The sequence below is a fragment of the Triturus cristatus genome, chromosome 3_1 (assembly GCF_964204655.1).
Source record: "Triturus cristatus chromosome 3_1, aTriCri1.1, whole genome shotgun sequence".
Taxonomy (NCBI): Eukaryota; Metazoa; Chordata; class Amphibia; order Caudata; family Salamandridae; genus Triturus; species Triturus cristatus.
In genome coordinates, this window is record NC_140583.1 from 886,555,092 (window position 1) to 886,627,180 (window position 72,089).

Consider the following 72,089-nt stretch of genomic DNA (forward strand, 5'->3'; position numbering starts at 1 on the left):
GATGGATTAGCATTTGAAACACTAGATGATGATGTGCTGTATAAAATGACAATGGCAAACAGGGAGAAGGAGGTTACTGGAACCTATGCTGTATTTAACCCTGACGAATTACCTAAAGAATTAAAACAATCTGTTAAAGCAGAAGTTTGGGATTTCACCGGAGAAGACGTAGGATTAACCCCTTCGGTGCTCATGACGGAACGGTTCCGTCATGAGCCACGGTTGAGCTGTGCTCATGACGGAACCGTTCCGTCATGACCACGCCCGCGCAAGATTCCGTCAGCACAGCGGCGGAATCTGCGCAGCATGGAAGGGGTTAATGAGAAATGTAGATCCAGTAAAGATAACAGTAAAAGAAGGAGTAAGTTATCCAAACGTCCCTCAATATAAATTGACACCTGAAATAATCGAAGGAGTTACTCCTGTGATTGAGAAAATGATAAAACAAGGAATTTTGAGAGAAATAATGAGTAGTCCATGTAATTCACCAATAATGCTGTCCCATTGTACCGAATCCATCTGTGATTTTATATCAGATTCCCCATGACGCAGAATGGTATACAGTGATTGATCTATGCAATGCTTTCTTTTCCATCCCCTTGCACCATGACAGTCAGCAAATTTTTGCTTTTCGTTTCAGTGAGCGTATTTTGGCGTGGTGCCGAATTCCACAGGGGTATACAGAAACCCCTCAATATTTAATCAGCTATTGAAGAAGTCTTTGGAAAGTCTAGAAATGCCCGAAAATTCTGTACTAGTTCAATACATCGATGACCTACTTGTGGCATCGAAAACCTGTGATGCTTGTGAGGTAGACACGGTAGCCTTGCTAAATCATTTGGCAGACGGAGGACTAAAAGTGTCACCATCGAAATTACAATTTTGTAAGAAGGAAGTACAATATTTAGGACATAACATTGAAAAACGACTGAGAAGAGTAACCATAGACAGAATCAGGATCATAAAGAGAATGAGTCCACCTATGACCCAAAGAGAAGTGAGAATGTTTCTGGGAATGGTTGGATATTGTCGTCAATGGATTAGCAATTTTCCGTTGATCGCAAAACCTTTGGTACGACTGACAAGAAGTGATGTGAAAGATCCCATTGATTTGAATAAAGAGGAATTGGCAGCATTCAAAAGATTGAGAGATGGGTTGTGTGAAGCACCTGCATTGGGTATGCCTGATTATGAAAAATAATTTGAGTTGTATTGCAGTGAGAGAAATGGATGTGCACTCTCTGTTCTAGTACAGAAGCATGGAAAACTGAGGAGACCAATCGCATATTTTTCATCAATGTTGGACCCAGAAGCTGTAGCCCTACCTGGGTGTTTGAAAGCAGTAGCTGCTACATGTCGAAGTTTGGAACAGAGTGAGGGAATTGTGATGGGATATCCTGTGAAAGTGTTTGTACCTCATGATGTGGCGATCCTTTTAACAAAGAGTCGTACTCAGTATATGACACATAGTCGGCTGACTAAGTATGAAAAGGTCATATTAGGTGCAACAAATGTAAGTCTTGTGAGATGCGTGAATGTGAATCCTTCAACATTGCCTGATGCAGAGAATGTGGAAGTAAGAGATGAAGCAGATCACAACTGTTTGGATGTACTTGATTTTTGTACAAAACCACGACCTGGCATAAAAGATGAACCCTTACCAGAAAGTGATTTTGTTATGTTTGTCGATGGATCTTGTTTGAGGACAGATGATGGAGTGTTAAGTGTAGCATATGCGGTATGTACAGTTGCAGCAGCAGTAAAGGAGTAAAATCGGCCCAAGTAGCTGAACTTGTTGCTTTGACGAGAGCATGCAAGATTGGGAAAAGTGTGAGAGTGACTGTGATAACTGATAGCCAGTAAGGCTATGGAGTTGTCCACGACTTCGGCCAGATATGGCTGCAGAGAGGTTTCCTAACCTCAAGTGGAACTCCCATTAAGAATGCTGAAGTGGTTGGAAAGTTGCTTGAGGCGATACAGCTGCCTAGGCAATTGGCTGTTGTAAAGTGTGCTGCCCATAGTCGCAATGGTGATTATATTGCCACTGGAAACAAATTTGTAAATAACATGGCACAATACTGTGCACGAAATCAGAATTCAATCAATCGGGCTAAGGAAAAGGAAGTGATTTCTTGCTTTCCAATGTTTACTAACACTGTGTGAACATGGGAAGAAGTAAGACAATTGCAGGAAGAAGCAGGAGAGGAGGAAATAAAACAGTGGGTAAAAGCAGGATGTGCACCAAGAGAGAAAGATCATGTGTGGGTCTTTTGAGATGGAAGACCAGTCATGCCTGATAGCATGATATCTGCCATGGCACGGATGTATCATGGACAGGGACACATAGGGAGAGACGCTATGATCAGGTCCTTTAAGCAAACCTGGTATAATGCAAAGTTCAGACTTGTAGCAGAAAGTCTTTGTCAGAGATGCCTCATATGTCAGCAATACAATCCAGGAAGAAAGACAGTAGTGAGTCTAGGAACAATAGGTCGAGAAGGAGGGCCTTTTACCAGAATGTAAGTGGATTTCATTGAAATGCCTCCCTGTAACAGGTTGAGGTATGTCTTGGTTATGGTCTGTCTATTTTCCAGGTGGGTAGAGGCATTTCCAACAAGAAGAAATGATGGGATGACAGTGGCAAAATTACTTTTGAGGGAATTTATCCCTAGATTTGGGTTCCCAGTGACAATTGAATCAGACCGAGGAGGACATTTTCATAATGAGATCATAAAATTGATTTATGAAGCATTGAATGTACGACAAAAACTACATTGTGCCTACCGACCAGAGGCTTCTGGTCTGGTGGAACACATGAATGGTACTATCAAAAACAGAATAGGGAAAATGTGTTTAGCCACAGGTATGAAATGGCCTGATGTCTTGCCTCTAGTACTCATGACTATTGGATCAATTCCAGACAGAACTACAGGGTTGAGTCCACATGAAATCATCATATGACGAGCCATGCGCCACGTGTTTATACTAGTCAACAAGCTGATGACTATAACTGATTACATGGTGTTGGAATACTGTAAAAGCCTGGCTGACGCAGTTCATTCTGTGTTTCATCAGGTTGGAGCAGATGCCGCCACCCTTGAAAAGAAGCCAGCCCATGATCTAAGCCCAGGGGACTGGGTAAGGATAAAAGTCCACAGAAGAAGAAACTGTTTGGTTCCCAGGTGGGGAAAACCAAGACAAGTCATCTTGACCACAACAACAGCTGTGAAGTGTGCTGGATTGAAGAACTGGATCCATGCAAGTCATACTTTGAGAATTCCAAATGCAGTCGACAGCACAGAAAAGGATTTTTTTAATGAATCAGAATCCAGTACTGAGTCAGATGACGGAGAGCCAAAATGCAAAGAAAACCCTGAAAGGGGGGAAACAGAACCAAGTTTAACTTTTGTCCCCAGAAGTAATTCCCTGAGGAGAAGGTTACAGATTTCTGATACCAGTTCAGACTCAGAGACAGAACAAAGAGCACAATCTTCCAGGAAAGAACAAAGAAAGAACAAAGAAAAGGACAGTGAAGAGACGATAAAAGAGATTCATGAGAAGGAAGTGCCAGATGAAAGATTGAGAGAAATTCCACCTGAAACAACACCTTTATATGACAGGTGCCAGATACAGAGAGAGAGGGAAAGATTATTGCGGAAGACCCCCGTGGAGGTGTAGGGAACTCCAACATCCAGTTAGAAGCAGGGACAAGTAGTCAGCAGGAAGATTGCGTGTCGGAGATTCGAGGAGGGACAGAAGTAGGGAAAACAAAAGAAGTGGTGGAAAAAGAAACTATTGAGAGTAAAAAGCAAGTTGAAACAGAGTCAGAAGAAAGCGAAGATGAAGTACCTGAAGGTCAAGTTCTAAGAAAGAGAGCTTGGAGAACTGAAACGAATGATAAAGGGAGTAAATTGTAAAGAGCTGCAAAGGACGATGTTTGGCCGAATAAAATAAAAAGATTGAGATATCGACTGACACGAGTAAATTCACCAAGGGCTGAATAGGTGAATGAAGTGACGAGTCAGGAGAAATCAAAAGAAGAAGAAACAATTGTAGTTAAAGAAAGCAAAAGAACAAGGAAACCTAACCAGAAGTATAAATCACCGGAATGGACGTATGTGGCCCTGCCTGAAGTAAAAGAAGAGGCGGATAGCCAAGGAAATCTAGAGGTGGTTGTACCAGAAGTGGTTGAGGAAGACGAAGAATCGGAAATCCTGAGAGTTATCTTGTCCGATATTGGAGAAGAAGCGGATGTTCAGGACATTCTGTATAACGAAAACGAAGGAAAAGTGAAAGATGATGGAATGCCAAACTGAATGAGACAAGAAAACTACTGATGGAAAGACAATAAAATACTGAAAAAGACAAAAACTGGTAGAACCAAGTAGGTGCTTAGAGCCTTGAGTTAGAAAACTAGTTGTGAAGTAGAAGAGGCTAAGTCAAAAGACACGGTCCATTTTAGCTAAGATGGCAAACATAGATAGTAGCAAAGGTAGATTTACATTTTTAAGGAGATGGTGCAAAATGTGTTGTTGTTGTACAGGATTATTAATGCTTCTATGGAGTATACTTGCTCTACTAATCTCATTTAAAGTTACTATAACTATGTTAGAAGGACATAGTGAAAACATAACTAATATAGGGAAAATTCAAAAGATAGTTCCAACTAGAATAGATAAAAATTATTTACATAAAGACAGGTCTATAACAGATTTTTCTAATAATGTGTTTTCAAAATTGTTGTATGAATATGTAAAGACAATGGACGTAAGGGACTGCTACGTGTGTATGCAGTTACCTGCCTCTGTATCGGAGGGAGTGACTTATCATCACCTTCCAGTAACTTATGGAATAACATGTAGTGTGGTAGCTAGTTTATTTTATCAAACAGGTAAATTAGAGTATTATTTTTCAGATGTAGATACTATATTTTCACAAGTACCGTCAATTAACAAACTAAACAAGGTAAAACCTGCAAAGGTGAATTTTTCTTAGAGACTAAAGGACTAACATTAGAATACATATTTAGAAATAATTTGACTTGCAGTTTAAAGAAAGAGGAAAAGACATTTTTAGATATGGTTGAAGAAAGGAGATTGAAAATGCAAAGAAAGGCTTCAGAAGGAAAAGTGGAAAAGACAGTATGGGATGTAGAAATGGAAAAACACTTGAAAGGGGAAACGAGTCCAACTATGGCTTTAGATTGACCTCAGAAAGGGAAATTGTGTATTAGAAGGAATCAAACATCATATGATAATTATTTTGTAGGGAATAGTGAGTGCCATGATACATACCGAATCATGGGTGGATGGGGATTTAAAGGTGGAAAAGATCCAGTTTTTCCAGGACTGTATTTCATTTGTGGGAACAGAGCATATTACCGCTTGCCAGACCATTGGTATGGCACATGTTATGTTGGCCTGGTTTTTCCAAAGATTTTTCATATGGATAGAGGAGAAGATGGTGTACATAGTTTAGGTAGTTATTTAGCACGTAATAAGAGAGAATCTTGGACAGAAATTGTGGGTGACAATTTTGGAGCATTGATACCCGCAGTGGGAATATCTCTGAATGCAAACAAAATTAGAAGACTTTCAACAGTAGTGTATCGCTTGTCAACAAGCACCGCTGGAGGTTTCTTATTGATAAATACTGAAATGGTTGCCATGCGTGCTATGGAAATGCAAAATCAACTTGCCCTTGATATATTATTGGCAAAAGAGGGGGGAGTCTGTGGAATGCTGAAAGTTCAACATTGTTATACTTACATTCCTGATGAAAGTAAAGATTTGAAAATTTATATTAAAAATATTACAGAATTGCATGACAAAATTGCACCACTGGAGGTTGAAGGTGTTTGGGAAAAGATTGGAAAGAAATTATCAGCTATTAAAGATTTTGTAGTAAAACTAGGTAGTACATTTTTAGGTAAGATATTATTTCCATTAACATGTGTGATTTTCTTAGTCTTAATTATTAGATTAGGATGTATTTGTCGTAAAAAGGATAAAAATCAGAAAAGGTTAAAAAGAGAAAATTTAAGGAGAAGAGATAAGAAACAAGAAAGAGAATTTGAAGAAATAGAATTGGAGGAAATTAAGGACAGTATGTATAAAACAGCAAAAAGAGAAGAAACAGGGGCAACTGAAATATGAATACCAACAAGAAATCACTTTGATATTCCGTAAAAGGGATACAAAATTTTGTTGGTGTGGTGATATAATCACCAAATGTGGGATAGCTGGAGCCGGTAGTACAACATTTTGTATACCCCCCCCCCATTCTGCATGTTTATATTAATCAGAATAATCAACTAATAGTAATATGATTAATTTGTTTGAAGTGGAGACTTACCAAATATATTCACAAAAGAATTACACGTGGGATTTGCATTTTGCATGGCTAAACTAATTGTATACTAATATATGTACGCATACTAATGGTAGAAAATTAGAATATTGCATGATACATGTTGCTTTTGTGATGTAAATTGTAAGTTGCACCAGATGACATCACTGGGTGAATATAAACGCTTTGAATGTTGCTATTCTGCTAGATAATTACACATAGGGGAATTAGTGAGGGTTTAACATTTTATTAGCCATTTCTATGTTTTAATTACGTTTTTGTGTTTGTTTTGCTTAAGATGACCATTTGGGCCTTCATTAAGATGGCTGACTGAGACGTACAATGTGACTGCTGCTGTCTCTCGAGGTTCTGGGTGAAGTGTGCATGTGCCACCGCCAGCAACAATGGCCTCGTCCTGACCCCAGGAGACGATGTTCCCACCAAGGACACCCTGGGAGCTTTGCCAGGACCACAACAATAGACTGTCTTTAAAAAACCAGAACCAGCAAGTGCGATGACTTAATCTTGCAGACTATGTGAGAACTTTACCGAGTGACCCCAAATCCACCAATGAGGACTGTCTAAAAACTCAATCTTGATACATTTTGACATTAGTTTCATTATATAAGTAGGTAGACAATGCGAATTAGAAATCTCTTTTCCTTTTGGACGAACTTTCATTTTCCTGACGTTATGCTGACGGAGAGGACGGTGACACTGCTGGACAGCTGTTATCCTGAATCTTTGAGAAACTGAATTGCGGCCTGAATTTGATGAATTTAAAGATTTTTCCACAACTTGACTGACTTAGAGGACGACTATTAGCCAGATTAGGTAAATATGATGTTCTGCGGTTTGGATGATGATTTCTAACAATTTGCAAATTGAATTAGATAAACGATGTTTTGATTAATTGATAAATGTGTTGTGTCGATTATTTGAAGAAACTAGAATAAGGAATGAGAATAGATAAATGAATTGAATCACTAAATCATATATACAACTAACTGATTCATCACCCAATGAGGGGAATATCACAAAGTTGGAGTTAATAAAAGTACTCAATGTGCAGTAGGGTTTAGGTGAAAAGATATTCCTTTCATGTCAGCGTTTGGAAACTTATCCCTCTAGGGAAGCAGATCAATGAAGTATGAGTGTTGGTGTTATGGGCCCCACCAATGAATGTATTTGAATGAATGTGTTATTGCGGTATTTGGTCTGTGACGAAGGGAGAATTAGACTTTCCACGCTGCAGCAAACTCTTGCGGAAGATGGTCACTACCCGGTCTATCTGAGATTTGGAATGAATGAACAAATTGAAATGTGGATAAGGATACAAAAGTGTAATCGATACAGTAGCTAGATCGGTTTGAGTAGAGAGTGGCGGTCAGAGGGTTGTCTTTTTGGAACCTGCCATTCCGAACCCTGAGGCTTAGATGTTCTATGTCTTCCAATAGTTCACTCCCGAGTTTTGTTTGGTGACTGGTTGTATTTCTGCCTTGTTCGGGTATTTCTTATAACACAGTTTGAGCTATTGTTAGGTTGCCAGTGGATATGGCAAGTAAATGTAGGTTAAAATCCCCAGATATAACTAGATGGATTGAGTCTTCCTCTTCAACTAGCCTTGTTATTTCTTGCACTAGCACTTAACAGTATTTAAGTTTACTGTTGTGATGGATATAAACATTAATGAGGATTACGTCAACAGTGGCTCCTTTGATTATGATGGAGCATTTAGTTGCATTCATTCCTGTCAATTTAATATCCAATGCTGTTGCTGAGGCAACGCTGGCTATTCAGATATAAGTAACCAGACCTCCTGAAAGGTGACCATATTTTGCCAGTTTCACAGCTGGAGTGCTAAAGCTTGTGTAGCCTTGGATGTTGACGGGATCAGCGGACCAGGTCTCCTGAAGCAAGATGATATCAAAGGACTTCAGATAATTATACAGATCTGGGCCATTAATGTTCCATGAGCACAAGCAACATAGTCTGGGAGTTAGTCGGACTTGGGGTTCCTGGGCAATTTTCGGTCATGTAGACATTTGCGTACGTCTGATTATTCTGACTATATCACCTATAATTCCTTGGGGTCTGATTTGGGGAGTTTGTTCTATCTCCACGTGGCTTCTGTTTTTGGGATGGAGAGTTTCTTCTGGACCCTTTGATCCCTTGAACACTGATGTAGTAGCTCTTTGCTGCAGGTCTGACATCCTTTTGTAGCTTTGAGGGAGAATCGGCATAGGGAATCAAATCGTTTGACAGGGGATGACCTTAATGTCCCATTTTTGGAGAGCTGGTCCTTCTGAGTAGTAGTCTTAGTTACTTCCCCGCCAGGTGCTTTGTTGGAGCTTTCAAACTGTATTGCCACAAGATCTTTTGATGATAGGTTGCTTAGTCTTGGGATAGCAGCTATTAGCCTGAGGCTGTTACCCCTGTTTAAAATATCATAACTTCCTATGGAATCGTATTCCGGTATAAAAACTAGTGATTGGGTGTTATCGTCTAGACCTTTTATGGGAGTCAGACAGATCACTGAGTCTGCAAACTCTTTAACATGTATTAAGGTGTTAAGGGTGCATTCTTGCAGTTTAGTGCTGGGCCTAGTGATTTCATTTTGCCCATTAGGAGTAGTATTATGCTGAATACTGAATTGGGGATTCCTAATTGAATCTAGAGTTGTTGAGGAAATTAATGGTTTACCAGTTTTTCCTGTAGGGTGGAGTTATTTCCAATTCTCAGTGGAGGCAAGGTTTCTTCAGTGCTGTGTTGGTTTATCTGCTTGGGATCTGTGAGGCTGTCCGTGGAACAAGCATAATGGCTTCCACTCCCACCACTCTTTGTGTTAAGGCGTACTTTTTAAGGTTCATATTTGGCAAATGTGTTTGTACAAGAGTACCTCCAGAAGAAATCACTGATGGGTTTGACTAGGTTCAATCGACTGTTTTCTAAGCCCAATATTGGACTGATCCAATGGGTTGTTCATCCCTCAGTTTGCCCAGATCTTTGTCGGATGAATCCAGCAAGAATGGTCCGGTGGTTTGTTTTTCCCCCTGTGTGGCCAAATGGATAGTTGGAGCCATCATTTTGGTGGTTCTTGTTTTTATATCAAATAGGGGATAACATTTTGTTTGGGTGGCAAGTTTTTTATTCTGCCCCTTCCTCCTTTGAGGCCGTCTGTATTTGGCATTTTCCTTTATATTTTCCAAACCACTTAGACTAGTGTTGATTTCAGTATCTTGCTGACGGGAAGAGGTTGGGTTGGCTTTTGATGTTACATGTATTTCTGAGTTTTGATGTGATTGTTCCATACGTCTACTTTTGCCTTCGATGACTGAGGCGGTGCATAGATGAACATCAGATTTCAATGGGCATTGAGATTGTTGAATCTTCCTGGACTGGTTTTCTCCCTGGCTTCTTGTATTTTATTTAACATTTTAGGGACAGTTGGCAGTTTTTCGATAATGTTTGTGCAAGGACACTTTATTTGAGTAAAAGAGGAGCCTTTCTGTACCTTTCTTATTAGGGAGTTTAACTCTCCTAATATGCACTCAATCCCTGCTACATAACTGCCAACATATTAAGTATTGAAAGTTGAATATCCATCTTATTTGACTGGAACTGCAGTGCTTCTGCTGAGAGCTGAACCATATTTAAGAGAGATGCCCAAGCCATGTTAGAGGGAGGTAATTTTTCTGCACTTGCCTCATGCTCACTACCTTCAGCACTGTGTTCCGAGTGTGATCGCCAGGTGGTCGGAGTGATTTATCGTTGACCTGCGTGTATGCTACAAGTATTTCATCCCATTCTGGTGTTTTTAGATATGAGAGTGGTTCACTGTCTCTCTTCGATTTTGTCTTGGGTTAAGGGGGATGTTTTTGGTGAGGGTCCTGTACTTTCTTGTAAAGGGCTAGTGATCGAAGTGCTTTTAAGATTCCCAGGGCTATTTGTGGTTATTGAACTTCCCTTGGGGAACATGTGTGGCCGATAATAGTCTTGCATACTGCTAATAGCTTGTGTGAAGGGAAAAATCACACTGCGTTCTTCATGTTCTCCTTGTCTATCTTGTGGGAAGCTTAGATTAAGTTTGCCAGTCCTTAAACTTGTAGGGGGATCTGCTAGTGTACTGTTTCCCATGTCAAAGTGTTGAGCAGAGTTTATGGTTAAAATTGGCAATTGAGTAGGTTGAGTAGATTCAAGGGTTGGTGGATTGATGAAGGTTGAAGGCAGAGCAGATAATGCTAGACCATTTGGAGGATCATAAATTAAGGGAAATTGTGATCCCTTAAGTTTTTCTTTTCTTGAAAGGTTAGAATTTAATAATGGGAGAGGGGGTCCCTGGTCAGTTGGTGGGTCAGAAATTAAAGGAATTTGTAGTCCAGTGAGATTTTCATTGATTAAAAAAAGCTCTGATCCAGCATTTTTTAGGAAATTAAATTTGATGTAGATTTTAGGCTGTTTTGAATGCTTAACATCTGTGTGAGTCCCAAGTTCCCCTTGAAAAAATGTTGTTTCTGCTTGGTTTGAAAAGTCAATTAGAGGACTTTCTTTTTTTTGAAGCATTGACTTGGCTTTGGATTTTGTTCCTTTCACAGTCTTAACATTGCCAGGGGGGCTGTTATCGCTGTTTTCTTTACCTGGTTTCCTTGTTTTTTTAGTTAATAAAGGCTCGCCCCTGGTCTTTCCTGACCTCATAATTGCACAATGATCCAGGCTGCTTTCCTTAAAAGAAAGACTTCGGGGGTTGCAGTCCTATGTCAAAGGTGATGCAACCACAGTTGGTATTCCTTGGTATCTTTTGGCGTCCTGAGAGCTGTCCTTTTATTTTTTCAGTATTATATAAAAAAAATTAACATTTTTGTTTGTGTATGCCCATGCAGCCTTTTGATCCTTGGGCTTATTATATACTAGGTGCCTGTGCTTGATGTTATGCTTCAGTTAGCTCCTCCAGTTATAACTGTTAGTTCACAACGTAGGTCAGGTGGAGTCTACTTTATTCATGGGTTTTCATGGAGGTGACTTTTCCTAAAGATAAGATGAAGTTGTGCCGCAACATCCCCTCAATAGGGGCTTCTGTCAATGATGATAGATGGGGACACAAAAGGCACTGCTAATCTTAATGCAAGTTATTTTTGCCTTCGCCTGAGTTCCGCCAGAGTCCTTCGCATTCATAGGCTCAGCTGGGCATTTGGAGAGCCACAGGGATCACTATATTTGGTGATGAGCATCAGAAAACCAACAATCCAGATGGGAGAGGCGATGGAGGAGCCTGGTTGCTTCTGCTGCATCCCCCTCACCCCCTTCTGATTAGCAGAAAATCCAGGAGGGATGATGCAGTCCCAAGGAAACCTGTTGTTGTGGGTCGCAGGGAGCTACAAAACTCAGGAACTAATGAGGGTGTGTGCCTAGGGACTGAGGCAAGCACTACTATCTCTGCTGATGAGTCTGGGCTGATACTGTGACCTGCAGTGCAAGCAAAACGGTGATGAGGTGGTGAAGAGAGCAAGAGGTCAGGTTGGTGTGGCAAAAACGGGAGCAGATGTCAGGGCAAAGACAGACCAGGCTAAGGACTGCCCTCTGCTTAACAAGCCGCACCTGATGTCGCGGCGGGACCTAGTCATCTGGCTTACCGAAACTTCCTGCTCTGCAGTAGCTGCGCACCCCGCTGCTGTAGTGCTGCTTCAGTCTCTCAGTGCCTCTCAGATGAGGGAAGATCAGGCGGGGAACAGGAGAGCTGAGCATGGGTGTGGGCACCCCAGGCCGGCTGTGATACGGCGTGCGGTCGATGCACTGTATCTCATAGATACGGCGCATTCCTGCCCTTTTCTTTTGACGTAGGCCAGCGCAGCAGGAAGGCCTGGGGTGCTGCCTTACAGCAAAATCTCATAAATGAGGCCCTTCATCTTGAGTATTTATTTAATTTGATACAGCAAAATGAACGATTCCTGTTGGTTGTTTTAGTGATTCCAGGGTATGTTCACTTAGTGCCAATATACATTTTGTGTGTATTTACTCAAATGAATTATTGAGAGCATTGTTTGCTTGCTTGAAGATATACCTAGGTTTCTGTGGAAAAGGGTTTTACCTCGCAATTTTCTGCGTCTTCGGTAATGACAGGTAAATCTCTCCTAGGAATTAAATCCCTCTATTAGATGGTGTTCCTAGTAAGCGTTAAAGAATAAGAAAATAGTTATTAGCAGTGCCATTTGGCAATGGAAACTATTGTGCATATTGCTAACTTATCTCAGTGATACTGAAATGTAATGTTTCAAATTAAGATAAAATACCTCTTTAATGCATCCCATCTCAGTAATGTGATTAGGTATTTTGTGTATGAGCACCTCGTTGCAAAATAGTTTAATTTGTTGTTATTGTAAGAAATTGGTTTTATTTTGCATGTTGTATGGTCTTCAAGGCTGACTAAACATGCTTTAAAGTTTAAAACTGGTTTACTGGTGCTATAGTTAGCACAGTTAGCCTGATGGCAAACAGCATTAGGCATGCACATCTCTCATGCACTGACTTAAAAAAACAACCAATCATACTTTCTCTGTATTTCTCATGGTGTGCAAGTTATAGTGGATAAATTACCTTCAACATGTGGATCTGCTCTCTTCAAGACAGTTGAGCAGCTGAGTGACACTACACACAATCACAATATGTCCATGCCTGGTGCTTACAACATTTTTATAATGTGCACTGGGTTATATTCATGGGCATCCAGACTGCAGCCAATACGTTTGACAAGCTCATACCTCTGCATGCTGGTGTGATGCAGGACCCTGCAATACTTAAATGCTGGGGTGCTTGTCATGATGGAGAAAACAGGGAGCTTTATCAGCAGGTACATACGTACAATGGAGGTGGAGGGCATGCAAGGCCATATGTGTGCTTGCCTAAAAGGGTTATATGCACATGTGCCACCCAAACACTAATGCTGCTGACATACATACATTAACACACATGAAACTGTTGAACGCTAAATGGCCACTCCCTGCATAATTTGGTAGTCGGCCGCCATCAATTCATTCAGATAAACCACTTCATAAATATATCGATATTTCAGGGCAAAGTGGAGTTCTACACGGTGAGTGCCCCACACAGTAGGGGCTACAGAGGCTTACATTACATCTCTGGTTTTATGCCCTCTCCTTACTCTCTTGTTTAATGTGGTAATTCTAAAATCTGCTTACTCTAACTCTAAAGCAATGCTTCAAGAATCGAAGGCTTGGGGCGTGGATTAGCCGACACGCAAGATGGTGTCCTGATTTCCGAGCTTCGCCGCACCGGAGCATTCACAGACCTCTTGCTGCATCTAAAGGAGGTGCAGAGTGCAGTTCTTCACAGGAAAGGATGGCGAAAGTCAACAGTAGAATTGGTACATTCATGTGAGGCGCTAAAAAGATCTTCTTAAAAGAGTACACAATATCACAAAAATAAATTCCCCTCTGTTCTATTGCTCTATACCAGATGTAGTCTAGATGGAAAATATATTAATAGAGCGCAACTTTTATACAACCAACGAGTAAATCAGAATACATCTACCATTTCTCTATCTGACTGATAAAAACTAAATCCATTAGGATTATATCCATTGGTTGGGAGTTGCGATAGAAAAAAGTGTGAAGTGCATGTAAACAAGTAAGCAAAAACCCCCTTTCTATTATAAGCAATCTGCTTTCCGCATAGCTTCTCCTTACATTCCCCTTAATAATATTGAAAGATCCGGATTCCTACCCTATATCTCAAATAAACTCCAATATTTCTTGTACTTTCTTATTGCACCTGATCTTATTGCGTATTTTTTTCGAATTCTTGGATTTTATGTAATTTTGCTCTCCATGCATAGAAGGTAAGTACCTTATCCATTCTCCAAAGCTGTAAAATTAGAGATCTTGCTATTAATGCTGCAATGAAAAGATGTTCTTCATGTGTAGAGATAGCAGGTGAGCAACCAGAACTGCAATAGATTCATCAATTAATATAGAGGAGTCTAATATGGATCTGAGATACATCTCAATTTCCTCCCATAGACCGGGAATTTTAGGGCACTCCCAAATGATATGCATCCAGGTGCCTCCATCTTCTTTTGCGCAGCGGAAGCACTTATTTTTAATTTGTGGGTATATCTTATGGAGGAAACAAGGTGTCCTTATAGATCAACCATTTTGTGTAATATTGCATGCGTTTAAAATTCGCACCTCTAAATATCACTGCATTAAACTTATTAATTCTATTCCAGGTTGATTTAGAGACATACAACAAAACAGATACCAGGTACTGATCTTCCTCTGTGTCAGGGAATTCAGGCCTTCACTTATGCTAGTTTTGTAGGTTAGATTTGCCTTATCTAATTTCTCCAACATAGGTTTTAGTTTAATGAATGACCATTTTAAGATTGTATTAAAGTGTTGGAGCCCCGTTTCTATCTCTAACCATGATTTCCAGCAGCTACCTCTGAGAAAGTCCTGGATTTGAACATACCCATTTTCTTCCCACAGCCTTAAAATGCTGGTCTCTAACATGCATCTCTCCCCCGTGTATATATTGGAAAGCCTCGTCGAGTTATTAACTCTTACGGTGCAATAGTATGCTAGGAGTTGAGATTTTTGCTTAAATATCCATTGAATGGTCTTAGAATGCACTTTCTTGGGGTACTTAGTAATTCATGTAGGATCAACGATATTATATTCCCTTTGCATTTTTTTCATAAAAAAATTATCTGCCTCTTGAGGATCTAAATAGAAAAATCTAAAACTATAATGTGCAAATGTCGCATAATAATAAATTCTAATGTTTGGAAGAGATAGTCCTCCTTCTGCAACAGGATAACTTAAAGTGCTGAGTGCAAGTCTTGGTATTTTATTTGACCATAAAAAGGAAGAGAACATACTGTCTATCTCTTTAAAATAGGAAGTCTGTAATACGCAAGGAGCTGCGCTAAAAAGAAAATTAAATAATGGAAGAATGGACATTCAAATTAGTGCAACTCGACCTAGCTGGGATTTCACCTTTTTCAGCAGCAGTGTATAATTTAAGTGGAATAAGTCTTCCACTCTCTCTGTCACATAGATCCCCAGGTATCTCTTTGGGTTTGTATTGTATGGCTAAATTCTGGTAATGGGGAATTAGCACAACAATTGCATAGTGTGATTTCAGTTTTGGTTTTACCAATTTTATAGCCTCCTATCTCTTGAAAATCTGAAAATATCTTCATGATTTCCAATTGGGTGTCTGTTTTCGAGTCTAGAAAAAGAACAATATCGTTGGCATAAAGCTTTATTCTTATCATCCCTTGAACAGGGACCATATGGGCTCTTTTTCCCTGATTACAATTGCTAATGGATCTATAAATAGTGCAAATAAAATCGGGGATAGGGGACAGCACTGTCTAGTGCCTCTATTCACTTGGCATGTCCCGATATTTACCGAATTGATTAAATTTGCGCCTGAGAATTTTTATAAAGCTCCTTTAGTAAAAATATAAACTCATTTGGGAAGCCAAATATTTCTAAATTTGAAAACAGACAACTCCAAGAGACCAGGTTGAATGCTTTTTCAGCATCTAAAAACCAGACCTGGGCCTTAATCTTGTTTATATAAAAAAAATCCAATGCCTCGTGTTAGTATGAAGCTGTCTCCCCGCTATAAATCCGCTCTAATCTATTCCTATAAGTGAGCCCACCATTTTATTTAATCTATTGCCGAGAAGTTTAGTAAACATTTTATAGTCAGTATTTAAAAGACTTATAGGTCTGTAGGAGTTCACATTCTCACTGTCTTTATCCTTTTTTAAAATACTGACCCCTACTGCAATACGAAAGGATGCTGGTGGATTGCCCCCAAGTAATAGATAGGTTGCAAGTCTTAAAAATTTGGGGCTGAGTGTTGTAGAAAATTTCTTTAAAAATTCAGTGGGAAAACCGTCCTCTCTGCTAGCTTTGCAATTAGGCAGGGAGCTGATAACTAAATCTAGTTCGTCTTTTGTAAAATCAGCCAGTAACATTTCACAAAATTTCTTATCCAAAACTGGGATTGGCAACTCCCGTAAAAAGTCATTGACTGCTTCTAAGGGAACCTGGTGACATGTCTGATAAATATCCTTATAATGTTTGAGAAAGGTTTCGCCTATCTGCGCCGTTGTCTTTGAATGCATATTAGATGCGTCATTCCAAATGCTCACGTTTCTATTTCACACCTGCTTTTCCTTTGCTTGCCAGGCTAAGAGCCTTCCTGTATAATCGCTATCTTCATAGCCTGTCTGGAGGTAAATCCTACTTGTCATATCACCTAGTTCATAGTAAAACTCGCTCATTCTCATTTTGGCTTTTAGTACTTCTTGCTTAGTGCTTGAGCTCCTATTCCTAAAGTACTCTAGATTCACAGAGGCAAGCTCGTTTTCTATCGCTATTCTCTTCTTTTTGGCCCTCTGTTGTGGAATATCCTTAGAGGTTATCATAACTCTTAATGTGGCTTTAAAAGCGTTCCATGTTACATTTATTGGAACAGAGTCCTTGTTTATATTAAAAAAGGAGCTAATCTCCTTCTCGATATCTGTACACCATTGTTCTTCTGCTAGATTAAGTTTATTAAAATACCACCTTCTGGATACTCCTTCATCTGTCTTTGCTACAATAATTTCTGTTTTGATCAACGCATGGTCTGAGAAAGCATTAAAAATGTGTTCATACTTACTGACTAAAAGATTATGTGAAGTCAGAAAAAGGTCTAACCTTGAAGCTGAATCTTATTTTGCTAAATGGTAGGAGTACCTGCGTTTGGCTGGGTTATTAAAGCACCAGATATCTATTATATCTAAATCTGTCTTGCAGCTAGATAGGACGATGGCAACTTGTGGTTTATTTTGCCTTTGATCTGTCTTTGTTGAGTCAAGAGCAGGGTCCTGTAAAAAATGTAAATCGCCTCCCCATATAATTTGTCCGGGTATACCTGATAATGCTTGTTTTAATTGTAAAATAGGGAGAGGGTCGTCTATCACAGGTGCATAAATTGTAGCAAGTATAATATTTGCCTGATTTATTCTCCCATGGAGAAACGTCCATCTGCCTCCCGGATCTGAGTGCGATGCTTCAACGTGGAAGTGGACTTGTTTGCCAAAAAATATGCCCACCCCCCTCTGGGCTGCGCCTGATACAGATGCACAAGGAAAGCCAGCCCAATTTTTAAAAATTTTACTAGCATCAGATAGAGTTTGAAAATGTTTCTCTTGCATAAAGACCACGTCAGGGTGGTGGCCGTTAAGCCAACTTTCTATTGCAGAGGCTTTACGTCTATTATTTAACCCATTAACATTAAGGGACAGAATTGTCAATTTGTTCCTATTCATCATAGGTCTTTAAAAGCAGAGAGAGCTGATTTGCTTAGGTCACCTATCACAACTGATACTAACTAAAGTGCGGCTTGTGCTAAATGTGCAAAGTTACGCATGTAAACAAAAACTTCTGATTAATAAACATAGATATATTTTCCTAATAACAGTAGACAGACCAAGAGGAAAAAAGTAAAGAAGCAGACTATGCTGCCAACTAGCGTACTAACCATTCATATTATGCAAATCACGTAAATAAGACCAATGTGCTATAGTGCAAATTATGTCAATTTGTGCAAAATATGCATTTAGCAGCCTATAATGATGACCTAAGTCCAACTTACGTTGGATGTACAAATTGCGCATGTAAACAATGACTCTAAATAGCATCCCAATAAGTTATTTCCCTAATAACAGTTGGCAGGTTCAAGAATTCTGATGCTTCTTCCTAATAGGAAAAAAGCAGGCAGTAGTGACGACTCGTATACAACCCATTCCCGTCGTGCAAATCACGCGAACAGTAAACCAATATATTATCGTGCAAATTGTGCAAAATATAGAATGAGGAGCATACAATAATCAATAAATAGGTAAAACAGACAGAGAAATTCCCCCCCCTGATCTTCCATGTATTAGTCAGATTTAGAATGCAATGTGCAATATATAGGTGCCGATTAGGATCCTGGAGAAACCGGGTACGAACCGTCGGACGGTGGCTTTTCTCCGTCCGACTCGTACCCGGTTGTAAAACTTCTCAAACATGCAAGTACGATTCGCACGGAAACACCATTTCCGTACGAGTCGTACAAAACACCGACCGCCGAAAATATACATACGAATGTGATCCGGGAATGCTCCGACGTGACGCTTTCAGGCAGCGTTTCACGACCCAGGAAGTACGAATCGAACCGACAGCAGTTCGGACGGCAATATTTTTACGGCACCCAAAAAGTGCCAGAAAAGCGAAGCACGCCACGAAACGAGCAGATTAGGGGGCCCGGTATGCGCCGTACCCCCCCCAGCCCCCGTGGGTATGCGCTGTACCCCCCCAGCCCCCGTGAGTACGCGCCGTACCCCCCCCAGACCCCATGAGTACGCGCCGTACCCCCCCAGCCCCCGTGAGTACGCGCCGAACCCCCCGTGTATGTACACCCGTGTACGTACGAGTCGTACCCCCACCCGTGTATGTACACCCGTGTACGTACGAGTCATACCCCCACCCGTGTATGTACGGTGCGTACCCCCAGCGCGTAGCTCTGGCGATTGTAAGATCCCCTTGCAGCTCTGGAATTGCTTTCCTGAGTAAGGACTCAGTCCATTTTACCACATCCGCATTCTCCTGGCCCTCTGGTATACCAACAAGGCGTAGATTAGACCACCTGTTATAATTTTCCAGGTCTTGAAGCTTTATTTCCATTAAGTTCTTACTTCTCTCTTCTTTCTACTATTTGCAGAATTTTTCATATATGCCTCATTGTTTTTCAATACTTTTTTCTTGATTGTGTATAATTCGGAATAATCACATGGAATATTAAAGGATCTCTTAATCCGATTAAGCAACAGAGGGTGTTATCCCATCTAGGTAAATCTAATCCTGATTTGGTTCTTCTTCAGAAAACTCACCTTAGACAATCTGAATATTTGAAATTTAAGCTAGCTTAGGTTGGCTTTGTGTTTGTTTCCCCATCGATGAGTAAGAAGGTTGTGATTCTGGTTAAAAACTCCCTCAATGTTAATATGGTCTCTCAACAAACAGATGACATGGGTAGGTGGATTATAGTAAGTCTTATCATAGATAATGTCCCCTTCACTATTATGAATGTTTATGCTCCAACACAATCTGATACTGCTTTTTGGCCTATCATCACACAAAAATGTACACAACTTCATGACTCTTAATTTATTTTAGGAGGGGGCTGTAATCAGATAATGGACTCATTTTTAGATAGACAATCCTTAGTTCACTTTTCAGCCCATAAAATGCATAAACAATGTCACTCTACTATTCATAAGGGAGCCTTGCTGGATTCTTGGAGACTGTCTAATCAAACTGCCCGGGAATATAAATTCTGCTTCTCATGGTTCACTTTCACGACTGGATCATATATTTCTCTCTAAGTCTCTTGCACAGCATATCATACAGTCACATATTTCTCCAATTGTACTTTCTTATCACGTTATGGTTATTACAGACTTGGATTTGGTTCACCCCCATCCTCCTTTGCATCGCTGGAAATTTAACAACTATCTACTGCAGCATGGCCAATTCTCTAGTTCGTTTATTGCCTTTGCTTCAGATTTCTTTTCGATTAATGATAATATAGAAATCTCTCCTTCCCTACTCTGAGATATATTCAAAGACTAGGCTCAAGATTTTATTTTAAATTGTGTTTCTAAACAATAAAAAGATGTGCTAAATCCTTAGAAAAAAAGTATTTCTCCTCTAAACTGTCCTCTGACCTTAACGCTCTGCTTAAAACCCAATTGTAATTTAACTCTATCTCTACTAACAAAGGCTCTTCTATAAGTCTTTAAAAAAGTGTGCATTTAATATGGGAGGGAAATAAAGATGGTAAGCTATTAGCGAATTATTTTAAGGGAAGAAAGGAACGGCAAATTCTCAATTCTATCTCTAATTCGATGGGTATGTCTATTACTAAACACCAGGATATTTTAGAAGAATTTGTTACGTTTTATGAATCTCTCTATACACCTGAATCAGCTCCCTCTTCGTCTGCAATTGGGGATTAGCTACACCACACCGCTCATTTTGTTCCGCCGGATTTAGATTTTGAATCTTTAGAGAGGGGCCCTTCTTCTGAAAAAATTGCAGCAGCCTTAAGAACGCTTAAGTTAGGGAAAACACCTGGCCCAAATGGTTTTACAGTAGAGTTTTATCTTTGTTTCTCTAGCACTCTTCTTCCCTATTTGTATAGTTTACTTAATCTTTTTGCTGCATCTTCTTCTACTTCTGGCCCCTTCCAAGAAGCCATAATATGTCCTATTCATAAAGAAGGTAAGGACCCTCATGAATGTAAAAATTATAGGCTATATCTTTATTAAACATTGATTATAAAATCATTGATAAGCTCTTTGCTCTCCATTTAAAATCTCCTTTTCTTCATCTTATAGGAAAAGAACATTCAGGGTTTATCAAGGGAAGGCTTATTTCTAATAATGCAAGACTGTTTCTGATTGTTCTCAATAAAGCCTCTTCTTTTAAGTCTTCTCTTGCAGCTGTAACAATTGATGTGGAAACTGCATTTGTTAGAGTAAATTGGAATTTTTTATTTCACTCTTTAAAATGGCATGGGTTTGGACCTAAGATTAAAGCTCTTATTTCCATTTTATAACATCCTCCCCGAGCATCTGTAATGGTTAATGGCATGATCTCCTCATACTTTCCTCTCAATAGGGTGTTGCAGGGATTCTGCACATATACAGAACTGTGCCGAGGAAAACCAGGACCTCAGTGTATAGTGGTGTACCAACAACCCACCTTAGTGCCCAGAACCCCAATCCGAATAGCTATAGTGTCTCATTCATTCTCCGTACTACAGCAAAGCTACCAATGATTAGACATCCTAGAACATGTAACTCAGATTCTCCCAGAAATCGCAGAAGCAAGAATACTCTTTCATTCACTCACTCATACTTGTCCACAACGTGAGTAATCAGAGATACTGTATAGTTTAAAATGTTTATTTTAACTAAGGTGCTCTATAATGCAGTATACGAGCCAATACTAGCAGCAAAATGCATAAACACAAGATAGTAAGCATTGTTAAAATTCCATAGAAAATTAACGGGGATATCATTCTATAAAGATAGTGGAAAAAGGACTACCATGCCTTGCTAGGAACTAGTCTATTATAGAAATAGAAGACCTCTGGGCTTTGTCAGGGGGGACCCCATACCTTCAGGTTTAGATGCAAAGTTTACATCTCGGGACAAGCACAGCTCTTCTCTCTGGAAAGGTTTTCTTGAAGTGCCTAACATGCATGCAATGCCATATTAAAAGCAATCGATTTTCAGTAGTGCAGTTGTGTGTGTATTATGTCTAACATGCGGGGGACTGAGCAAGGTAGATCAACAAGGGACATTGTTTTTCGACCTTGAACACGATGTGCAGATGAAACCCACAGAGTACAGCAAGAAATGTGAAAGAGTACAAGCAGAGGATTTGCGAAAACAAAGTCATGTAGAAACGTGTACAAAAGCGGCAACATGGCAGCCAAGCGTGTACTAACATATGCTAACTTAGCAATGTCCATAGTGAATCCTGTATCCTCACTACAGGGGGGTTAGACAAGGTTTCCCTCCCTCTCCTTTGTTATTCGTCTTTGCTCTTGAGCCTATTCTTTCTCAGATCCGTCTTAATCTCTTCTCCTGAGGATTCGCTACGCTCTCTGTTACACGAAGTTGCCGATTCCAATCCTGGAAAAAGGCTGTACAAATCGTTGTATGGAGCATTTTTCCCGTACAACTCGTACCCGGTAAACTTTTCTTACAACCTAGGAAGTATGATTCGTACAGAAAGCCTCTTTCCATACAAATCGTACAAAAGACCATACAGCTAAAATAAACCAACGATTCTGATCCGGAACAGCTTGCACGCGACGTCTGTATGTATTTAAGCAGCGGTGTCCATCCCAGCAAGTACGATTCTTCCCTATGGCACTCCGTACGGCTCTTTTCTTACGGGAGCCAAACACAGCTGTAAAAGCAGAGTCCCCAGGGGTACGAGTCGTACAGGCATACAACCCGTGCGTTGTGTATGTACGGTGCGTACCCCAACATCGAGTATGTACTGTGCGTACCCCAACATCCCGTATGTACTGTGCGTACCCCCAACATCGCATATGTACTGTGCGTACCCCCAACATCGCGTATGTACGCACCATACATACGCGATGTTGGGGTACGCGATGTTGGGGTACGCGATGTTGGGTTACGCAATGTTGGGGGTACGCACCGTACATACACAACGCATGGGGGTTTATGCCTGTATGACTCGTACCCCTGTACGACTCACACCCCGGGAACAACTTTTCCCAGGATACGAGTCGTACAAAGTTCGCTTCGTAGCGGGTAATGGCATTCCCCGTGTACGGGACGTTTTCCGTACAACTCGTAAATTGGAAAGCCGGTCCGGATCGTACTAGTACGGTTGGACTGCATTTTTACAATTTGTACGGAAAAGTGTCCGGGTCCGTCTGGTACAACTTTTCCTGATCCGATTTGTAAGGATCGGGAAAAGTTGTATTTTTCCCGTATGAATCGTACTTCACGGGTCGGACGGGACTTGTACGATTTGTATGGAAAAATTTACCGATACGAGTCGGATGGGAAAAAAAATACAGGATCGGAATCGGCCCAGAAATTTCATTATTTTCTACTGTTTCTGGATATAAAAGGATGAAACAGAAGTTCTCCCACTAACTAAATACACTTTTAGCAGCTCTTACTCTGGTTATCAGTGGTCCACTTCTGCAAAAATTAAATATATGGGGATATGGTTCACAAATTCCATCCCAGATATGGTTAAGATAAATTTTAGAGAACTGAGGGGCTCATTACGATGGCGAAAGGCACGCCACAGGCCTTTCACCATCGTACTGCTGGTTTGCCCCCCATATTTTGATGGCGGGGGGAATCGTTGGGCATGCATGACGGTCGTAAAGACGGTCCGCCACAGTTCTGACAGGCGGTCTTTTTCTGAACGTCTGCCGGAAAAGAAACATAGCCAAACATTACGTCAGTGCCTGAAAGACAGGCATTATGATATCCTTTTCCTCCATTTGTTTTGCGGCAGACAAACCACAGCAAAACAAATGGCGGAAATGGATTTGGGGGCCAATAGCGGGCCCCACTTAATCTCTGGGACTGGGTCAAGGGCACTGTGGGGCACCTATGGTGCCCCCCTACATATCCCTGCATGAGGGTTTTTTCAACCAATCAGCATGCAGTATAAAGAGCGCTCCAATGCGTACAGGAGAAATGCCTCTGATGAAGTGGTACGATGGCCACCGAAATGTGTCAGGCAATTCAACGAACCTGGATGGCTAGGGTGGGGTGAACTGTGATGCCGAACGGCAGACGCACTGTCGAGTGCCTCTTGAGAAGCTTCAGCGTTTGTTGGATACAAACATAATCATTTATACATATATATTTACATTAAAACAATTAATAAACTATTATTTGTTATTTATGTTAAAAGTTAAAAATTATATAATAATAAAAATATATATCAATGATTTAAAATATAACAAAACAAAATCTATAATAAATTAAAACATTAAACTATTAAAAAATATTTAAACTTACATTTCACAACATAGTCAGTGCAACAGTAGGGAAAATTCGGCGGAGGGGTAAAAATTACTATCCCACCACAGTGAGAGCAACAATAGGGAAAGTGTTGGATAGCATAGGGGTAAAAAGGACTATTCCCACTCCAGTGACTGCAACAGTAGGGAAAGTGTTGGATAGCGTGGGGGTAGAAATTACTATTCCAATTCCAGAGAGTGCAACAGTAGGGAAAGTGTTGGATAGTGTAGGGGTAAAAATTACTATTCCCACTCCAGACAGTGCAACAGTAGGGAAAGTGTTGGATAGCGTAGGGTTAAAAATTACTATTCCAACTCCAGAGAGTGCAACAATAGGGAAAGTGTTGGATAGCGTAGGGGTAAAAATTACTATTCCCACTCCAGAGAGTGCAACAGTAGGGAAAGTGTTGGATAGCGTAGGGGTAAAAATTACTATTCCAACTCCAGAGAGTGCAACAGTAGGGAAAGCGTTGGATAGCGGGAGGGTAAAAATTACTATTCCCACTCCAAAGAGTGCAACAGTAAGAAAAGTGTTGGATAGCGGAGTTGTAAAAATTACTATTCCCACTGCAAAGAATGCAACAGTAGGGAAAGTGTTGGATAGAGGAGGTGTAAAAATTACTATTCACACTCCACTGAGTGCAACAGTAGGATAAGTGTTGGGTAGCGGAGGGGTACAATTTACTATTTCCAATCTATTGATTGCAACTGTAGGGAAAGTGCTGGATAGTAGAGGGGTAAAAATTACTATTCCCACTCCAGTGAGTGAAACAACAGTAGGGGAAGTGTTGGATAGCAGAGGGGCAAAAATTACTATTCCAACTCCAAACAGTGCAACAGTTGGAAAAGAGTTGGATAGCGGAGGGGTAAAAATAACTATTCCCACTCCAGTGAGAGCAACAGTAGGGAAACTGTTGGATAGCGGAGGAGTAAAAATCACTATTCCCACTCCACTGAGTGCAACAGTAGGATACGTGTTGAATAGCGGAAGGGTAAAAAAATGTATTCCCACTCTGGTGAGTGCAACAGTAGGGAAAGTGTTGGATAGCGGAGTTGTAAAAATTACTATTCCCACTGCAAAGAATGCAACAGTAGGGAAAGTGTTGGATAGAGGAGGTGTAAAAATTACTATTCACACTCCACTGAGTGCAACAGTAGAATAAGTGTTGGGTAGCGGAGGGGTACAATTTACTATTTCCAATCGATTGAGTGCAACTGTAGGGAAGGTGCTGGATAGTAGAGGGGTAAAAATTGCTATTCCCACTCCAGTGAGTGCAACAACAGTAGGGAAAGTGTTGGATAGCAGAGGGGTAAACATTACTATTCCCACTCCAGTGAGTGCAACAGTAGGATAAGTGTTGGATAGCGGAGGGGTAAAAATTACTATTCCCACTCCAGTGAGAGCAACAGTAGGGAAACTGTTGGATAGCGGAGGGGCAAAAATTACTATTCCCACTCCAAGGAGTGCAAAATTAGGGAAAGCGTTGGATAGCGGAGGAGTAAAAATCACTATTCCCACTCCACTGAGTGCAACAGTAGGATACGTGTTGAATAGCGGAAGGGTAAAAAAATGTATTCCCACTCTGGTGAGTGCAACAGTAGGGAAAGTGTTGGATAGTACAGGGGTAACATTTACTATTCCCACTCCAGTCAGTGCAACAATAGGGAAAGTGTTGGATAGCTGAGAGGCAAGAATTACTATTCACACTCCAACAGTTAAACTATATATATATATATCTATAAAATTAAAAAAATATATAAAAATTAAATATTATTAAAAAATAAAAATCATATATATATATTATATATAAAGAAAACATATTATAATATGAATTACATATAACAAATACCTACGAATATTACATAAAATATAATAATAAATACTTTTTTTTATTCTTTTTAACCAGAAAATATTTACAAACAAAAACATTAATTAATACATAGATGAATTTATTGTATTTCCGAACCTATAACACCACACCAAAAACAACACACATAAACATTTTAAATTAAATTTGCTTCCATAATTAACATAAATAATAATCAATTAAAACATTATTATTAATAAAAAACTAATAAACTTTAATTAAGTGCACACACTCTAACACTCTAATGTGCACAACACTCACCTAAATTAAACTGTAAAATAATAAAACACAATTAAAACTTATTTTTTAATTAAAAACTATTACTATTACCAACTAATTATTAAGTATTTAAAATGTATTTAATACCCACCCTTTACCCCTTTAAAAGTAAAAACAACACACAAAAAATAAACATTTACCTAAAATAAATATAAAACATTTAACATTAATTAACAACTATATATTAATTAATTAATTAATTAAACACAAATTACCCCTATAAACATAACACAAACGTAAAATGAATTACACAATTGCCATAATAATTGTTTTATTAATTTGATTAATAATAATTAACAAATAATTATTATTAAAAAATAAATAAACTACTTAACACCTTTTACCCCTAAAATCTTAAAACACACACCTAAAATTAATTACACAATTACCATAATTAATTATAATTAATTATTTATAATTAATTAACAACCAACTATTAATTTATCAATTAAAACAACATTACTTCCCATCCTTTATACCAATAAACACCAAAACACACATGTAAAATGTATGACACAATTACCATAATTAATTACAAACTAATTACTTACAATTCATTAACAACCAATTATTAATTCATTACTTAGAAATAAATTACTTCCAAGCCTTTACACCTGTAAACACCAAAAAACAGACCTAAAATTCATTACACAATTACCATAATTAATTTCAAATTATTATTAATTAAAAACAAATTATTAATTACTTAACAACAAATTATTAATTTATTAATAATAAATTACTTTCCAAATGTAACACTATAACTTCTCAACTAAACAAATATTAATAAATAAACAATAATCAATTAATCTAAGATAATTAAATTACTTCCCACCCTGTTCCCCTATAAACCCACAACCCGCTACGGAAAAAAAAACCACAAAATTCAAATAAAAAAAATATATAACTACTAAATATTTAACACATATATTAAAAATACAAACAACTCATACAAAAAAATACGCCACATACATTTATAACATATACAAAAATACATAACAGCAATTTAAAAAAGTCAATATTTTTAACAACTATATTTTTGCAAACAATATTAATCACATCAATATTTTTAAGATCGATGTTACTTACCTCCAAGTCGATATTGTTGACCACGATATTCTTGCTGTCGATATTTCTGAACCATGATATTTCTGACTCGATATTTGTGAAGCTCAATATTTTGAACTCAGTATTCTGTCTGCACAGCCTTTTCACTAGATTCATTTGAATTGGAAAACATCAGATAAGTTATCCTATAAAGGGGTCGATCCCGATCCTGGTTTTTTTCCGTACGATCCGTATCCGTAATTATTTCCGTACGAATCGTACAAGATCCATCCGACCCGTGAAGTACGATTCGTACGGGAAAAATACATACAGATCGGCCCTATCAGTACGAGACGGACCCGGACACTTTTCCGTACGAATCGTAAAAATACAGTCCGACCGTACAAGTACGATCCGGTCCGGCTTTCCGATTTACGAATCGTACGGAAAACGTCCTGTACACGGGGAATGACTTTACCCGCTACGAAGCGAACTTTGTACGACTCTTATCCCCGGAAAAGTTGTTTCCGGGGTGCGAGTCGTACAGGGGTACGAGTCGTACAAGCCCCCCCCATGTATATGTACACACCTTACAACAACATCGCGTATGTACGCACCGTACATACGCAATGTTGGGGTACGCACCGTACATACACAATGCATGGGGGTGTATGCCTGTACGACTTGTACCCCTGTACGACTAGCACCCCTGGGAACGTGTCGGAGTACGACTCGTACCGCGGAGAACGTCACGTATGACCGAGTCGGACACACAAAACAACAGAAGCAAATACAACGAAATGAGTCGTACTGAACCACGGACACTGTAAAACAGCACAAGGAGGGACTATTCGACTCGTACAACACCACAAAACACGTCTACAGTGCACAAAACATGGAAATGACTGACCTGGCCACATCCAAACAGGGAAACAGAGGGGCAAACTCACAACCACGCCTTATAACACACCCACCAAAAATTCAAACTGAGGCCCACCCACAAATGGACAAATAAAAAGGGCCCACACACACAAACCATGAGCCTTTGCAACAGACTCACTGCAGCTAGGCACACACCAACAACCACACCCATCCACCTTAACATATACACCTTCACACAACCTCCTTCACACATAACCCCTCTTCACATTCCGACCCACACCTTCACATTCAGACCCACACACCCACAACCATCCACACCCTCACCCCACACCATACCCACAGACAAGAATCCAAAGTCCACAAGGGAGGAGCTGGAGATCCTTGTCAATGAAGTCCTCAGAGTCGAGCCACAGCTGTTTGGAACATTGGTCAGACAGACCAGCATAGGTGAAAAATCACGCCTGTGGCAGAGGATCATCGATAGGGTGAATGCTGTTGCACCCATCAGAAGGACCAGGACTAAATGCCAAGCCAGGTGGTAAGATCTGCGGAGGTCAGTCAAGCGAAAAATGAATGTCGACTACGCCCAGAGCAACATCACTGGAGGGGGTGCGCCCCGCAAACCAGTACATTTCCATCCCTGGGAGGAGAAGGTGATGGCCCTGCTTCCGCCGGTGGGAGTACATGGACTTCAAGGTCTTCCAGAGCCTGGTGAGTACACAAACAACTTATGTAACATGGGGGTAATGGCATCCACACCCCACCTACACCAAATGCACGCAACTACCCCCAAGCCCTCACCGGCCAGAACCACAGTCAAAAACAACGCTAATGCCACTAAGATGTGTATGCCCCATTGAGAAAGCAAGGCCATGCTATCTCCCATGCTACACAAAGCACTAACCCAAGAATGGATGTCCTGTATGCTGGGAGGGTGGGTGTCACAAAACGCATTGTTGAACTCCAAATCAGACACAATTGCCCTCATCCCATATGGCCCAGGTACATACATTTGTACCATGCGCAATGCACAGGGACTGGGAAAGTACTGACAAGATAGCTGACACTTGGCCCTGGTGTAGGCAGCACAAGGCCCTCCTGTGACCAGTGCAAACACAAACACGAAGACAACAAGGTCAGATATCTAGGACAGGAACTCACACTCACTGTCATGGCAGCATGCTCCATGGGGGGACAGCTACATCACCTGGGAGCCCCAGTGCCAAATCACACTACACCCACCAGCAGGCCCTGTCACACACACCCCTTACACAAGCAGACACCCCCGGGACAGGCAATGGATTTACCCACTGTCACAATGGACATGTAACACAACAAGACCAATGCATAGCCGAAGAAGCATCCAAGCCAAAAATCTACATGTCAAAGACTCAGGAGAACATATCAATCTGTCCCCCGCAACATACTAAGCCTGGGCGAAGCACTACGCTACGCTCGCGTAGTTTGCGAAGTTCACGCTACTTCGAACTACGCGAACTGCACGTAGCACAGTGCGAACACGCGTAGTGTAGTGTTGCGTAGTGCTGCGGTCATTTTTTGCTTGCTCGCGGTCCTCAACGTCAAGTTGGCGACCGCGAGCAAGCAAAATGACATCCCGGCGAGACTTTTTCCTTGTTCGTGATCAGCAACATCAAGTTGGCGATCGCGAGCACGGAAAATAAACCTCCCGGCGAGATTCCCAACGCGAGGAGGTCAGGTTTCTCATTGCGAGGGGTCGCGTATGCTCGCGACCGCTCGCGATGAGAAACTACCAGTTTGCGTTGAGAAAGCTGCCGCTCGAGTAAAAATCTACTCGAGCAGCAGAAAACTACAGCTCGCACTGTGCAAGATGCCATTTTCAATGATTGCACAGTGCCAGTTGCTTGTCCGCACTGTGCAATCATTGAAAACAACATCATGCACAGTGCGAACATGTTACTACGCAGTTCGCGAAGTGCTACGCGTAGCTCGCGTAGTGCGAACTTCACTTTGCGTAGCTTCGCGAAGTGCTACTTCGCGAACTACGCCCACCCTTACAACATACCCATCCACAAGTGAACATTGAGGAGAATGCTAGGCACATACAACTACCTGGAGGAACAGTGCCAACTTGAATGTGTATGAAACATGGATGTTGCATGAAACAGCATTAACATTGTCTGTCTCTCACACACAGGGCAACGTGATGAATCTCCCCCCAACAATGGGGGTGAACAATCACAGTCCCAGGCTCGGGAGGAACCTGATCCCACCGGCAGCGATGCCTCTCAACACTCCGCAGATGACCCAGACCGACCTGGACCCTCTGGTGTCCAAGCCCCTGCAGCACCTGGTTCAGGAACATCTGTGCCAACCACCAGCCCATTCCTGCCACATCCCAGGAGACACCGTGGAGCCGTGCCCGTAGTGAACAACTGAGCCATTCTGACCAGGAGGGACAAGGTGCGCTGGGCACCCAGGAGGAGGCAGACAATGCCGCCACTGCCATCCCTCAGGGGTCCCGTAGACCCGATGTGCCCACAACGGCAGCCCAGGTTCGTGTGGGCAGGGGTGGTGGGAGTGTAGGCAGGCGGAGGCGAGAACCTGACCAGCCAGCTGAAGGGACCGGTATGTCACACATTCACAACATCATGGACGCATACCGGCGTGACACCAGGGAGCTCAGCCAGGTAGTGGGGACCCTCACAGAGATAAAGGGGACCATCAAAGAGATGAAGAACCAGCAGGCCGAGCAACACGCCAGTCAACAAGAACACCAAGGACGGATGAAGGCAAGACTGGTTGAACTCCTGGCGGTGCAAAGGGACATAAGCCATTCACTCCGTCGGATCGCCGACAACATGGGCAACACTCCCTGTGCCACCAGGCAAAGACCACCACCAGCCACAGGGAAGGAGGAGGAGGAGGATTCGTCCGACGGAGTGTCCCAAGCATCGTCAAGGCCTGCATCTGAGGGTCCCCCGAGGAAGGTGGGTCATCCACGGAAAAGACCGTGAGAGGCAGCGGCCCATCCACATCTCCCAGGTCACCTGGCCTGGCACCTGGCCTTCATGTGCGACAGCATCACCTCATTGACTGACATTATCTGCCACATGGATTTGCTGGTCACAGTCTGACCAATGATGCCAAACACTGTGGTCTAGACTCTGCTGACTTCAAATGCCAAGGATCCCATCTCCCCCTGTGAACTTTAGATTCTATGGTCCCTGTATTGCACCTTTTTCTTTGCTCAAATCATACCCCAGACCTATAATACGAAAAAGAATAATTGAAATGTTATGTTGCATTCATTTAGCATGAGTCCACAACATACGTGTGGGGATATGTGAAAGTATGCCTGAGTGTGGAACTTACTCTAGCCATCCATACCCTGGGATCTGAGTCCGGTCGAGGACACACATGGGTCACAATGTATCATCAAATACAGACATGGAGCCCAATACTCACCCGTGATGGCCTCAAGCTGCTGAGGGGGGGCTTGCAATACTGCTCGGACAGACCAATTTGGAAGAGTATCATGAAGGCGTAGAGTTCATGGGTCATGTGGAGGTGCCCGGGGAGGGAGTCCCAGGTCTGTTTGGCGAGGTGGGAGAACTATCTCCTGCATGCAGTTGTTCTGTGGATGTGATGAATGGTGGCCAGGGCAAGGTTGGTTGCACGGAGTTGGGCCAACGGGGTGTTGGATGACAGACGTCCAAGGTCGGTTTTGGGTCTGGGGTTGTGGACTGCCTCCTGAGTGTGGTTGAGGAGTCTGAAGGTGATCCTGCAGCAGACAGTGTGCCACTGTAGTTATCTCAAGTGGACGGTGATGTGGCTGGGGCGGGGGATGTTGAAGATGAGGTGTGCGGATGCACCCTGGATGTGGACAAGTTCTCCTGCAGTTTTGCTATTGTTCCTCCGTAGAGGGCAGTGCTGTAGTTGACCCGGCTGGTGTTGTGGACCTGGGGGACAGTCTGTCTTGCCTTGGAGTGGATCTATCTGTGGATAATTTGCAGCATGCGGAGGGTGTTGCAGCATGAGGTACTGATGGTGTTGAGTTGCATGGTAATTGTGAGCGATGAGTCCATGATGAACACCAGCTTGCGTGCTTGGCCACTGGGTGCTGGTGCGGTGCCCAGGCCGGTGGGACACAAGGAGTTGACCCAGCTGTAAGGAGACAATCCTCAGATGATGACCTCAGTCCTGTCCAAGTCCAGCCTCAGGTGACTGATGTTCAGCCATTCATCAACGGATCTCATGCCTTCTTGAAGGATGGATCTGGCAATGGCTGGGTCTTTGGTGAGGGTGAGGAGCAGCTGGGTGTCAATGGCATATGAGATGATGATGAGGTCATGTGTGTATGTGATGGTGGAGAGGGGGGTCATGGAGACATTGAAGATCGTCCCGCTGAGAGATGAGCCCTGGGGCATGGGCCAGATGACCCCAGTGTACTACATGCTGAAGGGTGGAGGCCGACTCCCTGGGCCTTGCTGGTGAGCTGCTTGTTGATTTAATCCTGGGCCCTCCTCTGGATACCAGTGTTGGAGATGTGTGAGCTGACAGTGTGGTAGCACATGGTGTAGAATGCCGTTGAGATGTCAAGGGGGGGTGGTCTCACCATTGTTGAGCAGGGCAAAGTTGTCATTGGTGGTGACAATGATGACGGTTTCAGTGGTGTGATTACTGTGGAAGATGGTCTGGTGCCGGTTGCCTGGAGCTGTTTGCATGGAGGAAGATTGTCAGTTGTTCGTTGAGTGTCTTCCTGATGACATTTGCTGGGTAGGGAAGCAGGGTGATGTTCCAGGAGACCCTGTGGTACTGCCGTCCATTGTTTAAGAAGGGCCTGGGTCTCTGCATGCCTCCAGCTCCCATGGAATGTGGCAAACTCAAAGGAGACATACATGACGGCTGGACGTGGGCTTCAAGAATGGGGAATGATGTGGTTGAGATGTTGTGTGGGAAGGGGCCTGATGGAGAGCCAGAGTGGATGGTGCGCATGAGCCAGGTGGTGTATTTGCTGCTGACGGGAGTCCAGAACCTGAGGGGGGTTTGTCCCGCGGATAATAGTGCTGTCTGCCTCTGTGTGCCAAGGCTGTCGTGTATGTCAATGAGCTTGCAGTGGTAGAAAGTTGCAAGGGATTTGATCTGCCTTGCAAGGGTGTGGTGTCTTTTGGATGGAGAGCTGCTGTCAGTTCAATCACAATGCTGATGGGCTCCTTGATGTCGTGTGTTTTGGTCCCACAGCCCTATCTGAAGGATCTCCACTTGTCCTTGCTGATGATATGGTGATGGCTGTGTGTGGCGTTTTCCAGGGCTGTGAGGTAACTGATGGTTCTTTGTGTTGCAAGGTTTGCACAAGAGTCCGGCTAGATCTGTATGAGTCCAGTAGGTCTGCCTTGTCCCAGGTGGCTTAACTGTTGTGCTTCACAGGAAAGTCTGTCAATGTGGCAAGATTGTTGGATCAGTTGCTGATCCAGTGTGTGTTAGGTTGCAGGGTGTGGCGGTGGTGTTGGTTCGAGTGTCCCACACAGCTTGTCTGTGGTGACTAACATCAAGCATCTTTGGGGGATCGGTAGCGGGGTGTGGGGTAGTGTGTTGCTTGTCGGAGATGTGGATGCAAATGTTGATGGACCTATGATGGATGGTGGTGTGGTTCTCCTCCAGCAAGAAGTTACTGGCCCCCAGCCACATGTAGCCTGTGGAGGTGAGGGCATGCGTGCAGATGTACGTGTTGATGGCTTAGCGGAATTGTGGATGTAGGCCTGGAGATCTGTAGATGAGTGTTACTCTGAGGGTTGCCAGGGGGTTGGTGCGAAGCCGGATTTGTGCATCTGAGGGTGTACTTGTGAATAAATTGCAATTCATCCTCCGGGATTGTTGGTGCCGTCCCTGCGGGTGATCTTGTATCCGTCTGAGATGGCAATGAAGAAGTTGTGTGCTGAGGATGCTTTTATCCAGGTTACTGTCATGAAGGTGATGTGTGGGGCTGTTGTGTTGAGGAGGTAACAGAGTCCAATGGCGTGCTGGTGGACGGAGCGGGTGTGGAGTAGGAGGCACATGACCTGGTTGTTCTGACATGGTCAGGTAGGCGGGGCAGCGCTGTGTAGGCAGTTGGAGTTGCACACTCAGCATGCAAAGGTGTTGTGTGTGCGCTTAGGGGTTGCCTGATAGCAGGCGGTTGATTGTCTGGTGGACATTGCTTGGAGGGTGGCTGCAGCATGAGCCTGTTGTATGACGTGGGTCATGCAAGGACCAGAGGGTCGTGCACTGTGCACGTTGCAGGCGTAGACGGTCCTGCCTTTGGCATGGCGTTAGCGCAACAGTGGCAGAGACAAGCTGCTGGCTGCATTAAGAATGGGTGGAGGGGGAAGGGAGGAGCATTTTGGAGGCATGTGGGTTGCAGAATCAGGGCACTCGGTGGGGCGGTGCCGCAGGTGAGGCAGCAGCAGGCGGAAGGGGTGAGAAACTAGGAAAAAAGTAGCACACAAAGACAAGGAGGTCAGAAAGTCACAGTGCAACAGGTGTATGTAAAGGGAGGAGTGTCAGGTTACTCATGGGTCACTCCGAGAAAATGTATGAACAATCACCAAAAATGACGGCAACAGAATCAGGCAACAAAATGCGGAGCTGCGCACAGGAGACACACCGTCAGCAGGCGTTGAAGTCCCGTTGTGGGGAGAAACCTGCACAAATACATAGACAACCAGGTACTTCATGCACAATAGAGATTATTAGCCATGAAGAACTGCATGCATGTTGCCGAAGTACACATACACTCATATGCCCAATCTTTGACAATTATGCCATAGATGACAAATGCAAACTGGCAAGAGATCTGCAGTGACAGAGATGAGGCACTTTGGATTGTGGTGAACACCTTTATTACACAAACTCACACAAAGGGAAATGCATCCATATGAACAGACTCACAGGTCAGTTGACATAACATAACACGGATGTTGTAAATCCCAATGAACTGGCACACAAGTTAAGGGGATGAGCCAAACACATCCTGCTGCACACGGAGAGGCTGCAATTCCCCATAGAGCTTGTTGTTGTGATGTCCCACACTATGTCCACCCGTAGCATCCGCAATGTTTCAGAGGCAAGGTTTACACACATTGATGCTTTCATCAGACTACACACTCCACTACAGATGACTGTGAAGAAGGGTGACTATCATGTCATGGGAGTGATGCTACATGTTATATGCTCCATGGTGAGAAGACATGTATGCATGGTACCACAACATGCATAGAAGCAGTCCCCACACATTCCCAACCCATACCACCACCAAAAAGCCTTGCTGCAATCCTTACCCAGACTGACATTTCCACATGTCCGTGCATGGAACGCTGATTCAGCACACGTTGCAATCCTCATGAGGAATAGCAGGAGGACAAAGATGACACGAGCAGACAACAAGCGCAAAAACCTGGGAATGACAGACACACAAGAAGTCACCTAAAACAATTCTCGCCGCACACATGGTCAGTTACGAAACATGAACAATGTTGGACACATGCAAATTTCAAAGGAAGTCTCTCCGCAAAACTGTGTGGCATGACATCATCACTCGAGTGACACATCAGAACACACATCAAAGTCACTTTGCATTCAGTCAGCTGGACACACACATTGCAACACATGCCACTCAATGCTACAAGCTTGCACACTCATACCCAGTGACTCACCATTATGAGTAGAAGTTGCGTATGAGCTGACTCCGGATATCATCCTCCTCCTCCTCCTCATCACTGGCCTCGTGACCAAGCCCTTGATCCTCCATGGGTAGATGTTCCTGCTCATCTGGATCCAGGATGAGTGGCACTGCGTTCTCAACTGCCATGTTGTGCAGCATGCAGCACACGATGAAGATTTTGAAGACCTTCTCCGGGGCATGTGGGAGGGACCCGCCTGTTTTGTCAAGGCACCGAAATCAGCTCTTCAGGAGGCCAAACGTCCTCTCAATCACTCGCCTGGTCTGCCCATGGACGTTGTTGTAACGGTGATCTGCAGCTGGTCTCGGGTTGCGGAGAGGCGTCATCAGCCATGGCATGTTGGGATATCCAGAGTCCCCTACATGGAAACATCATGTAAATAAGTGGGTCAAGAGATGACGTAAGAGCCAAAGACACCGCAACACACAGGACAAACAGAGTATACCCACCAAGACATGCTCGTTCGTTGTGCAGCCGCAGCATCATTTGTGGCACCCTGCTACACCTCATGATGTAGGCCTCATGTGCTGATCCTGGAAAACGTGCACAGACATGGGAAATCAGCATGTTAGCAAGACACACCACAAGGGCATTTATTGAGTGGTAATGTTTTCGGTTGCGATAGGCTTGCTCCTGTGCCTGTGGTGGTACCAAAGCCATATGTATCCCATCAATGGACCCAATGACATGGGGCATCCTTCCCAGAGCATAGAAATCACCCTTGACATCTCAACTCCTCAGGAGTAGGAAATTTGATGAATTCATCAAGGTGCTCCAACATGGCTGCCAAAACATCACGCAGGACACGGCTGAACATTGTCTGTGACATCCCACCAACATCAGCTATGGTCAATTGAAACGTACCTGTGACAAAAGAATGTAGGGCTGCCATCACCTTCATCTTGGGGGTCAGCGCAGTAGGATACCTGTGTCGCGGTTGGAGGTGTGGTGCCAGCTTGTTAGTCAAGTCCTCAATCAAGATGAAACAGACATGTATGCCTGGGAAAATATGATGTCCGATGCACACTGACCCTACAGCCGTGGGAATCCACATGTGGCATGGTGTGCGTAGATGTGTGCCTTGCCCATCTCCACACAGACCCATGTTGGATGCACCAACAGCAGATGCAGTTGACGGAACACTAACAGCAAGCTCAAGGGAACACATGACACACACCTGACATAGTCACATAGGGGCCCGCTGATCGTGACATGTCAGTTGATAGAGTGTCCCTGGCATCAGGAGACAGGTGCGGGTGTTGATGACTGTGCCATCCCACTGCTTCTGTGCATGACACAGTTGGACTACAGACACACATGTGGCAAGTGTAAAGGTGATGTGTGCCACATAGTGCCCTATCACACATGACATGTGTCCACAGGTCATCACACATCAATTGTGCAACTAGATGAGATGACCTGTGCAATATCACTGGCTGCCACACCTAGGGCCTGCACATGAAAGTATGCAATGACAAGTACTTGATGGACATCCTTGTGCAACTCGTAGCCCTCCAATCCTGGCGTGTGTACGTCTCGTATCACCATTGTAAGCGTGTGAAACGCACCGTTCCCCCACATTCATTGCGTGTGTACGCCTCGTATCACTATTGTACTGGTGCCGTACCTGTACGTGTGAAATGCACCATACCCCGCATTCATTGCGTGTGTACGCCTCGTATCACTATTGTACTGGTGTCATACAGGTACGGGTGAAACGCACCGTACCCCCGCATTCATTGCGTATGTACGCTTCGTATCACTATTGTACTGGTGCCGTACGGGTACATGTGAAACGCACCGTACCCATGCATTCATTGCGTGTGTACGCCTCGTATCACTATTGTACTGGTGCTGTACCTGTACGTGTGAAACGCACCGTACCCCCGCATTCATTGCGTGTGTACGCCTCGTATCACTATTGTACTGGTGCCGTATGGGTATGTGTGAAACGAACCATACGCCCTCATTCATTGCGTGTGTACGCCTCGTATCACTATTGTACTGGTGCTGTACGGGTATGTGTGAAACGCACGTACCCACGCATTCATTGCGTGTGTATGCCTCGTATCACTATTGTACTGGTGCCGTACGGGTACGGGTGAAATGCACCGTACCCCCGCATTCATTGCGTGTGTATGCCTCGTATCACTATTGTACTGGTGCCGTATGGGTACGTGTGAAACGCACCATACCCCCACATTCATTGCGTGTGTAAGCCTCGTATCACTATTGTACTGGTGCCGTACCTGTACGTGTGAAACGCACTGTACCCCCACATTCATTGCGTGTGTACGCCTCTTATCACTATTGTACTGGTGCCGTACGGGTATGGGTGAAATGCACCGTACCCCCGCATTCATTGCGTGTGTACGCCTCGTATCACTATTGTACTGGTGCCGTATGGGTACGTGTGAAACGCACCATACCCCCACATTCATTGCGTGTGTATGCCTCGTATCACTATTGTACTGGTGCCGTACGGGTACGTGTGAAATGCACCGTACCCATGCATTCATTGCGTGTGTACGCCTCGTATCACTATTGTACTGGTGCCATACCTGTACGGGCGAAACGCACCGTACCCCTGCATTCATTGCGTGTGTACGCCTCATATCACTATTGTACTGGTGTCGTACGGGTACGTGTGAAATGCACTGTACCCACGCATTCATTGCGTGTGTACGCCTCGTATCACTATTGTACTGGTGCCGTACCTGTACGTGTGAAACGCACCGTAACCCCGCATTCATTGCATGTGTACGCCTCGCATCACTATTGTACTGGTGCCGTACGAGTACGTGTGAAACGCACCGTACATGTGTGTGGATTTCAAAATTACATAGGGGACACATAGGGGACAAGTATTAGGCCCAAAATGCATGCTGGTTGTCATGGATACAGAGTTGCAATGTGTCCATCAGGTGTCCTGGAATGTTGCAAAGTGGTTGTTGACTTGACATGATGCTCAAAATTTGAACGATGCGAATGCATGTCATTGGTGTATGTTTAAAGGGATTGGAGTAAACGTACGATGCAAATGAGTCTGACCAATCACAATGTACTCCTCTAAATGAATGCCCCTCAGCAAGACAGATATAAGGCAGCTAGAACCCATGAGAGGGCACTTGCCTGCACAACTTTCGAGTCAACCACACTGCTGCTGTCTCTGCTTCCTCTGGACCATGTTGAGTACTGCGGAGAGGGCCCAGCCATTCACCCTAGAGGAGAATGAGGCGTTGCTGGACTGCCTCCTCCCACAGTACCCCAAGCTGTAGGGGAGACCAGGGGAGCAGGTGAGTGCTGACTCCACTACCTTTGCCTATGCACCTGTTGTGTGATTGTCAATATTGTGTCCAGGTGGGACAGACATGCTATGTAAAATGAAGCGTACACCTGCATTCATTGCGTGTGTACGCATCGTACCCATGGTGTCAGTTAGAATAGTATCACTGTTGTAATGTTGCCATAAGCGGTGTAAAACACTACCTTTGACTGTGCACCAGTTGTGTGACTGTCACTTTTGGCATTGTGTCCATGTGTGACAGACATGAAATGTTGTTTAGAGTGGGTCCCGGGGGGGACATGCTTATGTCTCTCATGCAGAGCATGATCTAGTTCCTGCGTGCACTCCTCACTTGCATTGTGCTTACTGTGACATTCACTGCATAGTGCATGACACATTCAGCCTGGCAAATCCTTGGTGGCTTTTTTTCCTATTGTCCTGAGGTGATTCAGTGGTCCCCCCGGTGTGACAGGTGACTGTACCCACAGATGTGTATGAGTTGAGTGGACCTGTGATGAGAGTGTCCAAATGATGTGTATGACCTCATGGACATTGATGTGTGTGAATGTTCCTTGTCATGTGGGTGAGTGTCTATGTGAAGTGTTGCACCACAGCTGCTTGGAGGAGGCAACAGCTCTACCCATCTGATGTGACAAGTAAGCCATGCTGTGTGTCTGACTTGCAGAGCTAGCACGACACCTGTGACACCCCACAGGCAAGTGGCACATGTGCAGAGTGAGGGTTGTATCCACTGTTGTCACTGACAGGCGAGTGATCTGTGCCTGGGTGTGTCTGTCTAGTCTGCTGAGGGTGCGCCAGTGGAGTGGGACATGTGACTGCTTGGCACGTGCTGTCCATCTGCCTGCTGTTGCATGTGCTGCACAGTGTGTGCCATGATCAGTGAGTGTGTCGCACCCCTTATGCCACCTGTTGACTTTCAATGCCATGTAGTGCATTGGGGCTTGCAAACAGGCCAATTTCTCATTGAGAATGTTGCAATTCCTGTCAGCATCCTATGCCCTGTTCAACATATCAAAGATGTTCAAATGTGTGTCTCTGGGACATGGAGCAGGTGTAGTGATGTTGTCTCACTTTGTCATCCTGACAGGTAACTGCCTACAAGAAGATGTTGATCTGGCGGGACATTGTCAGGGCCGTGAGATCGGCGGGGATCGTAGTTGGCGCCTACCACAGGTCAGAAAAAGGTGGCAGGATATCTGGTGCTGGACCCGGTGGATCGCCCGGGTCCAGCTGGGGATCGACCCTCCTTGCCCCCACGGCAGGCGCCGACGCCTGACCCCCCACATGACCCGTGTCCTGGCGGTGGTCTTCCCTGACCTCGATAGGCAGTTACAGGAGAGACTGCAGCAAGGAGGGGGTAGGTACATGGCTGTTTGTTGTGCTATGTGTCACCAGCTTTTGGAAGTGCTCTGTAGCCTGGATACACTCCCAGAGTTTATATGTGCAGTGCATTTTCTGTTCCCCAATGTCACCTGGTGCTCTTTTTCATCCCTTCCCCTCCTTGACATGTGTCCCCTGGTCTGTGTGTAATCACATTTGCACATGGTCATCTAGGGTGCCAGAAAATCAAAGTGCACATTGCTTTCCGCATCATGTGGGAGGGTGGTCTGTGACTTGTGTTGGTACCTTGCCTGTGCCATGACCTGTTCACTATGTTGGGGGTCCATATTGGTTGGCACTGATGATAAGTCTCAACATAGGAGTGTGAGGTTTCAACTGAACACCCTTGCACCATGCATGACCAATGTTGTGGCCTCAGACATGATGTGCATGAGTGGGAGATATGCATAGTGCCATGACGGTTGCTCATGGTACAGTCAGCTCATTCCAGGAACACGGAGCAGTGTGCCCACTACAGTCCCCTGAGACACCCTGGCCTCCTAATCATGTGTGCCATCCAACACTGTGCACATTCTCTGTGGGTTCAGCATAGGTCTGCCTCTGTGGCATTGTTCCCTGGCTTAGTTTGTATTTTTCCAATGTGTGCTACATGTGTCCACTGGACAGGGATACACCATTTGGCTTGTGCATACTCACACTGGGCAGTGCCTGTGTGGCTATTCACAACAATCTGTTGATGGCTGTTTGTCACAAATATGTGTTGCCAGCCCCACGAGGTGATGTTGTGTCAATGTAGCAATTGTTGCTGCACAGTTTTTGTAACACTGATTAAGAGGTGTCACTTCTTGATCTGTATCAATCACATTGACTCAGGTATGGGGGGGTTGTGCGGGAGAGGCCTACATGGGCACCCCTGTGCAGTGCCCCTGTGATGGTGGCCAGAGCTTAATGTTCGTGCTTTGCAGCCTGTGTCAGTTTTTTAAAAACATGATTCCTGCTCATACATTTTTGGCACCTGTGTGTGGTTCAGATGCAACACAGTTTGGTCTTTGTGTGCTGACATCTGTGTGGACATTCTGGCTTGCCATGAGGGTATCTCCACAGTACAGCTATGCTTTTTTACAACCCAGTTGCAGGCCCATTAGCTTATGCATTGTCCTGGGTTTTGGACATGTGTGCCACTCCACATGACAGGCAGTAGGTCATATGTGTAGCCAACGGTGTCATCAGGTAACGGATGGCCATGTGACAACTGATATAATTCAAGTTGTCAGTAAAAAAAAATTGTACCTTGGCACTCACAGCACTTGTCAACAGTTCTTCATGTTTTAAATGTGGTAATCTGATGATTTGTGTTAATAACACTAATGTGCCTGCATGAAAGATGTCTCCAAAGGAAGTGCACACCAAACGACATTTCCACTTTCATGGAACACGCTGGCACCTTTTCAAAGGAGCCACTGTTAGAATTAAATGGTTTTGCAGATTCTCCTTTCTACAGGGAGATACGGCTGGTCTCAGCGTTAGGTAAACTACAGACTGATTTGCCCCTCTGAATCTTGAAGGTAGCAAATCGTACTATCCCGACTCCCACGAGGCACGCAAATACCGCGTTCTCAATTTTTCCCTTTCGACAATTTGAAGGAAGGTAGTCCTAACCGTGATTAGATGGTTAGGTTCTAAGAGTGACCAAGGGCAGGGTACACCTTAGCGTGTGTACACCCCCCGGGTCACGTACACTGGTCCTGACGAAAACCCAGTAATAGCAACTGATGGTTGAAACATGTAGACCTTTTTTTACTTTTGACTCACTATAAGATACCATAGGTCAATCTAACCTATTACGATATCTATACCATTTTTTAGCATTGTCCAAATTGCCCTAGAATAAATTATTTGGATTGGGTTTAATTTGGCCAATTTTTAACCTAAATTCTCTATTCACCTTCACACAAAAACCAGCTCCACTGTAGTCAGGTGTCGCAGCACACCTGGATGGCACTCGGCTGTCCAGGTGGGACCCCGATGATGAAGCATGTCACCAACCAGGTTGGTGAGTGAGGGCCTTCTTAATAAAGATAATTATTTTCTCTGCTCTACGGTCCAATACCCCAAAGACAGTTCCCTGTCTATTGGGAGTACTCCTTTGCTTTGTTTGATAAAGCAGATTCTCCATATACATGTTCCCACAGTGGTCTTGATTTTGTGAAACTCCTTTGTTGTTGGTGATACAAACTAACGAGTGTCAAGACATCAAGACCTCCGTGGGCCCATGTATATGTACTTTCTGTAACACCATTTATTTCTAACAGTGGCTTCTTTGAAAAAGGTGCCAGCTTCTTCAATGACAGTGTAAATGTAGTTTTGTGTGCACTTCCTTGGGAGACATCTTTCATGCAGGCACATGAGTGTTCTTTTCATGAAATGGCGAATTACCACATTCAATACATGTCGATTGTGTAAAGTATTGTGAGTCCCAAGGTACCAACATTTTTTCGTTTTGTGTTCCAAAGTACTTACAGGTCTCTGAGTGTGGTGACACCTTGAGTATTGAGGTGTGTTAGTTTACCTTGGGTGCACCACTACTGTTTCTTTCAGGGTAAACGAGAGGTGGCATGACTTCATTGTATTGCTGTGCTCAGCTGTTCACAGATACTAGCTTCTCAGTGTTTTTCTCATTCAAGTTGTGGCCTGGTGTGTTCTTTTTTTCCTTGTGTCCAAGTGGCATAGTCGGTCTACCAACTGGGCAGTACAGGGCTTACATATGTGCGGAGTAATCTAGCTGTTACTCATGATGCATTGCCTGATATGCACTGTGACCTATTGTTTTTGTGCTCATGTGTCAGATGTATACAGGTGACAGATGCATTTCGGTTTCTTCTCCTTGCCCACAGCATCATAATCCGAAACAGATGGAGACACCTGCACGGACCTGGAGGAGAGACCCAGCGACAGTGCCACCATTGCTGTCGAGTCCGACGGAGCCAGTGGCACGGAGGGCGAGGGGAGTCAGTCCGAGGACCTGTCTGGAGGCGATACCACCTACAACGCCGACGGGTCCGACGCTGACTTCCTCGAGGAGGCGGAGGCTGCTACACCACCTGGCAGCATCCCCACATCTGTCCCCGCCTCCTCCGTTACAATCTCTGCCCTCCCAGTTGCTCCCGTCCCTTCTGTCCGTGCAGAGGCCCACCATGTTTCCTTCGGCCCAGGCACCGCACCCCCTGCCCCTGTCACCCCTGCTGCCCTAAGTGAAGAGTCTGTGGACATACTGCGGCAGTTGCAGGTTGGGCAGGCATCAGTGCTGACTGTCCTCCATGGCCACACTAAACTGCTCACACAGATGGTGTCGTTCATGGAGGGCATGTCAGCAACGATGTGTGACCAACGCAAGATTCTGCGGTCCATGGACTCTTCCCTGACGGCAGCAGTTACTCTCCTGCAGCGCTCCGTCCCCCTACCCCAGACCCATCCACACTTCCCTCTCCCATACCTGTCCAACGCACACCCACTCAGTCACGAGCACGCACCCCACCAGACACAGGCAGCACACCCCCAAGTAAGGCGAAGCGCACACCTCCTGGCACGCACACTCTGGGGGATGTAGGCACACCCACAGGGTCTGGGGACAGACGACATACACACAGCCACAGTCGCAGTCCGCAGTCCACAGTCCTCACAACCCTGTTCCTCCAAAACCACTCCCCTTGGCTCCCCTGCCAAACCCTCACCCAAGCAGCTCTTTCTGGGTGAGCTGGACCTCGCCGCCGCTGAGCCACCACCACACAAGCGGGCGAGGAAGTCCCCGAGCACGGGAGTTGAGTTCCCCACCACGTCGAACCCCTCCCCCAGGAGTGCTGCACCCCATCCCTCGCCCACCACACCCTCCCTTGACCCTGGGAAATCCTCAGGTGCAGGGGTTGGGCTGGACGTACTTGCAGCGGTGTGCATCGCCGAGCTCGCCTCCACCTTCGGCGCTGACCCACCCCCTGTGGTGGAGATGTCCACCCCTGCACCCACCACACCTACCCTTCCCCCTCCTGTCCCTGCAGTGCCCGGTACTGCCCCAGATGATGCCCCACCCCCGTTCGACGAACCTGAAGGTTCATTTGTGCAGGAAATCTAGGGGTAGACTCGGTCCCCTACGTCCCCCCTTGGACTTTACATATGGACTGGCCATTGGCCTGTGTAAATAGTCTATTTGTTGAATTGTATTTTTTTGTGCTGAATAAAGCCTTTTGTTTTAATTTCAACACTATTGCATTTCAGGTACTTGATGTTGGTGATGAGGCTCCTGAAGTTGGTGTTCTGGTAATGTGTTAGGATTCTGAGAAATGTTTTTGTATGATGGTCATGAGGTGTGCCATCACAATGTCTCCTTCCTCTGTGGCACCCGACATCTTCCCTGCAAACAGTTGCACAATTGTTGTGCTGACCTGTGTCAACATTTCCTTTGTTGGTGGCGGATCCCTTAAACAATGGCCATGCCTGCTCACCGATGTCTCCTGCTGAATCGTCTGTGCCATCCTTGCTAGTCACTGTACTTTTGTTTTGAGTATGTAGAAATGCCTTCAGGGAGAAATTCACCCTTTTCACCACTATGCATGTGTGTAATCAAGGCCTACCACACAAATGGTACTTGTTATGCAGGGTATTTGGGCACCTGACTCACAATTGTGGGCATTGTATCTAGGGGAATTCCACCCTGTTCCTTCCATGAGAGACAACATCTTGGTGGCTGGACCAGCACCTGGACATTCCTATCACTCCTGGGATGTGCGTGACAGTGTGTGTTCCCTTTGGCTATCTAAGTTTTGTAGGCAGTTACATGACTATACAGTCTTGTGGCATGATATCAGGGTGTGTATTGTGCTGCATCCGCCATGGGTGGCTATGCATGTGTTATTTGTCCTCACACCCACATGTGGTGTGTCATGCAGTGGGTGAAAGACATCCATCCTCCTGGGAGGGGGGCACTGCTGTCAGTGATGTGTTATTATAGCACTATCATTATAGTCCAAAGTTAGGGATGCGTCCATACCACCATGTAGGTGTTGTCATCTGATAATGATGTACACCCCCCCATATCTCTGTCCACTGCTGGTAGTCATATGCACCCACCCCCATGCCTCTGTCCACTGCTGGGAGTCCTCTGCACCCACACCCATATGTCTGTACACTGCTGGTATTCATCTGCACCCACCCCTATATGTTTGTCCACTGCTGATATTCATCTGCAGCCACCCACATATGGCTGGACACTGTGGGCATTCATCTACAGCCACCCCTATATGGCTGACCACTGCTGGAAGTCCTCTACAGCCACCCCTACATGTCTGGACACTGCTGGTATTGATCTGCAGCCACCCCCATATGGCTGGCCACTGCTGGGAATCCTCTGCACCCACCCACCCACCCATCCACCCCCTTGGAGCAGTACACTGCTGGCCTGGACCTACACACACACCAATATGAAGGTAACATGCAGGGCCAGACCGTAACCCCACATACGTGGCGTATGTACGCCTCATATCCCAAATGTACTGGTGCCGTACGGGTACGTGTGAAACGCACCATACCCCCGCATTCATTGTGTGTGTACGCCTCGTATCACTATTGTACTGGTGCCGTACGGGTACGTGTGAAACGCACCGTACCCCCGCATTCATTGCGTGTGTACGCCTCGTATCACTATTGTACTGGTGCTGTATGGGTACTGGTGAAACGCACCGTACCCCCGCATTCATTGCGTGTGTACGCCTCGTATCACTATTGTACTGGTGCCGTACGGTTACGGGTGAAACGCACCGTACCCCCGCATTCATTGCGTGTGTACGCCTCGTATCACTATTGTACTGGTGCCGTACGGTTATGGGTGAAACGCACCGTACCCCTGCATTCATTGCGTGTGTACGCCTCGTATCACTATGGTACTGGTGCCGTACGGGTACGTGTGCAACGCACCGTACACGTCCACTTCACTTGTTGCGGTACACAGGGGTTGCTGGACACGTCCTCTCAAGTGACCAGACCCTGGTGGTAATGTATGGGTTCCATATTATAGGTTTGGCTTTGGGTATGGGGTATGTTTCCTGCCCCTCACCCCCACCCTGGCCCCTGGGTGTTGTTCTCACCTTCTGCGGCATGTGCGTCAGTTTCGGCGCACCAGGTCGTAGGCTAAGAGGACCGGGATGACACGCACGATGGGGTTCATGGCATGTACGTTGTGTACCGGGGCTCCGTTTGTAGGACTCTGCTTTTACGGCTGTTTTTGGCGCAACGTAAGAAAAGAGCCGTACGGAGTGCCGTAGGGATGAATCGTACATGCTGGGCCGGAAACCGCTGCTTAAATACGTCCGGACGTCGCGTACAGGCTGTTCCGGATCCGAATCGTTGGTTTTTTTTTACCCGTACGGTCTTTTGTACGATTTGTACGGAAAGAGGCTTTCTGTACGAATCGTACTTCCTAGGTTGTAACGAAAGTTTGCCGGGTACGAGTCGTACGGAGAAAGCGCTCCGTACAACGATTCGTACAGCCTTTTTCCAGGATTGGAATCGGCCCCAAAGTGGGGTGGGATTCAGTGACTTCTCATCATAAGTTAGATACTATGTATGTGTTATACTTGCTGCTCAGCCAGTGTGAGGGTGGTGTAGAATGTTGGTGTGTGATGATGCTGTGGAATGTGGGATGAATGAGGTTGGCAGTTGGTGTACGGACTGAGCAGCAGGAAGGGTGCTTCTGGTGGGGCTCTCTCTACTTTTACTCTTTATCTTATCATTTTAATAAATACTACATAAGCTATCCAGGAGTTGGATCTTTGTTTCATTTACAACAGTATGCTATGCAATGTACATCTTCTCATAATCTGCAATTATTATGGTTACCTCTTAGTACATATCTCAACAAAATTGGTAGTGATATATTAAGTATTGTATCTGTATCTTCTGAAACTTTCCTCCTCCGTGTCTGTCCTCTTTTTATATTTAATTTATTTTCTGCTATGTTAATAGGTATTATGTTTATTATATGAGGTTAAATTAGAGGCAAACTGTTATCACTGCTGTTAAATATTTATGATTCATCTTATGTTCTCTCCTTTGCCCGCCCTCCCTTTCTTCCCTTTCCTCCCTTTTCTCCCATGAAATTATAAAGACTTTTATGGTTGTCTTATTGGACCCAATACTGAATATTCACTTTGGATTATTATTGTTGCTCTTTTGTACTGTTAGTATGTAGTAGATATTGAAATTAATAAAGTATTTTAACAATTAAAAAATCGAATGCTTTGCTGCATTCTGAACACAGGTTCCTGCCTCTTTTCCTTGCTGCTGAGACAGCCATGTGTGTTTATTTCATTAGTATGTTATATTTCGTGAAATTCAGCTATAACTACTCCCACACTGAACCACATGCTGGCCTCAACACTGCGTGGGTCGTGCAGTACATAAGACAGTGTTTAACATCTGCAGTGAGTGGGGGTAGGATAACAGCTCTGTCAGGCAAGCGAACATTTAAAACACTGCTAATAGTGTATGAAAATTAATCTATATTTCATACTTGTATAAAATGTTCAAAGCGTCCAAGTTTAGAAATATCACCTGTTGTGATGCACATGGAATAAATGACTCATTAGACAGCACCTGCCACAGCTCTAAACTCACAGCTTCGGAGATATAAACAAATGAATCGATGTGCTACATTTGTGCCCATCAGCTTTAAAATCTGTACTGTACCTAAAACAGTTAAAAGTTTTATTGCTGCATTCAATGAGTCATGAAATCAGCATTCAATACATAAAGGGGTCGATTCCGATCCGGGTCGCACAGCTCTCCGAGATCTGTCCATAGCTATACCGTGCGACCGACACGTACACGTAGCCGGTCCGTCCTGTAGATGAAGTACGATGCGTATAACTGCCAAAAACCCGACCGACAGGTAGGCTGTGATTCAAGATTCATTCTCCGTCCAAGCCGTAACTCCGAACGCCGAACCGAGTCGCCCGGAAGCAGTAACCATAGCAGTTTCCGCCCTGATGTGTACTTCCTACACGCCGGACGGGTCGCCACGTACGGCACGTCACAGCATCCGTAAAAGAAGCATATCAGCTACGATTCGCGCCACAACTCAATCCACGGCTACAAAACGGACCAGCTTGCAACGGGTACGAGACGGAGCAACAAGCAGCGTGTACGAGACAAACACATCATGAATCCCATCGCGCAGGTCATACCAGTACTCTACATCTATGACCGGATCAGAAACTGACGCCGATGGCGCAGATGGTAAGTCAGACCCCTACCACACAAACAAACGACACATACCCGCAAAATGGCACACACACACAGGGGATCCACAACATGGCCACTAACAACAGGCCACCATAGAGGCTGTATGGCCAGCACCACCACCACCCCCACTCAGAGGGCTCATGTTGCATATCACCCCTGCCACCCCCACTCATAGGGCTTATGTTGCACATTACCCCTGCCACCCCCACTCATAGGGGACCTGTTGCCCATCACTATTGCCAACCCCAGGGGCTCATGTTGCCCATCACTACTGCAACCCCCACACATAGGAGGCCTGTTGCCCATCACTACTGCCACCCCTACTCATAGGGGACCTGTTGCCCAGCACTACTGCCACCCCCACCCATAGGGCTTATGTTGCACATCACCCCTGCCACACCCACTCATACGGCTTATGTTGCACATCACCCCTGCCACCCCCACTCATAGGGGACCTGTTGCCCTTCACTACTGCCACCCCCACCCATAGGGCTCATGTTGCCCATCACTACTGCCAGCCCCACACATAGGGGACCTGTTGCCCATCACTACTGCCACCCCCACTCATAGGGCTTATGTTGCCCATCACCCCTGCTACCCCCACTCATAGGGGACCTGTTGCCCATTACTACTGCCACCCCCACCCATAGGACTCATGTTGCCCATCACTACTGCCACCCCCACACATAGGGGACCTGTTGCCCATCACTACTGCCACCCCCACTCATAGGGGACCTGTTGCCCAGCACTACTGCCACTCCCACCCATAGGGCTCATGTTGCTCATCACTACTGCCACCCCAACCCATAGGGCTCATGTTGCCCATCACTACTGCCACCCCTACTCATAGTGGACCTGTTGCCCATCACCCCTGCCACCCCCACTCATAGGGCTTATGTTGCACATCACCTCTGCCACCCCCACCCATGGGGCTCATTTTGCCCATCACTACTGCCACCCCCACCCATAGGGCTCATGTTGCCCATCACTACTGCCACCCCCACTCATAGTGGACCTGTTGCCCATCACCCCTGCCACCCCCACTCATAGGGCTTATGTTGCACATCACCCCTGCCACCCCCACTCATAGGCAGCCGCGGTTGGTAGTGGGAGTAGCTGCCAGGCGGTGACGTGGGGATGGGGAGGGGCAGGGTGGGGGGTAGTAAACTATGGAATACAGAGGTTTTCAGGTAAGCACACATATAAATAAATAAAACAAATTTTGTTGCGCGCACTGCATCCCCAAATGCGATGCAGTGCACGCAACAAAATTCGTTTTATTTATTTATATGTGTACTTACCTGAAAACCTCTGTAATCCATAGTTTACTACACCCACCCTGCCCCTCCCCCTCCCCACGTCACCGCCTGGCAGCTACTCCCACTACCAACCGCAGCTGCTCCTAGGGCTTATGTTGCACATCACCCCAGTCACCCCGACTCATAGGGGACCTGTTGGCCATCACTACTGCCACCCCCACAAATAGGGGACCTGTTGGCCATCACTACTGCCACCCCCACCCATAGGGCTCATGTTGCCCATCACTACTGCCACCCCCACACATAGGGGACCCGTTAACCATCACTACTGCCACCCCCACTCATAGGAGACCTGTTGCCCAGCACAACTGCCACCCCACCCATAGGGCTCATGTTGCCCATCACTACTACCTCCCCCACACATAGGGGACCTGTTGCCCATCACCCATGCCACCCCCACTCATAGGGGACCTGTTTTCCCATCACCCCTGCCACCCCCACCCATAGGGCTTATGTTGCCCATCACCCCTGCCACCCCCACCCATACGATGGGCCACACATCCATCATACTCCAACATTAGGTATGTCAGCAAAATACATCCCCCCTAACATCATGACAACAGTGTGTAGTCTGTGACAAATGCCCACAACAGTGATTATGACTTTGAACATAAAATGTAACTAACAGCACATGTGTGACCAACAAATGAGTGTGGCCTACACAAGGCAAGCATCACTACAGCACTGTGTCAATGTAAAACTAACACCCCCTCACTGTGTAGAACAAAAGTTAAGTGTGGGGTTCCAAACTGCAGCAAATGGCGAGCATTGTGTTGATGGGGTCTAAACCCCCCCTCATCACAGTGAGCAAAAGGTAAGTGTCATCATGGTTAAAGCTGCAAATGCCAAACAGCATGTATGATCCCTGCTCCCAAAACATTAAACACTTCTGGGGCAAACTAGTGGTTGTGTCCCATACCCACAGAGGTGTGATGAGGCTAACAGGGCAGTGAAAACAAAACATACTCTCTGCCATGTGCAGACAAGCACCACACATGGGGGCTGACAATGCATACAATGTACAAAGACACAAGAGCAGAAATGACCATCACAAAGCATACACACATCTCGAAAATAGACACACTAATCAAAACAACCTGTGTAGACTGTAGGTGTCAGCTCACAAACTCCCATTCCATGCCAGCAATGGCACCTAACAACCAGGATGAATGTGCACAATGATGTGATATGACTCACAGGGACAATGGTCCTGAGCAGACACTAAATTTTACATAAAATTAAATATAGACCACAATGGGTTACTATACACATCCGATGTCCAGCCGGACAGGGGATTTTGCTGTGTAGTAACCGGCTCAATGCCTGCCATTGAGCCGGTTACTACACAGCACATTGTTGCTGAGGACAGAGATCTCCATTGCTGTATCTCTCCACAGCTTGGACTGTAACATATTAGTATATTGAAGCAATACCGTGGCGCATTGAAATGTGGCCCATCTGCACCACAGTCTAACTACCCAACAGCCGATCCAGGCAAGGAGCAGCACGCTCCAGCGCCCACTAAGTTTTATAGAAACCTTAACTGCAAGCGACCAAACCAAAAGCAACAACGCTGTTCTTCATTGTCAGTTTCCACTCTGACCTGCCATATGTGATACCCCTATGTCCTCAATTGAGGCGTTAAAAACCAGGCAAATGTTATAAATTTAGTCCTGAAGATGATCCCGTTAATCAATGAGCTTGGGATCGAAACGTCGACTTTTTAAAAATAGTGCCACAAATATCCATTGTGCTTACTCGTTGTGGTCTCTATTTTGTCAAACTTGCTACAACTTCATTTATGCCTGCAAGTTGCAACGGCTCTCAGTCTTTGCCTGTAACTGTTGTTTGTCCTAAACTGTCTGCATTGTTATTCCTTTTTTCCCCCCGCACGTTCCCCATGCTGTAGGGTGCAGGATTGTGCCCCACGATAAATGTAGTGTTTTCATTATCCTTGACCATATCCTTTAGTATCTGAAAAATAAAAATCCCCTGTCCGGCTGGACATCGGATGTGTATAGTAACCCATTGTGGTCTATATTTAATGTTATGTAAAATTTAGTGTCTGCTCAGGACCATTGTTTTCTACATATATAATTGATACCCGTGGTCCTTAGCCATTTTTCGGGTTCCCTTGTTTGTATACAATATGACTCACAGGGACAGCAGGGAAAATCCCAGAAACAGCAATACCAATGCACTGATGCAGATGCATAAACAGGCAACCTCACACTGCACACCTGACACAACATGTGTGTGTGTGTGTCTCCATAGCCACAGGCAACTACACAACACATGAGGGGGGCTGAACCACAGTGACACAGATGTGGACACAGTGCCATGCAAAAGTAAACCATCATTGGGACACCCTTAGTGGGCAATCAGGCATTGTGAGATGAGAGGGAGGACAACAGACACATGTGACACAAGCTGGAATGAACACCAACTAACACAGCAAGAGACTGACACACAACAGCACTACCCCCAGGGACCAGACATTGGGGTGACACAAGCATGCATGACACCTCCACTGTGATGACAAAGGTAGCTGTCGTACAAAGTGGGAAACCCAGACATGTGTCCTGTGCCACAAACGTACATCACAGCTACACAAACACAAATCACTCCGCATGGCCCGTCATCCATGGACAAACGGGAGCTAGGGGCCCATCCATGCAAACATTTACATCAGTCCACCCTCAACACCACACACCCTGAACTGCAACAATGTGCATCTGTGAAGCACACATGGACAGGTGACATTGCACATGCACCCATGACAAACACAGGAATGTTTGGAGGAACTAAGGTGCAGAGACTCATCACACAAGGACAGTTTATAACCCTGGTGAATGACAGACATACTGCACAGTATGCAGTACATGGACATGAAGTCAAAACTCACGTAACCTTCCGAATACCTGCCACATTCCCAGGGCAATGCAGAACCCAAGGAGAACCACAAGGCCCACATGCTGACACCTGCAAACATTGCAGCCCTGAACCGGACAAGTGGGAGCAGTCACACACCCATACACATGTCTCAATCACTGAAAGGTACCACCTAGGGACAACTACATGATATTGCGAACAAACAAGTGCCTTGGGGACCCCTGACTGTGTCCCATCTGCATCTGACCATGTCATCACCACTCAGCACAGACAAATCCCAAAGATGAAACACCAATTAACAGTAGTGTGTCATGCACCCACATATCTGGTAGCCCATGGCAAAGTTGTGGGATGTTATTAGTTATTGCACTTCCTTCTTAGATGTGTCCCCCTAGGCACAGCTTTGGATTCGTTTTATCCTTCTTTAAAATATTTGAGGCGACTCGTAGTAAATTTGATTTTAGTTCATATATTTTATTTATACATTGTGAATTTTCATATTGGGATTAGACATTCTTATATGTGGACTATTTATTCCTATGGATTTCGGGTATGAATACCCTTCATCAGAGATTAGTCCTGCAGTCAGAATATAAGTATCATAAACAACTGTGCATGATATATTATCAGGTAATGTCACATTTAGTTGTTGTACTCATTTAGGTAAACCGGTTAAGACTATGTTTGTGTACATTCATTGTTGCATTAAGGGAAATTAATCGTGTGTTGTTAAAGACGTGAATTAAATCTCTTTTCATTCGCCGTTCAGTGCGAGATGAGCATTATCAAATTATGGTGCGCGATACAGGAAGTGGCTTTAAAAAAACTTTCAAACCATGTGAGTAAATGAAATGAATAGTGTAACTGATGTTTTAACTGCCATATGTATGTGGCATATGTGCCCATGAGTTTTCGTTGTGTTAAATGATTTAGTGACCAGTTCGTGATAGAGAAAAGTGTAAATAAATGTTAAATTTCATGCGTTCTGCAATAAAGTGGGGCTATGAGGTGAAGCGGGTTGCCGTTGTTCACAGCGTGTCGTTTTTTAAAACCGAAAGTGCTATGTGCTCGCTGCGCGAAATTAAATATAAATTTCATACCTTTATATGCCAAAAATGTTTTCAGTGCTCCTAGCTGGAGAATTTTTGTTGCCGATATGTGCTATCGTTCAAAGAGCGTCTATATGATAGGTTTTCTGCGTATAAGTGGCATAGTAAAAGGACGAAGGTATATTAACATTGGGGGCCATTTTGAAATATGTGTGTGGTTGATCGAATTGGGGGCCATCTTTGAATGTGTTTGTGTGCCATTATAGTGAATGAAAGTAAGGGATACTGATAGAATACAAATGACAAAAGTGTAACAGAAATGGGAAACAATTAATAATAATGATAAACTGATTCAAAGGTAACAATTAAATTCAATGCGTTCATTAATCCCATGTGGATATACTCTGTCCAATTTTTTGATCCAAATGTTTTCTCGCTGCAATAGAAATTTTCTGTTATCTCATCCTTCTGCTTTTTGTACCACTTCGAGGATTAAGAATCGTAGTTGACTAATGTTGTGATGATTTTCATGGAAGTGTTGTGCCACAGTTGATTTGAATTGTTTGGTACGTATGTTGGATTTATGTTAATTGATTCTTATCTTGATTTTTCTTTCTGTTTTTCCCACGTAGATTTTACCACATGGGCATTTGATTAGGTATACTACGTTGTTGGTATCACAAGTGGCTGTGACTTTAAGATTTATGATATTTCCATTTCTTGGGTGAGTTATAGTAGTTCCTGGGATAATGTTGTTACAGTTGTTACAATTATAGCATGCCAAAGTTGTGAGATGAACACAGTACCACTCAGCAAGCATCACCAACAGGAACATATCAAGGGAACACTGCCTGTGTATGAAAAGGGATGTGGACACACACACACATGCTCACACAACACACACCATGGGCCCAGGCTATGTCACGGGACAACACATCCGTGACATAGTCTGAGGGGACCCAACTCCTGTGTAAGTCCAGCTGTGCCAAACATAGTCACAGCACGTCCCACTCATGTCAGCAGAGCACTTGGTCAGTCAGCCATCAGTTACCACACAATGAAGGCTGTGGTCACAACAGCCTGGGTACGTGAGTCTCCCCTAAGTCATCTGCACATACTCAACACATATGTACAGCAAATTGCACAGAGGACCCAGTTGCTCCTATACCAATGATGCCCACACCTGTAGGTCCAGTGGAGATGTGCCCAAAGTCAGGGAAATAGACAAATTGGACAATGGGAAGCACATCATATGTGCATGGGTGCAAGCCACAGATGTGACCATGCAAATGAAATGTTCACAGAGATGTCCACAAACTGTTGATCATGACACACCCAGTTAGCTGCAGAGGATGACATGGATACCGACCAGAATAGGATGCATATCTCATGGACCACATGGAGTACCTCACATCAACACCTGACCAACATTGGAAACCAAGCATTACAGGTGCAAGGGCATGCTAAACACCATCAACCTAATGTACTGCTAAATCAAATTCACAAGGATAAAGAAAAAAGCTTTTTTCAGCATGTGAAAATCGAAACGTCCATTCAAACAAAAGGCCAATGGCCAGTCCATTATCAAATTACAAAGAGTGAACTTGAGTGACAACTGTCACATGTTGCTTGCCTGCACTGGAAGGACAGGGGACATCACCTCAGAGGGGTATACATGGGGGCAGGCCAGGCACCGCAGGGACAGGATCAGGGCGCAGCAGAAGGAGGCAGTGAAGGGGTGGTGGATGCAGGAGAATCACTTGCAACTGCAGTGGAGCTGACTGAAGTGGTGGGTGCAGTCACAACTGTGGGGCACAAGTCAGATGGGGTGGATGCCAGCACAACTTCAGTCGGCAAGTCAGATGGAGTGGATTGGGTCCCCACTGCAGTGCCCAAGTCAGACGGGGTGGTCGTGGACTACACTGCAGTGCCTAAATCCATGTGGGTGGAATGGGGTGCAGGTGAGGTCGGCAGGACAGAGGGGAGGACACGGTCCCCACATCAGTGGCACTAACCGTCTGACCAGGTGTGGAGGAGCAAGTGGTAGGGTGGAGGGCCTCAGCATTTTGAGGATGGTGTATCTGTGGGTGGGGGAACCTGGGGCAGGGTGTGGCTGGGGAACCTCTGGAGTGGTGGCCTGAGGGATGGAGGACGGAGACTTTGCCTTGGAGCTGCATGGTGGCAGTGGGGTCTTGCTCTTCCGGCTCTGGGGGAACTTGCGGGTGGGGGCCTCAGTCTGACTGCGCCTAGGGGAGGGTGTCTGGGTGTGAGGAGCACTCCCCTCTGTGTGTGTGGACTTCCTCTTCCCCTTGTAATCTGGATCTGCTGGGTCGGTGGGGAAGAGGCCAAGGTCACAGTGGAAGAGCTTCTGTGGAGATGGGGTTGCAGGTGAAGCAAGGGAAGGGGGCTGGGAGGGAGAGGTTTCGGAGGACTGCGGAGTGGTTGTGGATGACTGTGTGTGTGTCTGCAAACCATCCCCTGTGAGTGTGGTATCAGTCCCCTGTGCTTGCTTGTGTGCACGTCTAGCCCTTGGTTTGGGGGTTTGTGTGCTGCCCATGTCTGTGGCTTTGTGAGAATGTGCAGGTGTGTGTGTGCTAGGGACAGGTAAGCTGCTAGGAATCGTGGGTGGTGCAGGGGCAGGAGGGGTGCGGGACTGTTGGAGGAGGGACACTACTGCCGTCAGGGAGGAGGACACGGACTGATTGGTCCTCTGTAGGGCAGATATGCCCGATGAAATGCCCTCCATGAATGACACCAGTTGCGTCAACAGAGTGGTGTGTGCATGGAGGACACTCAGCATCGATGTCTGCCCTACATGGATCTGTCTAAGTAAGTCCACAGACTCCTCACTCAGGGCAGCAGGGGACACAGGGGCAGGGGGTGCGGTGCCTGGCACAAAGGAGACATGCTCCCTTACACGGGAGCCTCCACGGACCTCTGAGATGGGAGCCGATGGGAGGGTGGTGATGGTGGTGGTGGCTGGGGTTTGGTGGCTGCTGACACCCGCCTCCACAAGGGAGTCATCCTCAGAGCTGCTGTGGGCCTCAGCTGGGGGGGGTGGTGCTGACGACTCCTCGGTGTGGCTCCACTCACCCTCCGTGCCACTGGGTCCCCCCGACTCCTCTGCTTCTGTCCCTGTCAGGCTCTGTGGCTCCTCCTGGTCTTGTGGAGCTGTCCCCTCCTGTGGCCGTGGATGTATCTGGATAGGAATAGGAAGAAAGGGAACAACATCAGTCACCTGCACTGACTGCACACACCACAGTGAGTACATCACATCACATAGCAAGGCCTGGCATCCTCAGCTGAACACTGCTCAAGTGCTAACACTGTTTATAATAAGCCAATTGTCATTCTCAACATCAACCATGGCACACAAATCCCTCCTTGAATTGCACCCATATGTCTGTTGCATGTTGGATGCTAGTACCCCAATGTCCTGACATGCACCACCCACACATCAGTTGGACATGCAGGTGAACATGTAGGAGTATGTCACTATACACACAGCACATCTCTTGCCACTGACTCAGTACAGGTGTCCGGATGAAGGGATGGGCAGAGACTCATTTCACATGCTTGTGATGCATGCCTACAACACACATTATGGTCTTCTCATGTTCGGATAGTCAATGCCACAATGGGGTGCATGGTGCACACTTGAACACAATAGCAAATTAAATGCCATAGCACTGGCATGTCTGGAAAGTTAGTCAACACTGTCTCCTGTCACAGGGGCAGGGCATCCAGACAACAACAGTATGCACTGTGTCACATTCAGAGCTCAGGGGTAAAGCTAACTCTGCAGATTACACGTGCGCTTGCCCATCCCCTGCAAACAACATATCCAGGACCCAGAAGACCACACATCATGCAAATTGGACATATGAGTCCCTGAAAACACAACTCCATGTACATTAGCACATCACAGTCTGCCGTGCATGTAACCCAGCTGCCTGAAGTACACAGTTGCATACCTTAGTGCGCTGTCAGATGATCACACACCTATATGTCACACAGGTCTTGTCTCTCAGAGTCACATCTCAGATGTCATGCTGACCCTCAAAATCATGAACACCCAGTTGTACGTAACAGGAAGCCACACCATAATGACACAGAGGCAGACACCTGAAGGCACATGTCACTAAGCACAACCTGTAAGTTGATACACAGGAGTGGGATTACAGAGTGTTTCTAAATACCCTTGAGGAGGCATGACTGCCCAGGTCTACGTGAAATAGTGTTTGGCCCTGGACAGTAGTCAGGTGGCTAAGCAAGTGTGACATACTTGATATACATACTCCTGAGGCCCACAAATTGGAGTCCCCTGCTGCATGGGTTTGTTTGAAATACCCCAGCCACATGTGCGAGTCAGACCAGCTATTGGAACACATATCAAGGGCATACACAGATCAAATGTCAGAACCCAGACATTGGGCAAACAATTGAACCACCCATGAAACACACACCAGAGTCACGGGAACAGATGCTGTTCGGTAGCTGAAGCATTGCTGACTGCAGGGACACAGTGCCCTAGTGACACAAGCAACAGACTGTATGGGCCACACCTGTGGAACAGATGGGGAGGGTGCATCACACAATTGAGGGACCTGAGTATTGGACTACAAGACCTACGTAATGTGGAAGTGTGACCAGGCCAAAAGACTGCAATTAGCATGTCAGACATAGTACACAGATTAGGCATGGGTTTACCCCCTTCTTGCTGCTGTCTGGCCTTCAGCTGCCTATCCAGGTCTGGTAAGACCACTGCCAGGATACGGAGCATGTGGGGGGTCAGGGTCCGGTGTCCGCCCCTCCTGCGTGGAGGTGACAGCTTCAGCTGGACTCTAGCTTTCCTCTGGGTCCAGCCCCGAAGGTCCTGCCACCTCTTTTTTCAGTTGTGGATCTGGCACTTGTAGACCTCCACCGAACGAACTGCCGGGGCGATGGTCAGCCATATCTCCTGCTTCTGGTGGGCATCAACCTGTGAGGAACTGAGGATGACAAAGTTAAAAGTCCATTAACACACATGCCCCATATTTGTGCTGCACACATTTGGATATACATGTCATCATCACCAAAGGAAAATGAGTTACACAGGTAGTGCAACCATGGGGAAGAACAAATCACCTGCATGCCTGACATGTTAACAATGCCTGGGAAGTTTAAGCTTGCACTAATGCACTTTAGCAGCAGAACACCTGTTCATTACATGTACCTACACACTTTGGGTGATGAAAGTAGTCAGTGAGAATGCTTGCCACTGGTGTACACAACGCTAGTACTGCTAGTCAGACAACATGCACAATTAGGAAGGCAGTGGACTACACACTCACCTGCTCCACTGGTTTCCCATACAACTTGCTATACTGTGGAAGGAACCTGTCCAGCAGGGTCTGGTTCTCCTCCTCAGTGAAGGCTGGGGCCCTCTCCAGAGTATGTGCCATAGCAGGAGCCAGAGGATGCAGAGACAGCAGCAGTGGTAGCAGGGATGTAGTCCAGGAGCATGTAGTGAAGGCAAGTGATCTCCATGGGGGCCATCCAGCCTTATATCTGTGCTGCAGAGGCAGAATCTGTGCCATGTGTCCCAAGTGATAGGTCCAACACGGTTGCATTCTATGAATCTGGCCAATCCATGGAAATGTGCGACTTGTACACGCCTTCCGCATCGTTCAAATCTTCACCTTCATGAAACACTATGAATTGCAACATTGTTGTAGGCATCCAACTGATTTTCCAGCGCACAACTCGTACACGTTTTGAATCTGCATCCGTCTCCATGACAGTCCAGAGCCAATGGGTGCGTCCGGCTCGGTCAACTGACTGTACAACACGTATTTTGAAAACACACATGCACCCGTCGCCATACGATTCAATGGCCAAGGTGTACGCCTGTCTTGGACCATGCCTGCCCAACGCGCATGCATAATAGTCACCCGCGTCGGGCCTCATTGCAGTCAATGGCAAAGTGTACGCACTGCTCGGTCATGAACCGTGCAATGCGTACGCATTGTCACCCGCGTCGGACCTCATTGCAGTCAATGGCAAAGCGTCCGCACGGCTCGGTCATGAACCGTGCAATGCGTATGCATTGTCACCCGCGTCGGACCTCATTGCAATCAATGGCAAAGCGTAAGCACGGCTCGGTCATGAACTGTGCAATGCGTACGCATTGTAACCCGCGTCGGACCTCATTGGTGTGACTATTCTACGGATTCAACACACAATTACTAGCCAGGGACACCTGTGCACACCTACCACACTACAGCATTGGCCACACAGTGTCCCATGGCATGTAAGGCTGCATTCCCTGGGTGTTTGGGGGGGCCACATTTGGTTTGTTGGGTGGCACTTTTGTGCAGCCACTCCCAGGCTGTGCACGTGTACATGGGGGCAGAATCCTTTGTGTGTCGTGCACATTACCACTGTGATGTGCAATTGTACAGTCATGGGCATGAGTCACGGGCACAGTTTCATGTTGGATATGTTTGGGGCATGTCACATACACCCTGAGTCCAGGGGGTGATGGCATGTGTGTCACAGTGAGACCTGTAGCCACAATACTGATGTGCACCCACAGTCTGTGTGCATGTTGTGTCTCAGATGTGTCTGATCATATGTGCCCAATGGGTGACAGTCTACACATCCATGTGGTATATGCATCAACGTTGATGGTGTGTGTGTGTCTAAGAGACGTACATGTAGGGCCTGCAGGAACAACAGTGGCCACTACCTGTGGGACTTACGCTTGCCTTGTGGTGTGTACGTGATACACTATGTCTATGCCAGTGTCGATGTGGCAATACAGGGACCCTGGGTATCTGCATGGCAAAGATCTGTGATGCCTGGGAGACATCAGACCTCACTTGTCACTGTGGTGTGTGTTTGTAACGTCACAGCAGTACATAGGTCGGGTGACACAGCCAGATGATTGGCCATTGCACTATATGGGACTCATGTGGACATGTGGAATTGAGATGTGAGGTGATGGTCATGTAGGTGACATATGTGTCCATGCCCAACAGCACACACCTCAGTACATTGTGTAATGTCATGATGTTTCATGTGATATTGAGCCTGGTCATGGCCACATGGGTGGATGAACCAACAATCTTCCTTTGTTCATCTCTGTTCTGCAGGGCACCAGCTGTCCATCGACCGTTCCCAGACCTTGCAACCATGCAGGAACGTGACTGCATCTGACGGTACCGCTTCACCAGGCCACTGATTGAGGAATTGGCGCCACATCTGCTACCTGGCCGGACATACCCTACAGCACTGACCCCAGAGGTCAAGGTGATGGCAGCCCTGCACTTCTTTGCTACTGGTACCTTCCAGTACACTGTGGCTACAGCAGGTGGGATGTCGCAAACTATGTTTAGTCGTGTGCTACGTGATGTCTTGGAGGGGATGTTGCATTTCCTTGACCTGTACATCAAGTTCCCTAGCCCAGCTGAACTCCCTGAAATAAAGGATGCCTTTTATACACTGGGGAGGATGCCGAACGTCATCTGATCTATTGATGGGAAACATGTGGCCCTGATACCACCACAGGCACATGAGCAGGCATACCGTAACAGGAAACATTTCCACTCGATCAATGCTCTGGTGGTATGTCTTGCAGACATGTGTATCACACATGTGTGTGCACGGTTCCCTGGTTCTGCGCACGATGCCTACATAATGAGGAGTAGTCGCATTGCAACACTGATGTCACAGATGCCAGCTCCGCATGCCTGGCTTATCGGTGTGTACTGACTGTTTTTCATTGTGTGTGTTTGTCAATGTTGTATTCCGTACTCCTACAAAACTCAGCTACTTGTTCATTTTTGTATGTGTAGGTGACTCCGGATACCCCAACATGCTGTGGTTGCTGACACCCCTCAGGAACCCTGTGACACCAGCCGAAATGCGCTACAATGAGGCACATGGTCGGAGCAGGAGGGTGATTGAGCGGACATTTGGCCTCCTGAAAAGCCGCTTTCGCTGCCTGAACAAGACCGGAGGGGCCCTCCCATATGAACCTGCAAAGGTGTGCAAAATAATCCTTGTATGCTGTAGGCTCCACAACATGGCAGTGCGGAAGAAGGTGCCTCTCATCCAGGAAGACGATGACAATGACCAACCTCCGGCACCTGTGGAGGATCCCGGCCTGGGCCAAGATGCCAGTGATGATGAGGATGAGGGTGACGTCCGCTCACAGCTCATCAAGAACTTCTTCACATGAATGTAAGTTTCCAGGATTGTTATGTCAATGTATGGAGTTAGCCTGGAATGTGTTGTGACTGCTCTGTTGCTGTCTGAGTGTGTCTGTGTGCCACTTGACAGGATGCGTGGAGTGATGTGTCCATTCAGGTGGTGTGTACTCCACAATAGGGTAGTACTGCTAACTTGTTTTTGTGTAGGTTTCTTGTGACATGTTTTGTGCATGTGTATTGCATTTCTCTCCTGTTCTGCTCTGCTTTTGACTGTGTCTTGTGTCCGTCCTTCACAGGGTAATTTGCCTGTTGTTTTTATTCAACACTGACCCCCAACACCCAGAATCTGACACCAGTGTGGTAGAAGTCAATTGACATCAAGTGATGTGCCACACACCCCTGGACTACAATTCTCAGACACTCTGTGACCGTGTGTCCACTGTAACGTACAATTGCCTTGCAACTATTTTTGAATAAACATGTTGCTGATGTGTAATGAACCTGTGCTATGCTTTGTTAGGTGCGTTGTCTGTCTTCCCACATCTGACTGACATTTGCCTACCTCACCTGTGGACTTGTTACCACTGACTGTGGATAGGTGTTGTGTTTGTGCACACCTATGTGTTTCAGGTCAACATCATTGTGTGGGATGAGTAACATGGCCATGGTGAGTATGTGTTGTGTTGCCACAGTGGTGTGTCTCCCTCACATGTGTCACATCACCATGACTCACCTAACGTTGGTCACATTGTTTCAGTATTTGGCATGCACTGTGTTGTGTAGCAGATCGACATCTCCATGACACATGACAAGTTGGAATCACAACAGAGGCAAGTATGGTGTACTGATGAGTTTATTTTTGAACATGTGTGAGGAAAGTGCACAGGATGGTGGGTACTGTACATTGGTTTTGGAATCCAAAGTTCACATTAGAGTTGGGAGTGCTGGTAGATGAAATGTTTAGAGTAAAGTCCACAGTCATCTGCTACATTGGCCCAACATGAACTCTCCATGTCATGTGGGCGAGTTGTGTGCTATTGTACAAGGTGAACGGGTTGCGCACAAAGAACATTGTCCAGAACAGGTTTAAAGGCCCTGTGGGATGTGCTGGGATATCTGCCTCTCACATGTCCTTCTTCGGACGACCCCTCTTCTTTCTGGGGGGGATCCTCAGGTGCAGGCCTCTGCGGTGCAGGGGACTCTCCGCCAGAGTCCTCCTCCCTCCCTGTGGCGCTGGCAGATGGTGTTGCAACAGATGTTGTGACCACACAGGGAGATGTGGACAGGTTTGTGTTTATCTGGCGGAGGCATTGGAGTATGTCCAGATGCACCGCAGTAAGGGCATCCCACTTTGCCTCCATGCAGGCATGGTGGGGGGCCTGCTCCTGTTGTATGTCCTTGAGGATCCCCGCTACCTGGCAAAATCCTCTGGTGCTATCCTGGTACGCATCTATGATGCGTGCCAGTTGGGGGTCATCATGCAGTCCAGACCCCTCTGCAAGGTGCGCCTTCTGCCTCCCACCCCTCCCAGCACCCCTATCCACATGGGCAGGACCATCGGCGAGACGCACAGGTGACACTGGGACCCCTTGGGTGGTGTTGCTGGTGGTGTTTGCTGTAGCTTCCGAGGGGTCCTGTGTCCCTGTGCTGTGGGTGTTCAGTGGCCTTGGTCTCTCTGTGTTGGCGGGGGTGCCCTGTTGGTTTCCAGATGCTGGAGGCGTGGGTACAGGGGGTGCAGATGTTGATGCTGCTGGCGCTGCATGATGACTCACACCGGAGGGGCCAGGTTGGTCGTCGTCATACGAAGACGACAGAGACAGAGTCAAACCAGAGAGCTCAGTGTCCACCAGAGTCTGGGACTGGGAATCCTCTTCATTTGGTGCTGGGTCCCCAGCGCCACCTGTGTTTGGAAGAGACACACAATGTGAGTTATGTTTCTACAGGCATCAATGGTTCGCAAACATGATATTTTCTACCGTATGAACAGATGCCTGCCTGTACACTGCTTTTTTCCAGCTTGTCACGGACAGAGTTTGATATTGTTGTTGCCCATTTCCCAGCAGGGCCTTGTGCTCCCCACAACAGAGCCCAGTGTCAGACATCTTGTCAGTTCCTTCCCACTCCCTGTGAGGCGAGCATGGTTCAGTGTATGCTTGCTGGGCCATGTGGGTGGGTGTAGATTGTCTGTAACTGCGACTCCCATCTTACTCTTGGCTACACCCCCCTTCCCAGCATGTCCATACTTCCTCCCTCTTGACTCTGCTTCCCTGTGAGGGGGTGTGACAGCAATGGCAAGATGGCTGACTATGAAATCCTTGTGTTTGTTTGGCTACAAGTCCAAAGAGAGCCCCTGTGCTTCACACAGCAGCACCCAGTACTGGGTATCTTTTGATGATATTTCACAGAGGTGTGAGTCAATGCATGCTACCCGGTGAGTTGTGTGGAGTTTGTGTTGAGGGGGGGGTGTCTCCACATGCTGGTACATATGGTCAGAGCTGTCAGTCCTCCTTCCCACCCGGCCAGACATCCCACCATGTAACATGCTTCCATTGGAGGGCGTCAAGTTGTCTTTCAGGATGTCAGTCAGTGGTGTCCTGCTTCTGATTTGCGCACATGCCCTACCAGGGCCTTGTGCTCCCCACAGCAGGACCCAGTGTCAGCCATCTTGTCAGTCATTTTCCACTCCCTGTGATGTGGGCATGTTTCAGAGAGGTCTTGATGGGCCAATCAGGAGGGGGAGCATTATCTGTGACTACAAGCCCATCATGCTTTTGGCTACACTCATTTCATCTGCATCCCCACTATTCCTTCCTGTCACTCAGCTGCACTGTGAGGTAGTGTGTTTGTGGTGGCAAACTGTCTGGCAGTGTCTATTTAGCTTTGTGCCACAGCCTTGCTCTATTTGTTTGTAGGTTGGTGCATGTCATGACACTGTTCCAAGTCACTATGAGATGGCAGGTATTGTGTTTGTCTGACTGGCATACACATCTTGGGATGATTATCTACTGGTTACTGTAGCTTTGCCAAACCAGAGAGCTCAATGTCCACCAGAGTCTGGGACTGGGAATCCTCTTCATTTGGTGCTGGGTCCCCAGCACCACCTGTGTTTGGAAGAGACACACAATGTGAGTTATGTTTCTACAGACATCAATGGTTCACAAACATGATATTTTCTACCGTATGAACAGATGCCTGCCTGTACACTGCTTTTTTCCAGCTTGTCACGGACAGAGTTTGATGTTGTTGTTGCCCATTTCCTATTAGGGCCTTGTGCTCCCCACAACAGAGCCCAGTGTCTTGCTTGCGGTGCATGGTTTCACTGTCCCCTTGTTCTACCAAAAGATACTCCCCACCACTAACTCAATAATGAGATTATGAGTTAAATTAGAACAGACCTAGAGTCTTCAGATGTTACGACCCCTAAATGAAGATTGGAATTGGACACCACTATTCAGTGGGGAAGGAGGCAACTCCTTTTGTTTTATATTCCCTCACACACCCTTGTGGTGTCATGCTTCATCATCGGGACACCTCGGCCCCTATAAGTCGAGGTGGGCTCAACCATGTCTCAGGGAGCTCTTATGAAGATGTTTTTTGGCCAGGGGGATAAAGATTAAAAGCCACAGCAGTTCCCAGTATCCCTTTTATTCTTGGAACTGTCAGTGGTGAAACTAAAATACAATGTTAGGGTCAAGATGGGATATTATGGTCCTAAGACCCTAAAGCGGTCCCGATGATGAAGCATGACACCACTAGGGTGTGTGAGGGAATATAAAACAAAAGGAGTTGCCTCCTTCCCCACTGAATAGTGGTGTCCAATTCCAATCTTCATTTAGGGGTCGTAACATCTGAAGACTCTAGGTCTGTTCTAATTTAACTCATAATCTCATCATTGAGTTAGTGGTGGGGAGTATCTTTTGGTAGAACAGTATATAACCTGGGAGGGTGTACTCCTCCCCCTCTTTTTCCTCTCAGCCCCCCCTGTAAGTTCGGAACCCCTTCCTGCTTACATCAGTATTTAACGTTCACTGTCCCCTTGCCACACACTCTTGGGTATGTTGTTTGTGTACTCACCAGGCTCTGCTATGTCTCTAAGACCATGGACGCTCTCTGGTGGTAGGATGTCCCGCACCTTCTCCTCCCAGGTCCTGAAGTAGACTGGTTTGGCAGGAGGGCCACCACCGGTGCACTGACTCAGGGCGTGATCTTTTTCGATGAGTTTCTTGACCCTCCTGCGTACGTCATACCACCTGTTCTGGATATCGTCCTTTGTGCGCCTTGGTGGTGCTTGAGCGTTCACCTTGTCCACAATCCTCGCCCACATCTTGGTTTTCTGTGACATGGGGGTCCTTTGGACCAATGTACCAAACAAATGTGGCTCTACTCTGATGATCTCATCTACCAGCACTTCTAACTCACTATCTGTGAACTTTGGATTCTTCTTTGGGGGCATTGTGATGGGTGGTGGTGGTGAGGGATGTATGTGTGAGGGTGCAAGTGAGGGTGGGTTGGTGTTGGTTTTGCTGGCTGTATGTTTGTGTGATTTTGGATGGGGTGCTGATGGTGTGTGAGTTGTGTGATGGGTGAGTTGTGAGTGTCTGTGGTTGCTGTGTAATGGTGTTTGCTGCTGGCTGTGTCTCGTGTTTGCAGGGGATCATGGTAGTGATTGTAGTCTTTTATATATTTGGAGTTGTGCGTGTGTCTTTGTCCCAGGTTTTTTTATTTGATATTTATTGGCTTTGTCATTGCTTGTTTGGTCCTTTTTTTGTCTTTTTTTCCTTTGGGTTTTGTAGGCATGAAGGAGACGTTCATCTGACGGAAACGGACGCTGATGTTGGCTCGTGCAGGCTTCTCCGCCTCGTTCACGCTGCCTATCTTCTGTGTTTCATACGCGTCGGTCACGAAGATCTCTATTACTTGTGGGCCCAGTTTTCTCTGCGTGTCGGTCGTGCGGCTAGGTGTCCGTGCGAGTCGGTCTGGGTTTACACGCATTGCATCGTACTGCGTGGATCGGACATCGCGGGTACGGGTCAGTCGGGTTCATTCCGGGTTTGTGTCGGTCGGTGAAAATCGCGTCAGATTTCGGCCGGTTCACTGTTTTCCCTACGACTAGATCGTACGGCTTGTATTCCGTACGTGTCGCTTGTAATTCACACGCGTTGCATCGAACTGCACGGGTCGTACAGCGCTGGTCCGTGTCGGTCGGTATCCGGTCCGGGTCCGTGTCGGTCGGTACGATTCGCGACCGGAATTGGAATCGGCCCCAAAGTGTTCTCTTAACTTCGTTATCACTTAGAAGGTTCAAAGTGACAGCTGGAAATGGGATAAATGTACACGAAAAGCTAATGGGCTCATTCTAGACCCACAAGTCAGCGAAACCTAAGGCTTCTGTTCCCTTGGTGGAGGTTGGTCTGGGTAATTTAGAGACAATAGTCTGTCTGTCTGGGATCTATGGGCCTCATGTAGGTAGCATACCAGTTACCACTTCTAAAATACCGAACGATACCGAATCGGTATTTTAGAAGTGGTAACTCGTATGTAGGTAATGAGTCGGTATTTTTTACCGATTCGTTACTATTCGGTAATTACCGAATCGGTATTTACCGATTCGGTAATGAGGCATACCTTCCCATTGATGGGAAGGTATGCCTCATTACCGAATCGGTAAATACCGATTCGGTAATGGGGGGAACACTTGCATGGGTGGCAGGGTGTCACATTGACACCCTGTTGCACCCCTGATTCGGCCATGTGTGCACATGTGGCACACATACATGCCCTAAGGGCATGTATGTATGCCACATTGCACACTGCTGCGCGCGTAAAAATGCATAAATACATACTTTAATTATTTACCACCAACTAAAAGTTGGTGGTAAATACCGACTCTAAAACACACCCACACACTCCCCCTACATCTCGATTTTGGTGTCGGAATTTACCGAATCGGTAAAATTACCGATTCGGAAAAGTTACCGATTCGGTAACATTACCGATTCGGTATTATTACCGATTCGGTAATTTTAACGATTCGGTAAATTCCGACACCAAAAATTGTCCCCCTACATACCATTAGCCAAAATACCGGTCGGTAACGGTAAAATTACCGAAAATCGGCCGTTACCGACCGGTATTTGGCTACCTACATGAGGCCCTATAAGCCTACTGTAAAGCCACTGGTACTACAGCTCCCTCGTGGGCTCGGGGAAAAGCTCAGGGAGAGTCATGCTGTTTTAGGCTGGATTTGTTTTTTCAACACAAACTCCTAAACAATCAGAGCAGTACTGATGCGCAAGGAGTTTTCTCTATCAGGATCCTGGAAAACCCCATAAACGTAGGAGCTGCATGCAAACTGCAGGGCTGAAGTTGAGAACCCGAGTTTTGTCGAGTTGATCGCAGATTTTATGCTCAGCTAAAATGAGACATCAGACAGTAAAGTGTTTTGCTTAGGATCACACAATTTGGTCACGTTAGGAAGCTGGGAGTGTATACCCAGTTTTCAAGGTCATATCAAAAGTAAAATAATTATCTTGTGGTCAATTATTTTGTGACCTATATGAGTGCTCTAATTTGTTTATTTTGCTTTCCTATGTTGCTGTTTCCAAATATATGTTTGCTTTTTGTTTTGATAGGTACAGTCTCTGCCAAACATCTGAACATCAGTGGACCTTCGCAGTTTTGACAACTCAGCCTACAGAAAAAAAAAAAAAGAAAAGGTATTTTCAGTAAAAGGTAACTCAAAGTAAGATGTGGAGTGCCGGGTGAATGCGAGTTTTTCCTGATACCTTAAGATTTTAGTGAGGCGGTGTTCTTGCTCTTTATTCATATATTTTTGGTCTTTGTTCATATTTAAGGCGCTCCCACTTACATCTTTCTGTTTTAAGTGATTGTCTGCATCAATAAAAAGGGTTGCTCATTTAGGGACGGGTGAAATTTCTGTTACGCCAGCGCAATGTCATATCATTTCGGTATATTGCTGTCAAGTTTATTATACAGCATTCCAAAAATTACACTATTATGCTACTTGGTGCAATTTCGCATCGCTCGCGCATAAAATTTAGCACAAGCGCACGGGAATGATATGAAAGACCAGAATACTGGGGCAGATTTACAAGCCCCTTGTGCCTCTTTTACGCCACCGTTGCGTCACTTTTGTGACGCAGCAGCGGCGCAAAACCAGCGCCATGCTGCGGGGTATTTACAACATGACGCATCTGGGAGATGCGTCCCGTTGTAAAGCCCTGCGCCAGAAGTAGGCATTCCAGGGCTGGGGGGGCGTTCCGGCGCAGGAACACCTCCTAAAAGTGGCTGAGTGAAATCTACAAGATTTCACTCAGTCACTTTTGAGCCCATGCTGCGTCAACACCCTGCGCCTGCTTGAAGCAGGCGTAAGGATTGACGCAGCATTTCAAAGATAGGGCACCCCGGAGCCTTGCTGGAGCTGCGTTGCGCTTGTGACGCAACTCCAGCAATGCGCTGCCTTTACGGCACAGATGCGTCACGCATCTGTCCGTTTTTGCCCCGTGGTGCGCCGCACTGTAAATGCGGCGCATCCATGGTGGCGGAACCCTGGCGCAGAATAACTGGCACATCCCTGCTGATATGCAGGGATGCGCCAGTTATTGTAAATCTGCCCCACTGTTTGTAGCCCTTGGGTTTTTTGCACTATTCTTTAGCATTAAATGTGTCCTCGTGTTCAAAATTGATTCAGGGATGCATCCTGCCTTCAAACATAGCACCAAATGCCAGTTGCGCATTATGTACAATTACACTTAATTTCACATATTTGTTTCTGACATTTCGCAGAATTATAAAAATTATATTACCTTCACACAACCGGTGTCTCCGTGTTATGTGGACATGATTCAGTCATCACGGCCCCTGCTAAAAATACCCACCCAAAAAGGTGTCCGGCATGGGTGTGTCCTTGCCCCGACTCTTTTTTTCTTTATCTCTAAATGGTATAGCGCTTTTTCTGGAGGATGCCCCAAATGATGCTCCCCGGTTGGTTGGATGTAAGACGTGTCTTTGAAACCATATCCAAAACTAGCCTTACTGAATATTGATTCAACTCCACACAACTAAACAAAAAGACCACACCACAAATACATTCATTTATTGTTCATGTATGGCTTGACAATCAATGGAGGTGGCAGAAAGGAACATTAAAATTCAAAGATACCTGGAGGCAAGCTCACAGATGTGAAGAAACAATGTTGACTGTCATCTGATGTGGAGGAGGACTCAGATACGTAGATATTGTGTGTTACCTCTTGGACTAATGACCAGCAGGTGGGCATACTATGAAACGCAATCATATCACTGCAAATGCAGCAAGGATCAAGATGCAATTAGGCTGTGTGTTTTCTTTTCTGCACATTGCATTTGTCAATAGACACATTAATTATTGACAATAATACAAATGCTGTGTTCAAAGACTCTCCATAACATGCACTGGCTAAACGTACCTGGCGGATCCGACATTGAACAAGGGCGATTGAAAAGGTATTACTATTTTCCTCTACGCATGAATAGCCATAATTATTAACTGTGTCATGTTACCTTTTCTTCCAGTAGGCATTGTGTTGGCTATGTTATCTAAAGGCACTGCATCATTATTGTTAGTAGATTTAGGGGTATATTTACAATGCCTCTGTGCCACTATTACCCCACCGGAGCTTCACTTTTGTTATGCTCCTGTAGGCGCAGTGTGGCGGCCTATATTTACAAGGCCGCGCAAAGCCACCCTGTGTGGTTTTACATGGGCTTGTAAATATGCAGTAAGGCAATGCCTTACTCTGTGTGGAAGGAGCATTCCATGGGCGATGCTGTGGGTGTTCCCATGCAACAGCCATGGTTTTTGACACTGCCCCATAATTTCAGCATACTGTAAATCTGGTTCAGCACCGCAGCTAACGCCTTCCCAACGCTGGGGTAATGGAGAAATGTTTGCATTCCTCCTTGTTTTTTCCTCTTTCTGCATATGCTGCATTCTGTAGCACACACAGAACAAGGAAAACACCTCCTTTGTTGTTTTTGTGCAGGAAGGTCTCTCTTCCTGCACAAAAACAATCATGGCAACAACACAGACACCCTTTCACCATGGTGCAAGGGTGCCTGTGTTTGTGCTCTGCTGCAGTTTGTGCACCAGCAGAAATGACAGGAATGCACCATATCTTGTTGATACTGTGCATTCCTGCCCTTTTCTTTTGATGCAGGGAAGCACAGCTAGAAGGTTTGCGGCGCTGCCCTATGACAAAATATTGTAAGTATGCCCCTTAGTGTGAACTACTGGAAACACAGGGGCCTAATTACAAGGGGCTAGCACTGCTGAAGCATCATTTATTTTGATGCAACGCTGGCGCCATCAGTGCTCCACACGGCTCCATATATACAAACTGACACATTGGGCCCAATGTGTCAGTTTGTAGAGGCCTGTGTCACATTATACCTGCACCAGGTATAATGTATGCGGGGTAGGTGTTCCCATGTTAAACGTCATGTAGAACTAACGCAGTGAAATTTACACATTTTCATTAGTCACTGCGTCAAAATGCCTATGTCTTCTCAAACCAGGCATAAGGATTGATGCAGGGCTTTTAACATGGGACTCGCCTCTGTGTTCTGATGCATTGCTGGAGTTGCATCCGTCTTATGACCAACTCTAGCAATGCATCACTTTCGTGCTAAAAGATGCATCAGACTTTTTGACAGGTCCATGAATGCTTGCGCCATGGAGCATTGCATTGTAAATACAGCACATTCATGGCATTGTTAGGGCATTTGTGGCAGGCACAACATATTTGACGCCTCAATACCAATGAGTCCGTTCTTCTAAATATGTCCTATAGTGTCCAGGCCAACAGAAGCCTTGCCTTGCTGGCTTTTAATCCTAAAACTTCCAGATTAGTAAAG